We start from the raw sequence: 70,713 nt of genomic DNA, 5'->3' as shown, positions 1-70,713 counted from the left end.
CCCCGGGGCCTCCTCCCGGTGGGCCATGCCCGGAACACCTCAGCCAGGAGGCGCCCAGGAGGCATCCTTGTCAGATGCCCGAACCACCTCAGCTGGCTCCTTTCGATGTGGAGCAGCAGCTGCTCTACTCTGAGCCCCTCGCAGGTGGCCGAACTTCTCACCCTATCTCTAAGGGAGAGGCCAGCCACCCTTCGGAGGAAGCTCATTTCCGCCACTTTTATCCACGATCCTTTCTTTCGGTCACTACCCACAGCTTGTGACTATAGGTGAGGGTAGGGGCGTAGATCGACCGGTAAATTGAGAGCTTCACTTTTACACTCAGCTCCCTCTTCACCACGACGGACCGGTGCAGCGTCCGCATCACTGCAGCCGCAGCACCAATCCATCTGTCGATCTCCGGCTCCCTTCTCCCATCACTTGCGAACAAGACCCCGAGATACTTGAACTCCTCCACTTGGGGCAGGAACTCATCCCCGACCCGGAGTGGGCGCTCCACCCTTTTCCAGCTGAGAACCATGGCCTCAGATTTGGATGTGCTGATCCTCATTCCCGCTCCAATGAAATTTATACATCCTTTCTTTCCTGTAAAATACTTGAAGCTATTCACTAATGAACAAATACTAACACTTAAGACTTTTATGTTAACACTTCAATTTTGTTTCTCGTTTCCCTTAAATCTGCAGTTGTTAAACTCTTGATCAACTGCTTTTCAAGTATTACAAGGAATTGTTAAGTATTGTTAGGTACTGATACAGAGAATCAGAAAAAAATAATAATCCTTAAGTAAAATATGTCCCCTTAATGTAGAAGAATTGCATAGTGTTGAAAAATGACACCATAAATCTTATGAGAAGCTATAAGCTTCCAATAAAGCTGGAAACAAGATGCTTGAAACTTCAACTTGAATCAGATCAACTTTATATAAAAATGAAAGCTAAAAACTGTTATTTGAAGCTTCGTGTTTAGGAAATATTTAAGTGGTGACTTTCTCATGTCGAGTTCCTCTTACTGACCTAAAATTCACCCTTTTCTCCACTCCTACTTTGATTCCTACTTTGCTTAAGTAAAATGAAATAAACAAAAGAAATCCTGCCTTCTTCTCAATCCCAGTTCAAACTACTGAAATAAACATGCAAATATATTTTCTGTTTGCATTTTCATTTGCTTTAAGAAAAACATTGCATTCAAGCAATACATAATTTGAATTCCTCAAAGTCTGAACTTCTCTAAGTGACAGATGAAAATAGCAGTAACAGTTTTTGTTTCATTTTATACGTCTGTGAAGGTTCTCAGTCATCCAGGTCATCGTAGTCAAAGGAGCTTGCAAAGAAAAGCGTCTGGACTTCTTTAAGTTGCTTGAAGACGTTTCACCTCTCATCTGAGAAGCTTCTTCAGTTCTAAGGTCAAATGGTGGAGAGTCCCAGATATAAACCTAGTGGGAGTGACCCCCCACAGAGGGACAAAAGGACCCTCTGATGATCCTCTAATCGCCTGAGCCAAGGTGGGAAACTGGGCGTGGGTCCCAATCAGCCAGAGTTTCGGGTGTGTTCATTGTGAAACCTGGCCCCACCTTATCATGCGAATTCCTGAGGTCAGATGGCCCAGGATTATAGATGGCAGACAGTTGGTGTCGTAAACCACCGCCTCTGTTCAAAGATGGTCACTCACAGTGGACATAGATGGCTTCTTTCACTCCTCTTTCAAACCATCTGTCCTCTCTGTCCAAAATGTGAACATTGGCATCCTCGAAAGAGTGTCCTTTATCCTTAAGATGCAGATGGACAGCTGAGTCTTGTCCTGTGGAGGTGGCTCTTCTATGTTGTGCCATACGCTTGTGAAGTGGCTGTTTGGTCTCTCCAATGTAGAGGTCTGGGCATTCCTCGCTGCACTGTACAGCATACACCACGTTGCTAAGTCTGTGTTTTGGAGTTTTGTCTTTCGGGTGAACCAGTTTCTGTCTGAGAGTGTTGCTGGGTCTGAAATACACTGGGATGTCATGCTTGGAGAAAACTCTCCCGAGTTTTTCTGATACACCGGCTACATACATCTCATTTCACTCCAAAGCTGTTTCTTTCATCCTTAGTTCTACAAAATAAAATCAGAAAAAAGTGCAGCATGGAAAGATCATTCCAAAAGCCTCAGAAAAGGAATTTGATGATGCCTGAGGATAACAGCACCAGGATGGCACTGGGCGCTGTTACACAGGTCGTCTTTATAGCAAGTCATAAAGAAAAGTTATAAATCAGGCCAAAACATAATGCCAATACCAAGGTAGCCCTTGGTGACTATGTTAGCACCTGCAAGACATGAGGGGAAAACTTCCAAAACGAGTGAACTACTCACTGCCAATTCTGACAGACTAACAACGGTTGGAGATGACAGGACAAGATGTGGTGTTTGTGCAGGGTTTAGGGTCCGCAACTGTGCACCTATAGCACATTAATCCGCGTGCTGTAGAATGAAGCAGAACGCAATGTCAGACAATTTCATACATTTATAATAACTAGAAATATGTTTCTTTCGTTTTCATTTTGATTTGCTTTTTTTTTATTTGTTATCCTTTTTTTCACTTTAAAATCTGGGATCAATGTAACACCCGTAAAACTAAACAGTTGTTGTTTGCTGTTCGCTTAAGCTAGTATTATAACTCATTATTGACCTGCTAACTTTGTGTTTACTTAACCTTTTAGTTTCCTTCAAGCTTTTAAGATCATCTTTAAACCCCACTACATTTCTTTATCTGTCAAGGCACGCATGACCATCATGAAATATTTTTCTTATTGACAGACAGTCACACACAGGATCAGAGCTCCATAAAGCTGCATCATGAACTCAGATTGATGATCAGTCTTGTGAAAGAAAAATCTGGTACTCCCTTTCTTTCTTAGCTCAGTTTCCTGTTTAGTTGTCAGTACCTGAGTATTTGCATCTATTCAAAAAGCTTCCTACCAAGTAACCTAACCATGACCCTGTACGTGAAATCACTGCACACACCCACTGTTTTTCATAATGAAGACATGAAGCAAGATAATGCTATAGAAGGTTACTGAATAAAATATCATGGGAAACTTGGAAATTGCAAAGAAAAGGAAATGTGACGTCACAAGTTTTTTTCATAGTAAAATATAAATTTCATCGCTTTTTTCCACAAGCTGTGTTTAATTTACATACATTTATACAAATACAGTTTAATTTGATCAGATCAGATTTTTGTTCATTATGCTTTGGAATGAAAAGTTGTTTTTCAGTCTGTTGGGATTTTTTTTTTATCAGCTAGGCTAAAGTATCTTTTTTTGTCAAGGGTGGGGGTGTTTCCAGGGCAAACTCTGGCAGTTAAGTTCTGAACTGCTGTCGCTTTTCCAGGGTTTTATTAGGCAGAATAAACAGTACATCACTGCAGGTCGTGATGAAGGCCTGAATGAGGGTTTCAGCTGCAGAGTCTTTAGGTTGTAGAAGGCAAATTTAGAGATGGATTTGATACAGTGGGGCAAAAAAGTATTTAGTCAGCCACCGATTGTGCAAGTTCCCCCCCCCCCCCCCAAAAAAAATGATGACAGAGGTCAGTAATTTGCACCAGAGGTACACTTCAACTGTGAGAGACAGAATGTGAAAAAAAAAATCCATGAATCCACATGGTAGGATTTGTAGAGAATTTATTCGTAAATCAGGGTGGAAAATAAGTATTTGGTCACCTCAAACAAGGAAAATCTCTGGCTCTCACAGACCTGTAACGTCTTCTGTAAGAAGCTTTTCTGTCCCCCACTCGTTACCTGTATGAATGGCACCTGTTTGAACTCATAATCTGTATAAAAGACACCTGTCCACAGCCTCAAAGAGTGAATAGTGAATCTACAATAGGCAAGCAGCTTGGTGTGAAAAAATCAACTGTGGGAGCAACCATCAGAAAATGGAAGACATACAAGACCACTGATAATCTCCCTCGATCTGGGGCTCCACGCAAGATCTCATCCCGTGGGGTCAAAATGATCATGAGAACGGTGAGCAAAGATCCCAGAACCACACGGGGGGACCTGGTGAATGACCTGCAGAGAGCTGGGACCAAAGTAACAAAGGTCACCATCAGTAACACACTACAACGGCAGGGAATCAAATCCCGCAGTGCCAGACGTGTCCCGCTGCTGAAGCCAGTGCATGTCCAGGCCCGTCTGAAGTTTGCCAGAGAGCACATGGATGATACAGCAGAGGATTGGGAGAATGTCATGTGGTCAGATGAAACCAAAGTAGAACTTTTTGGTATAAACTCAACTCGTCGTGTTTGGAGGAAGAAGAATACTGAGTTGCATCCCAAGAACACCATACCTACTGTGAAGCATGGGGGTGGAAACATCATGCTATGGGGCTGTTTTTCTGCCAAGGGGACAGGACGACTGATCCGTGTTAAGGACAGAATGAATGGGGCCATGTATCGTGAGATTTTGAGCCAAAACCTCCTTCCATCAGTGAGAACTTTGAAGATGAAACGAGGCTGGGTCTTCCAACATGACAATGATCCAAAACACACCGCCCGGGCAACAAAGGAGTGGCTCCGTAAGAAGCATTTGAAAGTCCTGGAGTGGCCTAGCCAGTCTCCAGACCTCAACCCCATAGAAAATCTGTGGCGGGAGTTGAAAGTCCGTGTTGCTCGGCGACAGCCCCAAAACATCACTGCTCTCGAGAAGATCTGCATGGAGGAATGGGCCAAAATACCAGCTACTGTGTGTGCAAACCTGGTAAAGACCTATAGTAAACGTTTGACCTCTGTTATTGCCAACAAAGGTTATGTTACAAAGTATTGAGTTGTATTTTTGTTATTGACCAAATACTTATTTTCCACCCTAATTTACGAATAAATTCTTTACAAATCCTACCATGTGGATTCATGGATTTTTTTTTCACATTCTGTCTCTCACAGTTGAAGTGTACCTCTGGTGCAAATTACTGACCTCTGTCATCATTTTAGGTGGGGGAACTTGCACAATCGGTGGCTGACTAAATACTTTTTTGCCCCACTGTATGTGATGAGACTAACAGGGTGGAGTCCAGGTTGAAATTAGGAGTGCCCTACATCAGTGAGGCCAGCATAGTTAGCTTGGTGGTCAAAGAAGATAAAATGGGAGAATGTTTTAAAAGCTGCTGAAAGTGCCAGAAAAATGAGGACGCTGATGTGGTCTGATTTTTAATCTTGATGAGAGAAGTTTTGGTGCTGTTCAAAAGGTTCATGAAGAGGCACGCTTTGCTGGAGTTGCGCAATGACTGCTTTTTTCCAGGATTTTAGTGATGAATGTAAGGTTTCAAATTGGGCAGAGGTTACTGTGGTCTTCAGGGTCCACACCAGGTGTTTTAAGAATGGGGAGACAGCAGCTATTTTATTTAACAGAAACTCTCTTTATATGGAGCTATTGCTCATGTCAACTATGATGGGCCACAGGGTGGTTAGGCAAGACTTGACTATGGTTTTTGGCAGATGGAAGACTTGACTTGACTTGACCTCCCTCTCCCCAGCCACCTCCTCCAGCTTGTCCGGGAGAACACCAAGGTGTTCCCAGGCCAGCTGAGAGATATAATCTCTCCAGCGTGTCCTGGGTCTGCCCCGAGGTGTCCTCCCAGTGGGACATGACTTTTCCAGGAGCTATCCTTATCAGATGCCCAAACCACCTCAAGGTAAGGTAAGGTAAGGTAAGGTAACTTTATTTATACCTAAAGGCAAGGTAAATTTGCTTTACAGAAAAATGACAGCATTTGACATCCCTTTAAAAAAAAAAAAAAACTGGTCCCAAGGTCAAACTGGTTCCTTTCGAGGTGACGGAGCAGCGGCTCTACTCTGAGCCCGTCCCGGATGGCTGAACTCCTCACCCTATGTGTAAGGGAGAGGCCAGCCACCTTTCAGAGGAAGCCCATTTCTGCTGCTTGTATCCGTGATGTCGTTCTTTCAGTCACTACTTACAGCTCATGACTCATAGCTGAGGATAGGGGCATAGATCGACTGTGGCTGCGAACCATTCCAGTGCAAGCTGGAGGCCATCAACTGATGAAGTTTTATGGTAAAAAAAAATGTATATTTTAGAAACGTAGTTTTATTTTTCTACTGCCTTGACTCCCCCACTACTCTCCCCGTTTTAGAAGGGTTTCCCTTCTGATAGAACTGCGTAACATATAGATTAAAAAAGCTTTATTTTGTGAAAAACTGAAATCTGGAAATTTAAGTTGTTTCCTATTATGTTTTTACATTTATAGATTAGAAAGATAGATAGAAGGAAGAGAAGCAAGAGGAGGAACCGTCATGGAAGGACAAGTACCTCCACGGTATGTACCTCAGCAGGTGGAGGATGTGGCTGAAATCCAAAAATCCTATCAGTGGCTGGACAAAGCTGGACTGAAAGACAGCACAGAGGCACTAATCTTGGCAGCACAGGAACAAGCTCTGAGCACAAGATCCATAGAGGCAGCGGTCTATCACATCAGGCAAGATCACAGGTGCAGGCTGTGTAAAGATGCCCCTGAGACAATCCAGCACATAACAGCAGAGCGCAAGATGCTAGCAGGAAGGGAATACTGTACATGCAACGCCATAACCAAGTGGCCAGCATTGTATAGAGAAACATCTGTGCTGAGTATAGCTGGAAGTCCCAAGGTCAAAGTAGAGGGTGGTCCAGAATTACCTTGCTAAGATCCTGTGGGATCCTTCCTTCCAGATGCAGACGGAAAACATGGTGATAGCTAACCTGCCAGACATAGTAGTGGTTGACAAGCGGAGGAAGACGGCTGTAGTGATAGATTTAGCAACACCGAATGACAGCAACGTCAGGAAGAAGGAACATTAGAAGCTGGGCTTAGAGAAGAGCTGGAGAAGATGCGGACAGTTGTGGTAACAGTGGTTCAAGTGGTAATCGGAGCACTAGGTGCAGTGAGCTTGAAGGATAGACCAACGAGACAGGAATTTTTGAATAAAAAAAATAAATGTATTCTATGCATCAAATAAACAGAAGACCGGATGCATCATTTATAGATAAAATTTTTCTTTTTCTTTTTTTTCTTTTTCTTTTTTTGTGTCCCGTTTGGATCTTTAGCCATCAGAATTGTTGTCTTAAGGCCAAGAAAGATGCCAAGCGGATTTATTTTACCAAGTGGATCATCATGGCCTTGCCATATTGGTCCATTTGATTGACCTTTATTATAATTATGTATTTATTTTATTTTCAGTTGCTACAAACGGGACAGACATGACTGGGGGATAGGACAGGGAGAAAGAATGAAAGAAAGAGAGGGAGAGAAAGAAAACCAGAGGGGAGAAGAGACTGTGAGAAAGTGGGGAAGAAAGAAAAAAACAAACAAAACACCTGGATCACCTGTATGGAGAAAAAAAAAACAGAAGAGAAAGCAAACAAAAAAAGAGCAACATAATAAATACAGCACCATCACGATAAACTAGCTAGCAGTAGATAACAGTAGATACTGAATATTAAACGATATTGTGCAGCACGCAAGATAGACAGCGCACAATGTGCTTAGAGGCAGCAGCCAAGAAAGGTGTAGTCCACGTCTGTGAACACCCGTGTGTACACCTGTGTGCATACCTGTGTGGATCAGCATGCTTGTATTCCAAAGGTTTCTCCATGTAACGATCTGCTAGGGAGTGTGGGGAGCCATAGCCCCGTCCCCCAGGGCATGAAGCAGGTATGGAGGAGATCCAGGCCCCCGACATCCAGAGGCCCCAGAGTACGAGGACCCGAGGAGGACCACCAAAAGGGGGGGGAACCGTGCCACCCTTCTGGGAAGAGCTGAGTAGAGCCCCAAAGAGGTCACCCAGCAGCTACGGAGCAGAGGCCAGAGGGGGTTGCAGTGGCGTGCCCGCAGGCTCTGCCGGCAGCTGTGCCAGAGGGACCGAGCTTCAGGCCCAGAGGCCTGAGGGCACCCCACCCCCCGGAAGGGGCCCAGCCGGGCCACAGGCACCAGGCCCCGCCAATCGGCCACCAGGCTACATAAATGAGCGCCCAGCCCCAGTCGACAAGGACCACCAACACACCAACGTCTGAGGGCATCAGCCACCGGCAGGGAGTGTGGTGAGGGGAGAATTTTGCTTTCTAATTATACCGTCTTCATTTTCACTTCTCACTCTGGCTTCATTGGTTCATATTTCTGCACTGAATTCATCTGCAACAACTGCAGCAACACAACAGCAAACCAACCAAATGAGAGCTGGTGCACATTCTGTACGAGCTTATTGTATTTTTCTGACTTTTGTATTCTAATGGTTTAAGTTTCAGTTTAGGTTATTTTTGGCTTTCCAATTTTGCAGTTTATTCTCTGTGAGGTTCCTCTTGTGTGTTTGTCTCACCCCTGTTTTGCCTATGTGAGTCTGTCGTGTCATCTGCTTTTTTGTCTCACTTCCCCGCGTGTAGGCGTATTGACTCTCGCGTTTCCTGTGTGTCCCTCTCTCTTACTCACTCCCTTGCCCTTTTTGTGTCTTAGTGAGAGAAATCTGAAACAGCTGCAGTTAAAACATATCAATCAAAAAATATACAAAGGTATTTTCTGGTTGCGTTTTTATTCGCTTTAGGAAAACTTAACGCTGAAGCAATACAGTATTTGAATAGGACCCTGAATTCATTTGACTAAGATCAAAATGTCAAGGACAATTTTGCTTCAAATGATGGTACACAAAATGTATTTATTCTTCAGTTGTACAAAATAAAAGCAGAAAGCAGGACAAAAACAGAAAAACAACATCATTCCACGGCCTCAGAAAAGAAATTTGAGGATGGCTGAAGATACCAACAGTAGCAAAGCACTGGGACCAGTTGGAGCAGTGCTGTTACACAGGTCCCCTTCACAGCAAGCCATAGCACCACCACAAATTGCACTGGTTTGGCAGCCTTTTGTAACCAAGTTATAACCTGCAAGACATGAGGAGAAAACTCTCAGAAACCACTTCAAAGCATGCTGTGTAGCATCACTGTGCATGCTTGGGCTTCTCAGTTATCAAGTCTGATGTGAGAAAACGACTCACCGTCTACTCTGAAAGAGAAACAACGGTTGAAGATGACGGCACAAGATTTGCTGTCTATGCAGGATTTAGGATCAGCGGCTGTACATGTGTAGCATCGTAATCCACATACTATAGAAACAAACAACACACTTTCACATGTCCTTGTAATTATTTCTGGGTTTATATTTCCATTTTATACCTCTTGATGAGAGCTGGAAGAAAATGGGAAGTGAAAAAAAATAAAACAGGAAATCCTTAAAGTTTTGCATAAAGCAAATACTAATTAAAACTTAAACAATTGTTTTTAAACGTATTAAATAATTTCTATAACAACTAAACTCTTCATATATAATTTAACAACATATATAATTTGTCTGTTTCTGTTTCCTCACAGTCTGGCCATTGAGGTTTTTAACTTTCCCTTTCCTTACAGGCTTTAAGACCACCATTAACAATCGATACATTTGTTTATCTGTCAAAGCACACAGGACCAACATGAAATATTCTCTTACCTGCAGACAGAGTCACACACAGAATCAGAGCTCGATAAAGCTGCATCATGAACTCAGTTTGATAATCAGTCTTACAGGGAAAAAAGCTGTGGCTAAGCCTTTCTTTCTTAGTGAAACTTTCACTGTTTTGTTCTGACAATCTGAGAATTTGCATTTCTTCACAAAGCTTTCTAAGAAGTGACCTGAATAACAGTGGCCCCTTAAGTGACCTCACTGCCAGACTCACCATTTTTGGAAATAGAGGCGAGAACTAGGGCGTTACAGCCAATAGGACTGCTCCTGACTAAGCATCACTTATATAAAAAAAAATATGTGTAAAACTTGAGTTTAAATGGTTTTATTTTCATAGTTAAAAAAAAAGAAATTTCATAAGAAAAGTCTGTTTACTGAAATACAGTTTTGTTTTTCTTTGTTTTTCAATAAGCAGCTGAAAGGTGCTGATGAGACAAATCTAAAGGAAGTTTCAACACAGACCATCAGTATTGTATCACTGATCTCATGACTGCTCAGAAGGAAGAACGAGTTTGACACCTACTGGTATTTTTAGACGTCCGTTGTCTTCACTGTTGCTGTTTGGTCCGTTTTAGGAAATGATCATGGTTTGTATTAAATTCAGAAGGCAAACTCAACTTTTCCATCGATCTTATTTTTCCCGTGAGATGTAAAAAAAGATTTTTATAAAGCCTATATTTCAAAATCAGCAAAAAAAACCTGAACACAGTGGTCATTACTAACGATCACAAAACAAAGTTCGGAGATAAGACTTTCACGTTTAGATTCCAATTTTTTTCTTAAAGAAAAATGAGATTAGATTAGATTCTCTCTTATTTTACCTTGGGCTTCATTTAATGTTCTTCTCAGTTTGTCCTTTAGCGCCCTCAGGCTGTCTTTTTCTGCAACAACAAAACACATGGGCTATAGAGGAAACGATTCAAAGGAGTCTTCAGCTGGCATGTCAGTGTTAGTGAACCAGCTTTGCACTTGAGTGCAAGCCTTGCGAGTCCAAGCCCATCCAAAAATGCCTCTTCAGCTGAATGCTATTCTGATGTGCTTTTATGTTATAAATGCAATTAAATCTTAAAGTCTGACAATGAAAGTCTTAAATATCCACACTGGCAATAAGTCAGCGCAGTTACAACAAGGCTCAATCTAATAATTCTGTTTAAAGTATATATTATGGTATCCACAGTGATAAAGATAAAGCATGATTGTGGATATTAGCCCACCACTGAAGCTCAGCAGCTAAGACTTGCATTTACCTTGCTGGTTCTGGTCCTACTTTGGAGTGAAAAAGCAGCCATTCAATCAAAACATTAAAAGCAAATTGAACTGTGCTGATTCTGAACCTGTTTGCAGTTTGGTATTTCTGGCTATAGCTCATTAAGTGCACCACACATTTATGGGGCTAATATAAATACCAGTTCTGGACATGATTTAGAGGAGACTGCTTATTCTTAAATGTCTTGTGTATTCTGTCAAATAGTTTAATTGTGTTTAGTTTATTAAAAATTTTAATAAACCACATAATTAGGCACTCCTCTTCAGCTGCTCCTTAAAATCACATGGCAGCACCTCGATACATTGAGGCGTGTAAAGATGGTCAAGAACACCTGCTGAAGCTCAAATCCAACATCAGAGTGTAGAAAAAAAGATTATTTAAGTGACTTTAAACACCTTGTTGAGGTCAGAGGAGAATAGCCAGACTGACTGCTTTAGGCTGATAGGAACAACAGCAAGTCGAAAAACCAACTGTTACAACTAATGTATGCAGAAGGGCAACTTTCAATGCACAAAGCAGATGGGCTACAGCAGCAGAAGAGCGCGCTGGGTCTGTCAGCTTTGCAGCATAATGTGAAGCTGACAAATCTTCCACAGCTGTGTAATGCTAACATAGACAGAAGTCTCAAAGGAATATTTGCAGAACCTTGTTGAATTTATGTAATAGAGAATTAAGGCAATTCTGAAAGCGTGCCTAACCAAGTACTGCTCAGATATACTTACTGAAGTAGCTGGTGAATGCATCACCTCCTCAGTATCATTGTAAATGCACACTTTGCGTACTTGTAAATGTTTATAGCAGTTTATCATCTTATTTGGCCATGAAACCCTTCACCATCTTCCAGGTGTGAGGTGTATGAGGAAATGAAAACTTTCCTGATAAAACCTTTTGAGATACTGAGAAATGAGCCAAGTGTCTGTGTGCAGTCATCCTCTTACATCGTGTGTTTCTCTCTTTCTTCCAAAATGAAACTGTTCAGAGCTCTGATCCTGTTTTTGACTCTGTCCTCGGGTAGGCTGTATGTTAAAATTATTATATGAATGAATTTCTTTCCATTTAGTAAAACTGTAAATGACACAAAGGTAATCGAAGGATAGCAAGACCACCTTGAAAAGCACAACTGAACCATGATTGTTAAGTGATAGAGAAAATTTGCCATTTATCAAATTTTCTCTTTCTCCTTTGTTTTTCTTGCTGAACGTTTTCTGGGAATTAAAAATAAAGTTGCTTTATTCTAAAAATGAAAGTGTGAAGTGAACATTAAAGATATAGTACTCAAGTTGTGATTAGTTATCACACAAAAGAAATGCTTTCTTCCAGATCTACTAAAAAATAAAACAAATAGAAAACCTTCATGACTGTCTTCCTGCGATAAAGAGGATAATCCAGGTTAATATTTGAGTCAGTGTTACCAATAGGTCACTTAGACCACGGCTGGCTAAACAATAAAAACACAGATCACTCCAGTCTTCCTCCTTCAGATCTGATTCAAGGCCAATTTACTTTGAGACTGCTAAGTTCCTGTGTTTACGTACCCGGTGACCTTGTGTGAATTATAGCTCCACCTATTATCTGTTCTCCCACTTCACACTTGTCTTTCCAATCTTTTTAATCAAATTTTGATTTGATCTAAACTTGACAGAAATATTGCCAAACCATGTAGTGATAACATAACGGATGATAAATTCAACATTTATCATTTACCTATAAAATAGTAACATGATGTATTTATCCACTGGATGGACCCTTTTTACACAATACAAGCGCTGTCTAATTGGCCCACACACATACTCCATGTGATGTAACTTAAATGGTTCACTAGCTTGTGTGTCAGTCCTATGAGCTGCTGTGAAGGGAACTTGTCCCAACTGGTCCCAGTGGTATGTTTCTGCTAGTTTCTTAATCATGTTTTACTTTGTTCTTAACTAAAAATTACAATCCAGGAATAATAAATGATTTTCTAACAATGTAAAATATATCAGTTACTGTTCTGTCAGGTATATATTCAATAAAATCAGAATAATACTTTGATTGCTGAATTGTTTAACTACTTGTGTTCTGCATTTTGTATCATTAAATAAAAAGAGTTTTGTGATGAGCTGTAAATAAATAAATAAAAACAGGACAGAGCAAATATGAGCATTTTGCAGAATGATACTTTTGCAGTATCATTCCTGTGTATCTTAGCAACAGTGATTATTCGGTAGCATTAACTTCTTTTGTGAACATATTGCACAAGTGCAGATGTGCACATAAATGAAAGTAATATTGAGTCCACTCAGAGTGACCTGAACTTCTCAAGAGGGGAGGGGCTTCAGTACCGTTCTACTCACTTTCTGAGGAATTGAAACTGAAGAGCTGAACAAAGCCTATTTAACCTGTCCTCCTGACACATGGTGTACTTCTTTCTTACTTTTCACCATGAAACCTTTTGGAGCTCTGATCCTGGTTTTGAGTTTGTCTGCAGGTAAGAGCAACTTGTGATTGGTTTGTCTTGTTCTTTACCAGATAATCAGATAATCACTGGTCCTTTCAGCTCTTCCATTTTTAGACCAAACTGTAAGAGACATGAAACTGAAGAGAGGTTCAGATCACCTTGAAAAGCACATCTGAACCACAATCATTCTGTGATGTGAAAAAAAAAGAAAGAATAAATTTTTAAAAATGGATGACTTTGTAACTTTTGTACTATTAAAAGTTTGATTTAAAATACACTATAGTCATGTACAGATGCAAAACTATTTTAAAATTGCCTTTATAAATCAAATTATGGAGCTCACAGTATTTTGCAATAGAAATGGCAGATCCTGAAGGCCCTTTTACATATGACACGGCATGCCCAGCGCTGCGCTCTAAAAACACATTCATTTCTATTGCTTAGATCGCAAAGGGCTATTTACCTGCATATACTCTATAGATCTGCAGGGTATTATTTTATCTAATCTGGGTTATTATTGTTGGGTTATTATTATTGTCTTTGGGATTTTTAAAAAATAAAACTCCTGGTCCAGTTCTATTTTCTTTCTCTCTCTCTCTTTTAATTTCCTGTTGCATTCTCTGAGCTGTGGTACCACAAACTTTATGAGAAACCTTTTCTCTGAATGAAAAAAAGCTTTTCTGGATCTCATTAAGACATCTGCAGTCTAATGGATGATGCTTTGTATTTGGAGAATCTTCATTGATGAATGACAGCTGTCTTTGTTTCTCTGCAGCATGTGGATTAAAATGCTACGTATGTGCACTCTCTGACCCTCACTCCTGCACTGATGTCTTAACTTGTCCTGCTGGTATGGACCGATGTTTCAGCCTTACTACAAGCGGTAAGTTGTTCTGCAGTGTATTAAGAAGTGTTTAAAGCTGTAAATCATACATTTTATGAGCTGAAACTGAGGTTTTACCATCATGTCTTACAGGTACCGTCACTACCAGAGTTTTTTCTTTGAAAGAAGCCCCTTATGTTCCATTCTTGTATATCAGTGCATTACTGAAACCGGTTTATTTAGCCGTAGGAGGCAAACAACTGAAAAATATGAAATAAAACACAATGTAAGCTAAGACTCTCTAAAGAAACAGCATTGTTGTTGTTCGGCTTTTCAAGAGCAAGTAACATAATATTGGTCAAGTGATCAGTTTGATATCAATCTTTCGTGATTCACCGTCATATTTACATTATTTGTACATACAAATGATTTGCTTTGGTACCTGGTCAAACTTAAGCTCTCCTTAGTATGGCTGGCTCCGTTTCTCCAACAGCGCATTCACAGGCAGCAGCTGCCCCGCCTCTCGCTCAGTCGCTTAGGCTACGTTCACATGCAGGCGAAAACGCATCAAATCCGATTTTTTTGACCCTATGCGACCCATATCCGATCATGGTGCGACAGTGTGAACGACACAAATCCGATATTTTCAAATCCGATCTGGGTCACTTTCGTATGTGGTACTGAATCCGATACATATTCGATGTCTCAGAAAGCGACTGCTGTGTGAACGGTCAAGTCGCATTAAATCCGTCTTTACGTCACTGACACAAGACAGACGCAATTTATCAGCGCCAGAGAAGACATCGCGAACGCTTCCTGGCCATTCCGGTGAAACTGCTGGAAGACAACGTTGGAGAAACGTTAACATTTTATTTGTACTGCATAACCTGCAGGTTCTGACAGAAATCTGCAACTATCCTTTGAAGCACCCTCCTCTAAAACAGCAATAGCCTAAGGATCATTATTAGGTTATCTACATTTTATGTAAATAACAAAAATAACTTAAAGCAAAAAATCGGGAAACATGAAGTCCGAAGTCTTTATATTAAGGCCATCAGTCAAACAATATAGTTTGTTCTGGGTTCTAAACAGAGCGCGTTGTGTATGACGTCTTCTTTTGCGCATGCGGGCCGCTTTAAGCGTTCACACTAGAGCGCGTGTTTGCTGTCGCATTTTATTTGTAGTGTGAACGAGCAGACAAAAAAATCGGATTTGATCAAAAAAATCGGAATTGAGCACTAAACCTGCAGTGTGAACGTAGCCTTAGTGCCTGAGCTCGGATCATACCAATATCAGGGGGGATTCCACGCACAGTCGTAATTCCCACAGTGTGCACTATGTGCTTCGAATATGTGTGTACTTTTTGTTTATACAGTTGTCAGCCAGACATCTAACTATGAAAAAAATTACACTCCAAAATACCCCGGGCTTCTGACAAAAAACAACCCGGGCTTAAGCCCAGTAAGCCACCCCCACGGTCCGCCCCTGTTGAAGAGAGTCCCTCTCTGTTCCTCTCTCTCTCTCCTCTTTCTCTCTGTTCCTTCTAGCTCTTCCCCTCTGCCTCTCTCTCCCTCTCTGCTTCCCTCCTCTCTCTCTTTCCTCTCTCTCCCTCTCTGTTCCTCTCTCTCTCTCTCCTCCTGTTCCTCTCTCCTCTCTCTCTCTCCTCTCTGTTTCCTCTCTCTCTCCCTCTCTGTTCCTCTCCCCCTCTCTCTCCTCTCTCTGCTTCCTCTCTCTCTCTCCTCTCCTCCTTCTCTGTCCTCCTCTCTCTCTCTCTCTGTTCCTCTCTCGTCCCCTCTCTGTTCCTCTCTCTCTCCTCCTCTCTGCTCTCCTCTCTCTCCTCTCTCCCCTCTCTGTTCCTCTCTCTCTCCCTCCTCTCGTCCTCTCTCTCCCTCTCTCTCCTCTCGTTCCTCTCTCTCTCTCTCTCTGTTCCTCTCTCTCTCCTCTCTCTGTTCCTCTCTCTCTCTCCTCTCTGTTCCCTCTCTCTCTCTCTCTCTGTTCCTCTCTCTCTTCTCTCTCTGTTCCTCTCTCTCTCCCTCTCTGTTTTCCTCTCTCCTCTCTCCTCTCTCTCCTTCTCGTTTCTCTCTCTCCCTCTCTGTTCCTCTCTCTCTCCTCTCTGTTCCTCTCTCTCTTTTTTTTTTTTTTTTTTTTTTCCTCTCTCTCCCTCTCTGTTCCTCTCTCTCTCTCTCTGTTCCTCTCTCTCTCTCTGTTCCTCTCTCTCCCCTCTCTGTTCCTCTTCTCTCTCTCCTCTTTGTTCCTCTCTCTCTTCTCTCTCTCTCTGTTCCTCTCTCTCTCTCTGTTCCTCTCTCTCCCCTCTCTGTTCCTCTCTCTTCTCTCTGCTTCCCTCTCTCTCTCCCTCTCTGTTCCTCTCTCTCCTCTCTCTTTGTTTTCCTCTCTCTCTCTCTCTGTTCCTCTCTCTCCCCTCTCTGTTCCTCTCTCTCTCTCTCTCTGTTCCTCTCTCTCTCCCTCTCTGTTCCTCTCTCTCCCTCTCTGTTCCTCTCTCTCTCTCTCTCTGTTCTCTCTCTCTCTCTCTGTTCCTCTCTCTCCCTCTCTGTTCCTCTCTCTCTCTCTCTGTTCCTCTCTCTCCCTCTCTGTTCCTCTCTCTCTCTCTCTCTGTTCCTCTCTCTCCCTCTCTGTTCCTCTCTCTCTCTCTCTGTTCCTCTCTCTCTCTCTCTCTGTTCCTCTCTCTCTCTCTGTTCCTCTCTCTCCCTCTCTGTTCCTCTCTCTCTCTCTGTTCCTCTCTCTCTCCCTCTCTGTTCCTCTCTCTCCCTCTCTGTTCCTCTCTCTCTCTCTCTGTTCCTCTCTCTCTCTCTCTCTCTCTGTTCCTCTCTCTCTCTCTGTTCCTCTCTCTCCCTCTCTGTTCCTCTCTCTCTCTCTCTGTTCCTCTCTCTCTCTCTGTTCCTCTCTCTCCCTCTCTGTTCCTCTCTCTCTCTCTCTCTGTTCCTCTCTCTCTCTCTCTGTTCCTCTCTCTCCCTCTCTGTTCCTCTCTCTCTCTCTCTGTTCCTCTCTCTCTCTCTCTGTTCCTCTCTCTCTCTCTCTCTCTGTTCCTCTCTCTCTCTCTCTCTGTTCCTCTCTCTCTCTCTCTCTGTTCCTCTCTCTCTCTCTCTCTGTTCCTCTCTCTCTCTCTCTGTTCCTCTCTCTCTCTCTGTTCCTCTCTCTCCCTCTCTGTTCCTCTCTCTCTCTCTCTGTTCCTCTCTCTCTCTCTCTCTGTTCCTCTCTCTCCCTCTCTGTTCCTCTCTCTCCCTCTCTGTTCCTCTCTCTCTCTCTCTGTTCCTCTCTCTCTCTGTTCCTCTCTCTCCCTCTTTGTGCTGACAATCATCAAATATACAGTTGAAACCAGATATTTACATACTCTTCAGATCAAAACACAAACACTTTTTTAATTGTAACATCAAATCAGACTAAATGTTTATTTTTTTAGATTGATAAATATAAAAAACATATTTGTTAACTTTAAGAGTAAAGAGAGAAACTACCTGTATTTCTTAATTGTAAATGGCACCAAATTGTATTCAAAACTGAGCCACACTTATTGACATCTCTTAATTTTCCCATTTCAAAGAAACAGGCTCTGTGTTTTGCCTTATATGCATCCACAGCTGTGCCACCAATTTACTCACATGGACTCTACTAACCTATCAGAACCTTCTTCAGCTCAGAATGGAATCGTCTGGAGTTTTCTTATTAATTAACAATAAATTTAGTGTACATGTGCTCCTAAATTTGATGAAAGTGATAAAAAATAGACAGCTCTGTCTCTCTTTATTCTGACATTTAACTAATTCAAAAGATTTCAATATTTATTTATCCAAAACAAAACAAGTTTACTCTAAATTGATGTTGTACAGTAAAAAAATGTTCTTGTGTTTTCCATAAAGTGTATGTAAATATCTGGTTTCAACTGTGAATATACTGCTGTGTATTGAAATTCCTCTTGTTTTGCATAGAAATATACTGAACAACATACAAAGCATAATATATAAAATACTACCAGAGTTTTTTCTTTGAAAGAAGCCCCTTATGTCCATTCTTGTATATCAGTGCATTACTGAAACCGGTTTATTTAGCCGTGGAGGGCAACAACTGAAAATATGAAATAAACACAAATGTAAGCTAAGACTCTCTAAAGAAACAGCATTGTTGTTGTTCGGCTTTTCAAGAGCAAGTAACATAATATTGGTCAAGTGATCAGTTTGATATCAATCTTTCGTGATTCACCGTCATATTTACATTATTTGTACATACAAATGATTTGCTTTGGTACCTGGTCAAACTTAAGCTCTCCTTAGTATGGCTGGCTCCGTTTCTCCAACAGCGCATTCACAGGCAGCAGCTGCCCCGCCCTCTCGCTCAGTCGCTTAGGCTACGTTCACACTGCAGGCGAAAACGCATCAAATCCGATTTTTTTGACCCTATGCGACCCATATCCGATCATGGTGCGACAGTGTGAACGACACAAATCCGATATTTTCAAATCCGATCTGGGTCACTTTCGTATGTGGTCCTGAATCCGATACATATCCGATGTCTCAGAAAGCGACTGCTGTGTGAACGGTCAAGTCGCATTAAATCCGTCTTTTACGTCACTGACACAAGACAGACGCCAATTATCAGCGCCAGAGAAGACATCGCGAACGCTTCCTGGCCATCCGGTGAAACTGCTGGGAAGACAACGTTGGAGAAACGTTAACATTTTATTTGTACTGCATAACCTGCAGGTTCTGACAGAAATCTGCAACTATCCTTTGAAGCACCGCTCCTCTAAAACAGCAATAGCCTAAGGATCATTATTAGGTTATCTACATTATTATGTAAATAACAAAATAACTTAAAGCAAAAATCGGGAAACATGAAGTCCGAAGTCTTTATATTAAGGCCATCAGTCAAACAATATAGTTTGTTCTGGGTCTAAACAGAGCGCGTTGTGTATGACGTCTTCTTTTGCGCATGCGGGCCGCTTTAAGCGTTCACACTAGAGCGCGTTTGCTGTCGCATTTTATTTGTAGTGTGAACGAGCAGACAAAAAAATCGGATTTGATCAAAAAATCGGAATTGAGCACTAAGACCTGCAGTGTGAACGTAGCCTTAGTGCCTGAGCTCGGATCATACCAATATCAGGGGGGATTCACGCACAGTCGTAAATTCCCACAGTGTGCACTATGTGCTTCGAATATTGTGTGTACTTTTTGTTTTATACAGTTGTCAGCCAGACATCTAACTATGAAAAAAATTACACTCCAAAATACCCCGGGCTTCTGACAAAACAACCCGGGCTTAAGCCCAGTAAGCCACCCCCACGGTCCGCCCCTGTTGAAGAGAGCTATTTACCTGCATATACTCTATAGATCTGCAGGGTATTATTTTATCTAATCTGGGTTCTTGTTGATTAGTTTTTTTGAGGAATTAAACTCCTGGTCCTTTGCCCTTTCTCTCTCTCTCTCTCTTTTTTCATTTTCTGGTGCATTCTCTGAGCTGTGGTACCACAAACTTTATGAGAAACCTTTTCTCTGAATGAAAAAAAAAGCTTTTCTTCATCTCAGTAAGGCATCTGCAGTCTAATGGATGATGCTTTGTATTTGGAGAATCTTCATCCATGTATGACAGCTGTCTTTGTTTCTCTGCAGCATGTGGATTAAAATGCTACGGATGTGCATTCTCTGACCCTCACTCCTGCTCTGATGTCTTAACTTGTCCTGCTGGTATGGACCGATGTTTCAGCCTTACTACAAGCGGTAAGTTGTTCTGCAGTGTATTAACAAGTGTTTAAAGCTGTAAATCATACATTTTATGAGCATAGTATTAGTTAAACTGAGGTTTTCCCATTATGTGTTACAGGTACCGTCACTAAGAGCTGCATAAACAGTGTCTTATGTGTCAGTCCTATGAGCTGCTGTGACGGGAACTTGTGCAACAGTGCTATACCAACTGGTCCCAGTGCTATGCTCCTGCTGGTGTCTTCAGCCATAATCACCATCTTCCTCTGAAGCTCTGGAACAACTACATCTTAATCATGTTTTACGTTGTTCTTCACTAAAAATTACAACCCAGGAATATTAAGCCATTTTTTAAATAATGTATGGATATTTCTTTTCAATAAAACCACAATAATGTATCAACTACTGAATTGTTTAATTCCTAGGATTCTGCAATTCACATCACTACAGCAGAAAGATTTTTTTGTGAGCTCTAACAGAAAGACAAACAAAACAGGACAGAAAAATAGACGTTATTGCGAGCAGATCAATCATTTATTTTTTTAGCTGTCTGATAAAGACTTATTTAATTACTTTTTACAGTTATTTCCACAAATGCAGAAATCACTTTTCCCACCCATTTGATGTGCTCACTCTGTGACTGAGATGACTCTTTCATAAGAGACGCATCAGGCATATACAGTGTTTGCAACTGTGAAAAACAGGTCTTTAAACATGAATAACCTGAAAAAGTCAACACTGATGCAAAAGTCAGGTAGACGAATTTCACCTAGTCTGATCGCAGGTAAATACACATAAGTCATTCATGACAATACATACAGTACTTCTCTAGATGTCACACGAAAAACAAACATATACCATATGCATAAATAAAATTAAATATTTGTTCTTTGGCAGTCTACCTTCACTCAATCACGGGGGGGGGGCAACAACAACAAAATATTTTTACACAGAAAACTTTCCCTTTAACATTCACATCTCAAACAGTATGTGATAGCCAAATCCACTTATTGTGTTTTAAGTGAATGTCCTTTTAAAAACCTTCATAGATACATGTTATATTTTACATTTTGCGATCTAACCTATTTAACATAGGTTAGATTCTCACACAATCTCACACAAGCTTTCCTGGTTTCACAACAAAGTAAGGTTACTAAAAAGAAGTACGAAATTATGTATGCATCCATTTACTTATTCATTTGAAGAAATGCTGCTGTGTACTGTGTCAGTAAAAACCATTCTATGTAAAATTTTAACATTTCCTGTGGTAGGATCAAGAATGCAAGAAAAAAAAAAACATAAACACGGCCAATTTATAGGATTTATCATTTGTAAGTTGCTGTAATTCCAAGACAAATTCAGACATAATAACACTGCTGTTTTCATTACTTTCTAGCGAGGCATTCAAATTACTTGGTGTGCTTTACTCTCATGCTGGCAATAACTATGAAAGAGCAGACAAACATTTAAACTCTTCATGCGCTTTGCAATGTCACTGCTTTGAAACACTGCATCAAAAACATCAATGTATGTAGAAATGTGTTTTATCCCTCTGGTTCTCTTTGCTAAGGTTGGCATACCATAGATTAGCTAATAAGGCAAATGAAGCCACAAGGCAGACATAGATGGCACACTAATATATGGCATCTTTGAGAATAATAACTGTTTTACAAGGTAAATCACTTATAATAATAGAGTAGTGTGCAAAAGTCTTGAGCCACCCCTCATTTCTCTTTATTTTAAAGTTATGACTAGGAAATAGGACAGCAATTTATTGAAATACAATTTTATGCCTGTCAAACTGTGTAAACCTTGGATTTTTGTTGATTCGGCTAAAATAAACAAAAAAAAAAAACAAAAACGGAAATATTTATATGTTTTTGAGACCGGCTGGTAGCAAAACAGTCCCTAAGATACAGTTTAAAATTGGTTCCTTACAAAGTTGTCTGTGATAAACACAACAGTAGTTCATCCCTTGTGTTAGGTGTCTTCCTTTAAGCTCTAGTTATTCATAGGTCAGTGTTAAGTGGCTTCGCAAACAATAAACACATCTAAAAATAGTCAGCTACACGACTTGGGCTGAAAACAAGTAAAAGCCAAAATCCATAGAAAAAAAAATCTGAAAGACCTTCAGACAAGCCTGGACAACTATTGCCCAAAATACACTTAAAAATTGCAAGGAAGTTTGGCTCCTTCGAATTAAAATAAGACAATAAGAAGCGGTGCAAGACTTTTGCACAGTAATGTATAACAAATATATTACTGTGGATCAATAATAAATATCTTTTAAATGTACCCTGAGCAGTTAAGTTGACTTGTGCAGACTTTTTAAATAAAAAGCATAAAGCAGTAGATTTTGGCACTAAAATAATATAATGGCACTATAGGTTATGGGACTTACTGACATAAAAGTATTTGCAGCTTATTGTTAACCCCTTTATTCATCCCCAGAATCATGCATATTTAAAAACATCCAACAGTATCCACAAATAAAAATTAATAAATATAAAGAGCAATTAATCAAAAGACTGTAAAATGTAGATGTCAGTGCAATGCAAATTAATGCATGTTAGCTTAAAAAGTTAAAAACACAGACTTAAGTATGGCTATAGTGCATTTTTTATTGCCTAACCCAGTCACCCCCAAAAAGACCCCCTAAATGGTACAGTTACTTCTATTAATAAGCTAATGGAAATAATATTAACCCAAAACCGCCGCCATGCTTGCTGTAGAGCTTTGGGCTTTGAGAAAAAAAAACAACGCAGTATTAGATGGCCACTAAGGCTAAGAATGGTGATGATACAATCACAGATCGGATCTTCTATTGGCTGTGAAAGGCACACAAGGATGAGGATTAGCTTAAGGATGCAAAATGAGAATTAGAAGGTAATTCTAATTCTTTGGGCGGAGGGTTTTAATCTGCAGGCAGAAGTCCTGACAAAGAGCAGGATGGAAGAGACATGAGGTTAATCTTCATTAAAATGTCACTCTACTCTCAACTCAAGCTTCTGGTGGTGCCTCCCTGCTTTTACTTGGCATGTGTGCTCAAACTAATGTGTGCGGACGCGTGCGTGTGTGTGTCAGTCCGGTTTTCAATTCTTTAATGCCTTCAAAGAACCCTTGTAAAGAAAGCGATCTCATCCAGGTCCACAGGGTAATCAGTGAGGTACATGGGACCTTTATCATAATGTTCCCCCTTGTAGCTTTTCCATCGTCCTGCAGGCAAGTAGATATCCCTCTCTTGCTTTCCTGGCTCCAACACTGGCGCCACCATGAGGTCATCCCCAATCAGGAACTGGGAGTCGATCTTATAGGCAGCCTCATCATCATTGGCAATCCACCAGAGGGGCCTTATGATTGGGTCTCCTGTATCAAGAACCACGTGTGCCAATTCAAGAACTTTTGGTGCCACCAGAGTTTCATGGAGCCCTGTGAACTTCTGTGCTATCTTTACCACCTGCAGATGCACAAAGACATTGAGTTAGCATGGAGCAGAGGCCACCTAACAGACAGCAGAGTAATAAAACCATCCACACGTCCTGCTTCAATTTATGCATCAAAGCACATAGAAAAAGAACTGACTTATTGTTTTTGACTTGTGATCAGTACTTGTATATTTTCTAGGAGAAATATTTGTTAATGAAAATGGCATTTTATTTATTCTTTTTTTTTTTTTTGAGAAAAATCTGATTTTCTTTAGCGCTTTACGGTGTACGGAGGTCAGAAGAAGGTAAGGCAACATTCACTAAGCCAGAGAGACACAAGAAAATGTTTAAAGCTTCTAAACCTTGTGTACAGGGTAAGTTGACTTGGATGAGTATTTTTATATTAAAATCAACTCGGAGCCCACATGGTCTTATAGCTGGACAGTCAGAGGGCATGATCTGGAATGCTTTTTAGAAATTAACCTGTCTGAAACCATGTTTACATCTCTAAAGTGCAAAACTGCTGTTAGAAGTATAAATCTTATCTGGGCATTCTTCTCTGTCATCCTGAGAGAGAGATTTTTGGTGTCCAGTAGGAGGACTTGAAAAAAAAAACTACTAACTGTTTTTGCTGCTGTATTGTTATTTGTTTTAACTTTTTTTTTTTATTTCTATCATGGTACACTACATGCTACATGTATTACAACACCACCCACTCTATGCAAGATCTTACCACATGGAGTGATCATAAGAAAAGTAAAGAGACCACATTAAAGCACTTCATTATGCTGGATGGCCTAAAACAAATAGGTCAGGACTCACAGTGTTCCCACAGTGTGGTCAAGTATGTCATGGACTGAAAAGACTGGTACCTAGAAAATGTGTCAAGGAAGAGGCAGAAAAGAAAAGCTGACTGAAGTAGATGAAAGGCACCTCAAGATTTTAAGTGCTATAGACAAAAAGCAGACCACTGCTGATTTTCAGGCAGCGATAAATGCTTCTAGATCAGAGTATGAGGTTTCCAGAATGACCATAAACTGACGACTGAACAAATAGGAAGGAATAACTGAGCGCTGCAAACAGAAGCGTTTCAGATTTGCCAACAAGCACAAACACTGGACTAAAGATGACTGGAAGAAGGTACTCATACAGTCGTAAACATAAGAGTCCAAGTTTAAACTCTTTACTTTCGCAGAAGAGCTGAATAACATTTTGATGCGAGACTAGTTACGGTGTGAGTTTCCATTTCTGCAAATAGCATGGGGAGATTAGAGCAAAGCACCAGTATCATTAATAGAAAGGTCTAACAAAACATCTTGGAGCATCATGGAATCACTTTTGAACTAAAACTGATTGCCATGGGTTCATTTAATGACAAGAAAAGGCAAGACAGACTATTTGACTAAGAAAAGGGAATCTGATGCGCTGGCCATATATATATATATATATATATATATATATATATATATATATATATATATATATATATATATATATATATATATATATATATATATATAAATATATAACTTCTAGTCTTAAACATTTTTTTGACAAATTTCTAAAATATTCTTGTTTTCTTTTTTATAACAGGTAAACAGATTTCATTTAACTGGTATGCATACCCTTAAATTCCCCATAACTGGTCTTTGTAGACCAGGGGTGTCCAAACTCTGGCCCGCGGGCCAACTGCGGCCCGCGATCCATTTTTAATTGGCCCGCAAGTAATTTTATAAATAGAATAGAATATGGCCCACACTTCAACTTTTGCTTACGTGTATTGCACTTCTTAGTTTTAACACCAGGGGGAGCTACTGTTGATCAAGGCAGTTGCTCCACCAAAAAGGACAATCACAGAAGAAATTTACCCCAAGTTACTAAACATGGCAGAACCAAAGAAGCGAAAGGTAGAAAGTGAATGCAGAAATATTCAGACATAGTGAGAGAGTGAATATTTCTTCATAGAATTCAAGGGGAAGTGTTTCTGTTTGATCTGCACTGAAACTGTGGCAGTTATGAAAGAGTATAATGTACGACGTCATTATGAAACCAAACATCAGGCCTATGCATCCTACACTGGTGCTGATCGAGTGCAGAAATTAAAGCAAAGGGTAGCTCTCCTGCAGGGTCAGCAACAGTATTTTTTTCGTGCACTCCTGTTATTAAGTCCAGTTCAGTCTGTTAATGTTGATAACGGTTTCAAACGAACGTTAATAGGTGTGTTGCTAAGCCTAATAACTTAAATAACAAACTTGAAATGTACCCGTCCCATTTTCCCCTTTATTGTTTTTTCTCTGTACTGTAAATCTTCTGTCTAAGAAGAAATCTGAGGCTGCTGTTCTGAGAATGAGCTACCAAAGCCTTTTCTGAATAAATCAATACAGATCCATTTATGGAAAGTTGTGATGAAGGCAGTTTTGTCTTTAATTATATTCAACAATATAACATATTTGACCACTTTTAAGTGTTTTTCTAACTTTAATACACTAAAGTTAAGGTTATATACCTAATTTCTAGTAAGTAGCCCAGCCCCTCCTATATTTTTATGTATGTGGCCCTCAGTGAAAAAAGTTTGGACACCCCTGGTGTAGACCTTTATGGTTTAAACTTTGGCGCCCTCCTGTGGTAGTTTTTAAACACACCAAAAAGAATTTGAAGCAACAATTATTCTGTCATTTCTCTACAAGCAAACAAACAGCCGCTTCACGATAATGTAAAGGTTAAGTTTAAGCGTCCCGTTCATTATTTAATCTGTAATTAGTATTTTGCACTATAGTACTGATAGAGCAAAAAAGATCATTTTTACACCAACTGTAAAATGTGTTGCAAAATTGTTACAAACCCTATTACAAATGTTGCAAAAGTGTGTATGTGTGATGTACACACACACACAATTTAGTAAATTTAAATGCAGGAAAAGCTAAGAGGCTACACACTGTAAAATACTTTTCTACATCTAAAATTCATCGCTTGCTTTATTTGGCTTACCTCATTGTCATAAGCCCATGGAGGTATGGAGAACTGCATGGCGGGCATAAAGGCAGATAGCTCCAACCATCTGATGTACAGTTCTCTGTCTGGCAGACCATTTAACCCACCTTAAACGCAGATGAAAGACTGTCAGATAAAACCAGATCATAGAAAATCTGTTTTTTTAACAGAGCTAACACTCTTAAAATGCATGCCATACCTGCAGTATGGTTCGGGTAGGCATTTCCTCCTATCATATCAGGTAAGACAAACTGGTAACCCAAAATGCCTATAGTCAGAACAGTAGGGATGATGGACTTGAGGCCGAGCTCGTAACCCCACACCGAGTCCCTGTCAATGATCCTGAAGAAGCAGGAGATGTTCTGACTCTGGTAACCAACCCTTAGCTCAGCATGCTCCATAAATGGTATAGCCATCTCTGTGTAGCGGCGGGTGAAGGTGGAAGGGTTTGACAGTGGGCCCAGGGTACTAAACTGACGGGGCAGGTAGCTCGTTTCTCCTGCATCAAACTTGAAGGAGGTCACCCCATAGCGACTTTTGAGCATGTGCAAGTTTGAGGAATACCATTCACGAGCGTCTGGGTTTGTGAAGTCCAAGATTCCTCCAATCCCGTTCCACCAGCGAACCAGAGCGGGCAGTTCACCGCCTGGCTCACGGACAAATAGCTCTTTCTCCACAGCTGCACCAAAATTTATGGAGTCATAGTTGATAAAAGGGTGCGTCCAGAGTGTAACTTGAAAGCCGCCCTCTCTTAGTTTGTCAAACATGCCGCTTGCATTGGGGAACTTCTGCGGGTCAAAGTCAAACTCTCCGTAATCTGCTGTGTAGCGGTCATCCAGCTCCAGATGGGAGCAGTTGAAGCCATGCCTAGTAATGTCAGCGGCATAGCGCAGCAGCTTCTCCTGAGTTACAGCGGTCTTGTAGATAGCCCATGTGGACCACACTGGTTTTTTGAACAAATCAGCAGATGGGACTTTGATAGGCTTTGTGAAATACCGGCGCACCTGAGAAAAGAACATGAATGATTAGGGGGGGAAAAGAAAAGAAAAGAACATGAAGTAAGTGATTTGAGATGTTTTTAAATGTGTGGTTATTGTCTTTCATTCAAGCCTGCACAGGCTTTGTGCTTGATTAAACAAGTGTAAGGAAATATGCCTACTGGCATCCTTACAATAACCAGATAAATTAGCTTAGGGGTTGCTTGGTCCCTTACAGCTTGAGAATTTCAGCTTTCCGTGTCAAGAAATAACCAACTACATAAGCCAATTTTTAGACTTTTTCTAAAGATTTTACAAACACACTATAAGATTATAATATTGATATCCTCATTAAGAAAGCATTTACAATTGGGGAAATCATTATTAATTCATAAGTTTGCTCTCTTACAAAGAAAAAACCTGAAAAAAAATCACTGCATAAAAGTTATAAATTGATTTGCAGGTTACAGAGTGAAATAAGTACTTAATACCCAAGAAAAATATGACTTAGTATTTGGAGGAGAAACCCTCCAAAGCACTGTCATGTCATCATTCACCAGGTTTGCACACATCTCAGGAGGGATTTTGGCCCACTCATCTTTACAGAAACACTCTTAATATTTTAGGTTTCTTGGCCTTCACTTGGCAATTCGAAGCTTCAGCTCCGTCCACAAATTTTTTAATAGAATTAAAGTCTAAGACTGGCCACGCCAAATCTTGACGTTTTGTACTTCTTTCGCCACACTATCTTTATCTTGATGCTATGTTGGAAGACCCATCCACAACCCATACGAAGTATCCTGGCTGAGGGAAGTAGGTTCTCATCCAAGATTTTACAGTACATGGCCCTATCCATTGGCCCCTCAATGTGATGGAGTTGTCCTATATTCTCAGAAGAAAAACAGCCTCATAGCATAATCTTTCCACCTCCATGCTTCACGTAGGGAATGCTACTCTTTGGGTCATACCCAGTATCTCTCTTCCTCCAAACCCAGACATGTAAAGTTGATGCCAGAGAGCTTGATTTTAGTTTCATCTGACCACTGTGCATTCGCCCAGGCCTTCTCTCAATCATTTAGATGTTCACTTACAAAACTTGAGATGATCCTGTACATTTGCGTTCTTGACCAGGTGACCTTGCGGGCGCTTCAAGATTTCAATCCATTATAGCATAGTGTGTTGCCAGTGGTGACAGATCACAGCTTTGAGGTGATCCATCACCTCTCTTATGATAGTCCTCGCCCATGAGGCAAAATCTCCATGCTGAGGACATTGATGGTCATTTTATACTTTTTCCAATTGCACCAACAGTTGTAAACTTCTCCCCAAGCTTCCTACTGTAACTTATACCAGCCTTTCGTAGGTCAACAATCTTTGAAAGCCTTTGAGAACTCTTTGGTCTCGCCCATGGTGGTGGACAGGTTGGAAGAGAAGAAATTGATTCTGTGGACAGGTGTGCTTTATACACATAGTGAGTTGAGATCGGGAGTATCTGTAACTGTGACTTCAGGCTGGGTTGTAGGAGATTAAATACCTTTTTCACTCAATGACAAGCAAATCAATTTAGTCTGTAAATTTGATGTAATGTCCTTTTTTCTGGGGTTTTGATTGATATTCTTTCTCTCTCCATTAAAAATGAACTACAATAAAAATTAGAGGATTTCCATTTCTTTGGAAGTGAACAGACACTTAAATTCAACAGTAAATCAAAGAGTCATTTCCCCAACCTAAGTATATTTTCTGGAATGTTAAAGATTAAACCTGCTCTGCAGGGGAACAAAGAATTAATGGCAGTAGTATTAAATTAAAAATGCATATGCAGGATGGGACAAGTGTTTCTGGTCCAGTTATTTGTTGTACATCTGAGTATATATCCACTACACTTTAAATTGGCAGCTTTTAACATTATTAAATATTTGTCAAATATCCAGCATAATTACACTCACCATGTACTTGTGAATAGAGGTGACATCTGACCCCACACAGACTCTATAACTGAGTTCAGGAAAGGTCTGCTGTCTTTCTAGTGGTCTGAAGGGAGAGTCCTGGTACCGGGCCTGGAACCTCAGTGTCCTGTTCTTCTCTGACCAGCCCAAATGAAACGGTACTGAGTCGTTAATCTTAATGGCAGTTGCATTTGATGACAGCCAGTACCGCTCTAGAATTCCTCCAAAAGCATTTCGATTGGAGTAGACGTCACTTGCGATGAAAGGTTGTGGTTCCTCTTCTCCCTGAAATCTGATAGGCCAGTACTGTGTTGCCGTCTCTGCCCCTCCATACCAATGAGAGTCATTATAGGCCATGACATGCTCTACCAAGTGCTTATTCTGCAGCTCCTCCCAGCGAACCCGATAACAGATCACCGTGTCCTTTGGACGAACTGTTTGGATAAAAAAGTTGAGCTTGCCAGAATCCGACTGAGTGCAGCTCAGAATATCTCCCTCCTTTGAGCAAGAGTCCACATCCAGAGTACCAGACCTAAGATTAGGTGTTTAAAAGAAAGAAAACAAAGGGGCCAGTTAAACACAGTTGATATTATTTGTGTTTTAAAACAAATTAGTAGTAGTGCAACAACAAAGAAAATGTTGTAAGTTCTATTCCGTTGTTCTAGTTGTCTGTGGAGTGATTGTTCTATAGCTATTTCTGTCGGTATGAACTCTGCTGGCAAAGGACACATCTATTACAGTCTTCCCTAAGGGTGTAATCATGTGTCTGTCTCGTCTGATTTTTCATCATCCATCCAAACACTGCAGACAGGCAGACTTAAAGCAGATACAAAGAAGAAGAACTCTGTCAAGACCAACAGAAGTTACAAAGGCAATGAGTCCACGATTTGCTGGGACTTAGTTTCACAAGAGAAGTGTTTGTGGAGTGTCTTGATTTGGATTGCACAGACATTCCTTTGGTCCTTATCTCAGCTGTAAGATAAAATTATAACTAGTCATATTTATTACCCTTATAAGTAGCAGAGTTATTTTAGTTTTGTATTTTCTAATTCTAATTTCAAATTTTGTAATTCATCTTTTATTGTTTAAAAATGTTTAGCTTTAGTTTTTATTAGTTTTAGTCTTTTAAATAGTGACTGAATGTAGGGCATATGCAAAAGGCACAAATTTAAAAAAAAAAATCTGTAAAGGCGTAATAACAAATTTTAGCAAATTAAAATGCCAAAACTTATTTTAACTTTTAGTTAGTTTTCCAAGTTCATAAAATCAGTTTAATTACAGTTTTTTTTTAAGTGTAGTATTTATTTCTATTTTATTTAACAAGGTCAGTTTTAGGTTTTGCTTTAGTTTTAGTTCATTAAAATAACCATGACTAGTAGGCAATCAGGCAATTCAAATAATTAAATTATTAATCAAAATGTATCTTGTTAAAGGAAACAAAAACGCAGATGATTCTCTGTACAGTTTCCTAAGCATTAAAAGCATAGACAACAAGTCCAAAAAAGACAAAAAATTTAAAAATAATCAATAATATGAACCCACCTGAATGCCATAGTGAAGACAACAGCCCCAGCTTGGTTGTGAATAATAAAACCATCCTTGTTCAGGTCTAACAACGCTATCTTGAACAACTGGGTTTTACGAAGCGACACTGAGTAATAGCACCAGGCGACCACAGCAGCTAGAACCAGCACACAGCCCAACATACTTGCCATCACCAGTGGCCGACCTTCATGAGAAAGTTTCTTCTTAAGTGGGGAGCCTCCGGGTCCCCCAGCCATCTGCTGCTCCCCAGGAGCCACCGGCACTATTTGATACATGCTGAAGGCGTGCGGGTTGGAAGAAGAGTGGCAGGAATGGACAGCTGTACTTAACTTGCTGTCAGAGCTTTTGAAACAGAAATATAAATCTGTGCACTGGCAGCTGTGGGAGTTAAGGGAAAACTGATGTCTACCTGCCAATCTTTAGGAATGTCTCCATTTCTGAAAAAGGGCTGATATATCTGCTCCTGTGAGGCAGACAGACAGATGTTAGTTTAAACCACAACAAGTGTAAAAGAAACCCAAAAAAACAATAGAAATAAAACACCATTAATATCATCATCACATCAAATAATGAATGGAAGCTAAATCAAGTTAAAGTGCTAAAAGAATAACAAGTAAATGAGTACAGGACATGAATATTGACCAATCTACCGCAGACTTCATCACACTGGCTATCTATCTATCTATCTATCCAATTATCACTGCTGATGTTAGCTTAAAAGCGCTGCAGACAGGAAAAAAAACAAAAATGTCTTAGTGATGCATTAAAAATATTAGTTCATGCTGCAAAGGCATAATTTTCACACCAATCAAACCGTCTTAGTGACCTGATTTTGCCTCATGGATGGGGGCAATATCATTATGGAAGAACTCACTGCAATCAGGATTTAAATTTAGATGCAATAACACTTCCCTCACAGAGACAAGTACACAAAAAACATGCCATCAAAATAATACCTCCCAAAGAACAACAACATTTAGAAATATGTGCAATAAAGAATTCAAAAGCACAATAGTCATCTTTCAGGGTTTTAGAAATCACATCTGGATGCAGTCACAACCAATCAGCAGCATAGTTACAGGCTAAAGATGACAATTTTGAGCATAAGGGGTTACTGTTTTACCTTGAATTGTCTGTCACTGAACACTGTTTTTGTGTAGCATTACTGTATTGGCCCTGTACTGTCTCTACACTTGCTTTTATTATTATAGCATAGTTCAACAGCATCCAGCAGAGAGAGAGCGAGAGAGAGCACAGGGCTTTTAATCTGGTAAATGGCAGGTATCCAGGCTCTGCACAGGCACTCATGGTGAGAGAGCCAGCAAAACTGTAAAAACAGGCTGTGATCAGAGGAAGCGCAGACACCAAGTCAGCAGGATTCAATTACATTTACCTCAGGTAAGAGCACCTTTGGGATGAGTAAATAATAGCCCTCAAACAGCTGTAGTGCAGCAAGCCCACAGTTTTCAGATTGATAAGAATGCAGTCATCACCAGCAGAACCATACTTAACTTCCCCACAGATAAACATTATCCTTCAGCTCCACATCCTTCTTTTATTGTGATGCTATTTAATGCCAGTATCGCAAGGAGGAACCGAAATCTTGCAAAAATATTCCAGACACAGGGAAACATTTTCCTCTATATGTCAGCTTTCGCTCCAGTGAAGATCCTGTTCCTCATTTCTATGTAATTACTGACAAAACTGTACCATTGCTCAAATGTAGAATTAAGTTGAGAAAGCTCAACTTGGGATCCATTATAAATCAATTTATTCTATTAAGGGAACTTAACAATGAAGGCAGACCAGTCTTAAAATGTTAGAGATAATCAGTGCTTTTTAAGAAACCTAGCAATTAGTCTTGAAACTGTGGGCTGAAATCATATTAATCTTTAATGGCTATCGGAATGAAACGTATAACATTTTAAATTAGGCCACAGGGCCCGGTGCAGTACAACAGGCTCCATACTGCAGGTTATGCAGGGGTTTCTAAAAACATGCACATTAACTACACAGTGACTACGAACTGTTCAAGGCAAATACCTAAATTACAACAAACACTGAAAACGTCGTCATCTGACTTTCTGAAAGGATCCCAGTGGACACAGACGCCGTCCAACGACGTGTATGTTTACGTTATCTATCCACGCCCGTGTCAAGCTGGCGTGTAACCAACTAATCAAACACTTCCGATATCTGATCGATCCCCAACAAACACTCACTCGACTCGGCCGTTGACGCCGAGTTGGGATATTGCCGTAACAGTAACTCGCTCTACCAGTATTCACGAACTGATTCAGAAGACCGTGCTCACAATTAAAAGCTATACTCGCCATGACAGTAACACGCAAAAAAACGTTGTGTCACATACAAAACATTTTAACTGCTCTTAATAAAGCTGCGACCACAAAAATACATTCACCTTACCTCCACATCTGACCACACTCCGGGGTCAACGTCTGTGCGCGCGGAAGCCTGCGGTGCAGCGACAGAGGCGTAGTCCCACCCAAACGGAGCGAATGCGAAGCTGGTTTGTCCATCGATCTGTCATTCGTGTACAAGTTAGCGCGGAAGGATTCTGGGAAATGTAGTGTGAGAACAATATCGTCACAGAGCCAAAAAACAGCTTCAAATTTGTTTATTGCTGGCTGCGAACAATGTGAAACGCACAAGAGAAAGGCAAAATGAAGGGGTTATTTTGACTATCGTTAACGTTACTTTTAAATTTTTATATTTTCCTTACCAAATCGTTGGTGCTAGCGTTGTCCGTGGAAACAATTCAAATCTCAAACGTTTCATTCAACTTGTAGTGAATGTGTGTGAGGATTGGGGGGGGTGTTATTGTTATTATTAGTATTTTGTATTTTTTTTTTTTTTTTACGATGGTTGTTTGTAACCACAGATTACCGTCTTCGACCCTGTGACAACAACAACTGGAGTACACTGCCTTACTTCCCGAACAGACCACAGAGGTGAGATCATCGAGAGCGAACAATAATGTTATTGTGGCTGTAAGAGGTTTTCTACCGCTGGGTGACAGCAACAAGCTATGAATAACAGGGCAGCTGAACGACACGACCATGGCGAAGTAGTCGACTCTTGTCTTATTTTTATATCCGTGAGTTCTTTGATGTTCTAAATGTTTTTAAGTTTACTATGAACTGAGAACTAGAGATGTAGACATATATTTTATTTAATACCACACTGGCGAAATTCTGTCGTTACAGCAGCGCAAGGGACAGGGAAAAAAAGAAAAATAGAAAAACATAAATGAGAAAAATTTTCTACAAAAAAGCTAAAATATTATATTTGGTCAAATAAACCAAAATTTTCCTTTTTTTTATATGTACATGAAGTTCAGTTGGAATAATAATATTATATTTGGTAAAATAAACCAAAATTTTCCTTTTTTTTTATATGTACATGAAGTTCAGTTGGAATAATAATATTATTGTATAGCCTGACTGCTGTACCACCAGTGTGAAAATCTACTAGATTACTATTTGACTAGTAGGCTAGCTAAAGTAAAATGTTTATAAAGAAGTAGCAGAGGTAAAATTTAACTCTGATTTATTTAAATGTTGACCTGCCTCTGAAATCCAAACAATTAGGAGACACAGAGTAACAGACACAAAGGAATGGTTGCTTTAAGGGAGAAGGCAAAGATAAAACTCAAAACAACCCTTGACTTTATTTCCAGGCAGAGGTCATAGACAGTAAACTCTAAGCAAGACCAAATTTTATACACAAAACAGGAAAAAAAAGGCAGTTGAAACTGACACCATGAAAAAAACCCAACAGAAATCTCAAACCATTTCTATGTAACTACAATTTTGTAAGAGAATTGTGAAATTTAAGTATTGTGAAATTTAAGTATTCAGTCATTGATTCCTTATTTCCTGCATATTCCCTGGAGAAAATCAAATGATATTAATAATAAAGAATAGAGAAGGTACTAGGCAGAGGCTTAAAAATATATGCATCTCCTGTGAGTCATCTGCACTGGCAAGACAATTCACCATCTAGGGATGTAGTTTAGCACAGCAGGGCAAGGTCAGACAAGACGGCACTTGAATTTTTCTATTTAAGAAAGAAAATGCAGCTTCCCTACACCCAGTCAGAAGGATCCAGCCCAGTGTATGACCTTCAAAACAGCCCACAGAATGAAAATGGAGCTTGTCTGTTAAGTGGTTAGAAGTCAAGTGACTTTAAAGGTGACTCTTAATGTAATGTACAGCTTAGTAAGGCTGTGGTTAACCTGAAACAATTTGAATTAAAATTATTTATTTTGCAAGTTATTCTTTGTTTAATGGATATTTCTTTTCACAGTCATGTGAATAGAAAAGAATTGTAGGCATTCCTGTGGAAAAGCGAAGTGCATGTTACTGCTTCCTTAGGAATTAAGAGGTTAAGTAACACTTGATTAATTGAGCAGCAGGAAGTGGGAGCACCTCTAAGGAAGCAGAATGTTTAGCAGTTTGGAGCATTCAGATACGTAACACAATGCTTCAACCTTCATAGGATTGGACACCGAAGCAAGAGAAACTCAGAGAAACTACAAAGAGCTCAAGGGCTAAATGTCAGACTGTAGCATGTTAAATGTTAGATTTCATGGCAGCACAATTAGAAGAAGACTGAACAAGGTGACTTCTGTAGAAGGGTTGCCAGGTGAAAGCCCCATCTCTAAAAAGAATATGGGAGCACACAGCATGTCCAAAGACAAATAACACCAAAATGGAGATGTTTGGCCATAATGCACTGCGCCATGTTTAATGAAAACCAAAACACGACATATCAGCACAAGCACCTCGTACCAGCTACCAAGAATGGCGAAGGAGGGGTATCAAAGGTATCCCCTTGGAATGGTTTAGGTCGTACCTCTCCAAGAGGACTTTTTCTGTGAGCCTTGATGATTTTATTTCTTCCCCAGCTCCTTTTACTTGTGGTGTCCCGCAGGGATCCGTATTAGGCCCAATTCTTTTTTCAATCTATATGTTGCCCCCTAGGCCTAATCTTTAGGAAACATAACATCTGCTTTCACTCATATGCCGATGACACCAGATTTATCTTCGGTTTAATAGAAACACCTCTACGCCCATGGAATCGTTAGTCAAATGTCTCGGCGAAGTTAAAACCTGGATGGCCTCAAACTTTCTTACCTTCAACGAGGATAAAACAGAGGTAATTATTTTTGGACCAAGCTGTAATTTCAATGCCCCAGATTTGGACTTATGTAACCTAACATGTGCTGTTAAAACGCATGTAAAAAACCTGGGGGTTCTCTTGGATAGCAAACTTACATTTGAGAAACAAATTAATTCATCCAATGCGTTTTAGAATTAAATTCAAAATCTTACTTTTAACTTATAAAGTGCTAAATGGCCAGGCACCGGACTATTTGTCTGACCTTGTGCAGCTGTATACGCCCTCTAGAGCCCTTCGATCAAGTGATCACCTACTCCTTACTTTACATAAGTCTAGGATGGTTCATAGAGGAGATCGGGCATTTGTAGTTGTGGCACCGAAAATGTGGAACGATCTACCTCTCCACATTAGAAAGGCCCCAACTGTTACTCTTTTTAAATCGCATCTTAAAACATATTTTTTTACTCTGGCTTTCGAAACTGTAGGAGCGTTACCAATTCTTTTATCCTAATCTGTTTTTAATTATCAGTTGTTGTTAATGTCACTGTTTAATTGTTATGTTGTACAGCACTTTGGTCAACGCCCTGTTGTTATAAAATGTGCTTTATAAATGAATAAATGAAATGAAATGATGTATGGCTGTTTTGCCCTGGGCACCTTACAGTCATTTAGTCAAGCATGAACTCCTCTGTATACCAAAGTATTCTAGAGTCATCTGTCCGATAGCTAAAGCTTGCCCAAAACTGGGTCATGCAAAAGGACAATGATCCCAAGCACAGCAGCAAATCTCCAACAGAAGGGCTGAAAAAGAATCAAGGTTTTCATTTTTTGTGCTTTATTTTTTTAAAAGCTAGGACAAGACATGGACTCCAAATTGGTACCTTACCACAGTTCCACTTAATTGTGTGTGGTGATCGTGCTCAGCTCCGTTCAGTCTAGGATCCAGCATTTATAACAGAGGGACAAAAAAAGATATAGACTATTGCAAGGTGTTGCAATGGCATGCAAAGTCCAGACTGAAATGCTGTGGCAGGACCTTAAAAGAGCTAACAAATGCCCACAAACCTCAATGAAAGCACTGTTGTAAAGAAGCGTGGGACAAAAATTCCTCCACAATGATTTGAGAGCCAGAAAAAGTCATACAGAAAACAAATACTTCAAGTTATTGTTGAGGTGGTTCTACAAGCTATTGACTCATGGGGTATACTTAGTTTCCCACAGGACTGGATAGTTTCACGTGAAATCTTTCTTTTTCATATGACTGTATGTGTGATGATGCTGATATTCTTTGTCTTACTATGCTAAATCTCTTTGGCTTTGGTTGTTAGTCGGGGTTTTAGTGAAGCTCGAAGGTGCTTTTCACAGTTTTATTTTAAACTGATTAATCTAATGAATAATTGGCCAGGCGATCAACAATGAAAATTATTTTAATTTCTCATATTATTAAGGACATATTCATCAATTTATTTTTATTTTAAAGAAATAGCCAGAATGGTTCAAACACTATGCCAAATCATGGTTAAAGGGAAACAGCAGAAAATGTGATAGGAGTAATAGTATGACAGCAGCAGTAATTGTAAAAGTACCATTTCAATAAGAGCAACAGATGAAATGGTGATGACAGGGACAATGATATTTGGCAGCTGTGTTTCAGAAGCTTTCACTGGAGCCAAAGTGACTCATTCTGCAGAGGAAAACTCAGCTGCAGAGGGAAGATGCCATTGATGCTGGTGTCCCTGCTCTGCTGTGTCACTGCAGCCAGGGCCTGTCTGCAGTGCGACCGCAGCATCCGAATGATGCACGAGGACTTCATCTTGTCTGCTCCCACTCTGCAAGACCAGCTCGACTTGCAAAGTATTTGTGACCAAGCCTATGTGACCTACATAGAGACCAGTCAGGAACGAAAGGGGGTCATTGGTGAGATCAGGAAACTGTTATATTGTAGTTCTTCTCTTCCGATAATGTCAGGCCAAAGATATAAATTTATAAATACTTATAAATAAACTAAAATATAAGTGTAAGGCAGTTAAAATGATCAAAATAAACCAAATAGCACTGTTTTTTTTGCTTAGATCCCACTACTCTATACAGAGCCAAAACTGAATACCAGAGTGAATTTGATCGCTTCTTGAAAACCAAGCTCACTGGTGAGAAACAAAAAAACAATCTATCATTCTTATTCTTTCCACTCAGAAATAAACAGTAGCTGTAAACGCACCCAAACACTCCAACATGTAGAAGGCCATTATTACTTTTCATTATATCATCACTGAAAGTATTAAAATGTTAAAATGTCTTTTAAGGATCTATAACATTTGAAGCTGTTCAGATCATGGAGAAAGGCAGGAAGATTTTAGAGAAACATCTGGATGCTTTCGTCCCCAGTGGTAATTTGCATAACAGTCGGGGTTCTGCAAAGTATGAGGCAATAAACTTTTTGTAAGTCATCGCTGTGAAAAACATGCATTAGTTTCAGATCATTTATTATCTTTTTTTTCTTTCCCTCAGAATTATGCCCCAACATATGTGGTAAGTACTGAGACTGTGACAAATGATCTTTTAAGAGTGACTCATACAGATTTTTCCAGTGACAGTGGACCGTAAAACTTTGATCGAGAGACGTGAGACAACTGTAAAATGTTTTTTGCTGTCATTTGACAAACCAATGACTTTTCATTTATTTATTTATTTTGGTGTTTGATTTGCATACTTTCCAGAAAAATGTGTGGTCTCATAGGGATCAGTACCAGGACCAATTTAATGTTCAGTATATGTAGGCTAGAAAGGTTAGCACCATCGCTTGAAAGTCCCGAGTTTTAGTCCATCAGGGAGTTTGGGACTTTCTGTGTGGAGTTAACATGTTCTTCCTGTGCTTTTGGAAGTTCCCTCTGGGACTCCGCCTTCCCGCTACAGTCCAAAGACATGCATGTTAGATTAACTGGTGATTCTTCATTGACTGTAGGTGTAAATGTGAGCATGAATGGTTGTTCATCTTTGGGTTAGCCCTGCGACAACCAGACAACCTCTCCCAGAAATACCCAACTCTCACTCAATGACAGCTGGGATCGACTCCAGAAGACTGCAAAAAAAAATTACAAAAGCGAATATCAGCAAACTTCATAAAATCAAACTCATACAAATCATTTATTGGTCATTTTGAGATCATATGACCTGCTCCCACAGTCTGGGGACTAATCCTATAGCATACAATTACTATTGTTTATTAATGGCACGAAATGGCATGAAAAGTAAGTAAGGTGTGTGTGTGGGGGGGTGCTCACTATTTCCATCTCACTCTGGGGGGCTGTTAGGTCTCTAGTTATGTCCCCCCCACTTTCCATTACAATAAAGTATTTTGAACTGATTTCAAACACTTGTAATGGAAAGTGTTTCTAAGTGTTTTCATTTCTGTTTTCCTACTGGCTTTATTTTTATTTTTATCAGGTTTCCCTGCCTTTTTTTTCCTGATGTTAAACTTCAGTCTTCCACCCTTTATACTTTTCAAATATCCTTTTTCTATTTTGTACTTGTTGTTATCTGCTGTTTTAGGTAATCCGTACTGTAGTTTTGCCTATGTGTCTATTCTGTAATGTGTGTTATGTGTTTGTTGTAAATAAGTTTCTAAAACCCCTTTTACATAAGTGCAATATATATTAACTGTATTATGCATGATTTTTTTTTCTCTGTGTTGCTATACATCATTTTATATCCATGTAGTATTTATTTTAGAGGGTGTGTTTGTGTGTCATTATCAGGGCTTCTAATTAGAAGAGTAATGGATTGCATCTCTTGCCGCTACAAAGTATACATCTGTCCCTCTCCGACTGGACAACAGGACTGTGGTGGTATATTTTAATTTATTTGTTCTCGTGTTAATGCATGAGTGGATTAGGAGGAGTCATTCCTATGTGTTGGGACTGCACCGTTCTTTAGAGTGCAAAGATATATGATGTCACGAGTGTATAAATGTGTGCTTACGCGAGTGACTGCTGCTGCCTGTCCATGTGAGACACTAATGAAAAAGATTATTCAAGTAATCCTGATTCAGACAAATGGAGGATCCCACTTTCTCCCTCCTCTCAACCTTTGTCCAGAGTATCCGGTGCAGGCTGAGGAAGGAGGCCAGGCTTTGTTGAATTGTTTTCTTCCGTGGCACCGTCTTCTATTGGGTAGACCGGAGTACCACTACTCCTGGGTGCCAGGAGCATCAGAGACTGATAAGGTCTCATTGCCATCACTGATGACAAATGAAGGCACAAACATTAAGACACCTAAATACTTCAATATAGATACATTTTGAAGTATCTGCATTCATCTGTAGTCTCTGTATTAGGTTTCTTTCCATATTCAGCTCCACAGTATCATACATATTTACTGTCTGACGGTTTTACACCCCTAACTTGAAACTATTCCTTCCTAATTTGTAAACACAGATGAATGAAAGTGACTTCAGTGTCTTGGTAGTGACAGAAGACTCATCTATTGTCTTGAATCAACTGCGTTTGGATGAAGAAGGAACATACCGCTGCTCCCTGCAAGCCCAAAATGGGACCATCTTCTATCAAGCCACTTTCCCACTCACCGGTACACATACATCCAGCCATCCATTAACTCATCTATTTTATTCTGCTTTTCCAGTTTAGGGGCTCGCCAGGTGCTGGAGCCTATCCCAGCAGTTAGATATGCTGTATTAAATAGAACTGACCATTAAGTACATTCTGAGTTGCTAAACTTGAATTAATATACATCTAGTTCTAATAATTTACACAGAATGTTGTTGGCTGTTGTCTCTTACCTCAGTAAATGTCACAGATTTTAGTATTCTGGTCTGAGGGCTGCTAAAAATAAATTTAAAGGTCATTTAAGACACAACAAATAAAGAAGTAAATTATAAAAGAAACAACTTTACTGCATGTTCAGAAAAGTGCTAAAACTATCTGTATTTTGGGGCTTTTTTTAATTACACTTGTTTGTTGTTTCTGTAATATTCTTCTCTTTAATCTTGGGACTTCCTCGTATTTTTTTTACTGCATTCTTGTTTCTTTTTTTTTTCTTTATGGACTTCCACAGAATTGCAAAACGCTTTCATTCTTATACCACAGCAGTTTTTTGTGAAAATTCAGGTACAGTTTGCTACAGTAATGTAGTGTTATTTGTCAATACACTTGAATTAACTGCTGATGCCATTTTTAATACTATAATACATTAGTGTAATGACACTTAGCAATGTAAATGTTTAAGTACACAAAAAGAACAAAGTAAGAAAATGTAAAATTGCAAAGTGATGGTTGGTACATAAATTAACAGACAAAAGCTGGCAAATCCAGCCGCCTTTACTGTAATTTCAAGGGAAATTTCTTCTTCTCCTCCTTCTTCACAGTCATATCGTCGCCTCACCAGACTCACTGGCCTTTAGTCACTCTGCCCTCCCTGCCTCATGGAGACAGCTACTCACCTTTTCAGCCTACGGAGGCCTTGCTTGTGCCACTCATTGCTGTGGTTACGGCTTTGACTCTGACAGCGAGCGTAGGACTCGCAGTTGTCCTGAGGTGAGACACAGCCAGTGGGTGGAGGGGAGAAAGAGGGGACAAGAGGTTTGCAGGAAGGGTGGAGGTGAAAAAGGTAGCACAGAACAGTCAGAGCACGACAAACTGAATAATGCAAGTCAAAGGGACTGGCCGTGCTCGAGTGCAGTTTGAGGACTGAATTATAATTTGTTAAGCGATCCCATGTGCAATATCAGTCTACGTAAATAAGGTCATTGTTTACATTTGAAGTGAATTACGCCGATAAGTTGTTTTCTCTGAAAGTGTCGTCACTTCTTCCAGGAAGTGATGACGGCACCTTAGCAGCAGGTGTTAACTTAGATTTCCACCTCAAGTTCTGCGTGGTAATGGGTAGTTCTGTCTTCACAATCTAAAAACAAAAAAGCAATTAAAAAAGAAACTAAATCGCTTCGTGTGTAATCCTTTCTTGTAGCGTGATGATGAATCAGCAAAGAACAGCAACAGAACTGAGGAGAAGGAAGAAGGAGGAAAACGGGACCGAAAACATGATGTGATAACTGAACTCAGTACAGTAAAAACACACTTTAATAACAGGAAGGTTTTTCTTCACTTCAGGTTTGGCGTTTTGTTTTGCAGTGAAATAAATTTCCCAGCAGAAAGTGCCATGTCATTTCTAGAAATCACGTGGAAGTGAGAATACATTTTGGCGACATGCAAGTGAGGCCAAACATGACATGGGTGTCATGTTTGAAAGACGCGAAAAAGGAATCAAGCGAAGTGATGTCAGCCAAGAAACAAGTTTGCGGATTAACAAAACCAGACTATACAACACAGCTGAACTCAGAAATGCAGAAATTCCCCAGAAACCCCTCGACATTAAGCAACAGCTCACTGGAAGACAGTTATGTTTCTCTCGTTCCCCCTGAATGAAGCGATGTTGTTATCACGTGGGCGTTTATGAGAGGAATCAGGGATGAGATAAATCTCCCGGATTGCAGTGTTTTTCAGAGATTACTAACCACAGCCATCCAATTAATCCTGGATAATCCCCTTGTGAGGAAGGAGGGGGCTAAAGCCAGGAGCAGACGTTTTCATCAAAGATTCAACTAATGTTTAGTTACTCATCTGTTCATTCAGAAGTACACAATAAGGTCAAAAGCCCCCTTTTTTTTAGCATTTGCATTATTACTCATGTTTTAGTCATTCTGTTTTCTGCCACACTTGATGATATCAGCTGCTTTGGTTTCAAATATAGTCTGTTTACTCTTCACACAGGCTCGGTCATGATCTCAACGCCAGTGCTCGACGTCCGTCACGTATCATTTAGCTGCTTCTGACTGCCTTCTTGTCTTGTTGTGCGCATACGAAGGGATGTTGGTGTGAAACCAAATTTCCTGTGTAAAGGCGCTAAGGAATCATCAACAACAGCAGCAAATTCACACCTGTCTTTTGCCATTGTGTCACATGAGATCATGACTGGTAACAAAGAAAAGTAAGTGAAAGGTTTAAAAATGAAAGCAATCAGTTGATATTGTATGAGTCACTGCCAATTGGAAGTCACCGGTGAATCGTTGCTCAGGTTTTCAGGGTAATTCCTGATGAGCGTATTTTAATCACTGAAAGCTGGCTTGGGTTATGAGCAAAGGCAAATGAAACAAAGGTCGCAACAGTGTGAGGGGGTGTGTGCGCGGAGGCTGAAAAAGAGAGAGGCTGTGGTCTGTCTGGATAGTGACAGGATGTATGTGTGGTGTTGTTTCCTGTCTGGCTCACTGACATGGGGGCGAAAGCTGAAAAAAAATCTTTAAGACACCCTCACGCAGAGATAGTCGCGTCACAATCTTACAACTACGTGGGTTTATATGTGTGTGTTTTTAACCTAATATGCAGTCTGAGGCTACTGTAAATGCATGCTCAGCGACTTCACTGACAGCCATGATGAAGTGTGCAGTTTGAGTGTTTGTGTGCACATACTGCTGTGGACTGAAATTGCAGCCTCAGCAGGGAGAGGGAATGACAAAGTGTGAGCACTTCTGGAAGAGCAGCAGGCAGCCACAGGGGAGGGCGAAGAGGGAAGTAGGAACAAGAAGAAAGTGGAGTCAGAGGTTTGAGTGGGAGAGATCTGTGGGAAGGCAGACTGATTTTTAATGTGGGTTATGAGGAAACGAGGACAAAGACGTCAGATTACACCTCGTGATAAAAACCGTCCCACACTACACATAGAATATACTTTCACATCAGTGACCTATAGTTGTGGAATGACCTCAAGATTGTTGTCTTCACTGCCATAACAACTTTTATTGGAAAATAATTTAATAAAAGCATCAGAAAATACTCCTAAAACTTGGCTTTAGTGCTTGGGTGCTTATCAGTAGTTAAATATTCACAACTAAATATGTAAAATCCTATGATTAATTACTAGCTATTGTTTGTTATGAGGTTAATGTGTTTGAATGGTGTGATCAGATCTGACCAAAAGTGGCAAACACATTCACTTCTCATCATATTGACGTGTAGATATTAATAGATCTTGAGCCCACAATTACGCTCATGTACTTCAGACTGCTGAGATAATGACAAATACAGAACACAAAATCCAGAGTTCGTTTAGGTTCCCCCCCCAACACACAACATGAAGGAGGCTTTGAAGTCACCAACATGGTAACTTAACTGTAACCATTCACCATGAATACCATCAGTCTGCTGCTCAGTCCCCCAAACAAAGAGTTTGCACTGTGTGATATTTGAAATTTAACTTTAAAAGGAAAATAAATTGTTTTATATTTCAAATTGAGAGGTGGCACTTTTTTTCTATAGTAGTCTGAAAGGTTTCTGCTAAGACTTCCATCTAATTTGTGACTTCTCTTGTTGATCACAATGCTTTTAAGTTACTGTAAGTCTGACAATATGTCATTTTTTTAAAGATACAATACTGTGCAAAAGTCATGAATTATCTCTCATCTCTTCATGATTTGTTAGAAAAATTGGGAATGGGTTATTGAAACGTGCAAACATAAATCAAAAAAATGGACTGTTTTTTATGTAGTCTAGTCTCACTCATCGATTCACACACACACATTCATGCAGCATTTTATATATACCTAAGTGCTCTCTAACACTCACACACTCACACTCATACTTCATCATGTGGACTGGAGGAGTCTGAGATCAATCCCCCGACCTTCCAGTTGGTGGAGAACCCGTTCTAACCCCCAGGACACAAGGAGGACAATTTTGGCTTAAAAATGGTAAAATCCATATCCTCTTTCTTATAAGTTTCTGTTATTTATTTATGGAAAGTAAATAATAAATCTTCAAAAAATATATATTTTTCCAGCTCATGCATCAAAGATACACTTCATGACATACTGTAGTTGCTGTCTGCCATGCTTGACATGAACCTGTTACCACTACTCTGGAACCTGAAAAATATTGTTTAATAAATTGTTGACCCCAAAATAAGTTGTGCCAAAAATTGGTCCACCCCAAGGATTGGGTCCCTAGACACAAACGGAGTAATATAGTGTACGCGCTTAAGTGCCAGAAGGATTGCCATGATTTATACATCAGGGAAACCTGATGTAAAATCTAAAACCAAAGTGCCTAATGGCAAGACCTAAAGTTGTTGTTTTTTTGCTGAGTTTCCTGTTATGTGTAGACATAATACGGGTCTACATATCCTTTGAGTCAGGTGCCTTTTGTGCTTGAATGATTCATAGGTGAATGTCAAGCCGTTCAGGTATAAGGACATAAAAAAGAAGTGAAAAAAGCAGCCAATGTTCAAAGAAAAACTTTGAAAGGCCTCCAGAAAGTCTTCCGAACCAGCCCACTACACCACTTTAAAGCATTATTACATTATTACAAGAATTTGTTATTACATTGCTTCAAGAAATTCTAACTCCCTGGGAGCAAAGCAGTTTTATATAATGAGGGCAGACTTGAAACTTGTGGATAGTCCTGTATTTTCTGAGTAAAAGTTTCTCGTAACTGAAGTGCATCATGTCTTTTCCTTTGTGTCATTCCATCCACCGCCATTCACCTATTAAAAATTTATTGTGTGCTATTTTGTGATGAATATGGTTAGTGCTTATTCAGAGTTAATCCCACATGTTTCTCATTGCACACCACAGACGCAGCTAAAATAAATGCAGTTTGAGGAAACTACCTGACCTTTTAAAATGCAGTTGCGAATTTCTCATAAACATTTACTTCTTGTATCATACTTGAAATAAAACACACTGGACATCAGAAGTGGATAGGTCTGTGTTTAATAACCTACTTTTCCCAATGCCCCTTTGCAAAAAAAGAAATTCATGCACTGTAATCCATAACTACCACACGCCTGAATCATAATTAAATAATAAAATGTCTGTGCTTTTCGTGTCTGCAGTGCAGCAGAGATTTTAGTTATGCTTTTTTAAATACTCCACAGAGCAGCTTTAAATTTTCCAGCAGAATAAAAACATTGTCAGTGCTGACATTTTATGTTTGCAGCATGGACCTACAACAGAAAAACACGGTGGTGCGGGATTAATCTACGCCGAAAAAAAAACACTCAGCCTTCAGTCTTTCCGCTGAAGGCAGGCGTTTCGACCGGGTAGGGAGGGTTTTAGCTCTCAGTATAACGTCATTCGACATAAAAACACGGGATAACCCCAAACTCCGACCACGTGCGCGGTAGGAAAATGAGGCTTGACGTCAGTGTCCATATGAGGAGTGCCGGCCAGACCAAATATGGTCGTTCCGCCTCTGACGTTGTTCCTACTGTGGAAAATAGGCGGGGTGGCGCCGACCCCGCCTACCGCGCAGCCGTTATCAATGAACAAGTGAAACTATGAACCTAGAGCCGATTGTAACCGGCCTGCAGGAGAGTTCAACAAGAACTCACAATATTAAGTCTTTTACTTTGAAAATTTTTTTGCATCTAAAATTGATACAACTTATATATTATAATTTTAGGGATTTTCTTTTTACCTGTCTAAACTGACTATTTTGTACAATTTATTATTTTTAACTTAACTTTCAACTACTTTTCAACAATGAATCCAATCAACGAACCTTTGGAAATAACTGGCAACGAGTTGGTTCACATACTTAGGACTCCCCGGGAACAGTACACCTCTGCAGGGTGCGTGGTGCTGGACTGCAGACCGTTTCTCGACTTTTCCTTGGCGCACATCTGCGAGTCCCGAAACGTGAACTGGAACGCCATGCTGCGTCGTAGATCCAAGAGTTCAGTGGTGGCTCTGGAGTGGCTCATTCCGGACAAGACGCTCAGGGCCCGGCTCCAGAGTGGGGAGTTCTCCCCAGTGGTTGTGGTGGATGAGAGAAGCAGCTCCATGGCCGAGTTGAAGGCGGAGAGCGTGTCCCAGATGCTGCTCACCGCCCTGCAAAACGAAGTTCACACGCAGATCTGCTTTCTGCAAGGTAAAAAGCATCACACGGTTTAAATCCATTTAAAAGCATATATATTTATTTTTAAATAGTTTAATAAAATTGTTGTTGACGTGTTTTTTAATGAATTACTAAGTCGTTAACGATCATCCATGCAATCATGATCGATTTGATCGAAAAGTGTTTCGATGCAACCAAAACGATAAAGGAACGTTTAAAAAAATTCTAAATAGAGTTCATGTTTATAACAGCATTGTTGTTATTTGGCACAGATCATACATTTAAAGAGGACGTGTTGAAAGCTTACTGCTAACCTCATACTAATGTGACCTCTGTTTAGGTGGATTTGGGGCATTTTCTGAGGCCTATCCGGAGCTTTGCTACACTTCAACCATCAATCACTGCGCAGTGGAGCCAGAGCCAAAAGTGACAGGCCGGAGGACACCCGCGTATGATCAGGTGAGCTAAAAGTTATTAATATTTAAAAACAGAATATTACAATTAAAACGTTTTTGATTGTTTGTTTTGTTTTTTGTGTGATGAAAAGCCACAGACAAGACGAGACGAAACAGTTTAGTGATTGTTTTTGTTGTCAAATTGCAGGATGGTCCCGTGGAGCTGCTACCTTTCTTGTTTTTGGGCAGTGCCATCCACTCATCCCGCAGAGAGACTCTGGCTGCAGCCGGCATCACAGCTGTGCTCAACGTGTCCTCCACCTGTCCCAACTTCTATGAAGGGGAGTTTCAGTACCTGCGACTCACTGTGGAGGACACACTGGCTGCAGACATCAGAGCCTGCTTTTCTGCCGCAATTGCATTCATTGGTGAGTATTTCCAAACTGTGTTAGTATGTAACCTCTGAAATGAGAGTCCAGTCCAGTGTTTGCTCACAGAAATGTCAGTCCAAACTCCAACAAAGATAGAAGGCCCACTTAGAAAATTAAATCCATGTTAAATAAGCCTCCCCTTTGTATTTTTTAATAAAAACCTATAAAATTTTAAGCACCTTAAACTCCATAATCCATTTTCAGTCCTACACTTGGGGACCAACAATGTAATCATTAATGATCTGGTTACAAAACAACTGGATTATGGAGCTTAAGCTTGATGAAAGAGTTTATTAACACCTGATAGTTTTTATGAGCTTGTTTTGACCAGCTTTCCTTCTACAGTTGAGTTCAGGGGAAGGTGGAATTTGATTTAAAGGAACTTCCATTATAGCAGTGACTAGTGACTGAACGCTCATTTCCGGGGTGACAGCTCGTTTAGCCCAACTTTCTGTGCTGTCTGTTCGTAAAACATTACCGCTGATGTGAAATGAAGCACGGTATGCTGATTGCTCTTCCTGTTTTTGTCTCTTTCTCTTCCGTTTCCACATATAGACTCGGTGAAGCAGAGCGGTGGAAGGGTGCTGGTGCACTGTCAGGCAGGTATATCCCGCTCAGCCACCATCTGTCTGGCCTACCTCATGCACACTCAACGTGTCCGGCTGGATGAGGCGTTCGACTTCGTCAAGCAGCGGCGTCACGTCATCTCGCCAAACCTGGCTTTCATGGGACAGCTGCTGCAGTTTGAGACTGATGTTCTGTGTCAGGGATAAAGGCACAAATCCATCTGTGAAATTTAACTGACTCTCCTGCGCTGGACTCGCTGCACTACCAGGACTCAAACCACATGCATAAATGTGTTGTTGGTACTGTTGAAAAGTTCACTTTGTACATTCAGAGGAAAGCTAAATGTGTTGCTGGCATCACATGGTTGCAGTCATATTTTGAAAATGCTATATTTTAGCAATGTAAACCACAGTGTCATGGAAACATTATGAAAAACTGTGATTCTGAGCCAGCTAGCTGGAACAGCTATGAGGTAATTTCCCTGACGTTATACTTGAGTGGAGTTGTGCCTGCCTGTTTGGTTTGTGTGTGTGTGTGTGTGTGTGTGTGTGTGTGTGTGTGTGTGTGTGTGTGTGTGTGTGTGTGTGTGTGTGTGTGTGTGTGTGTGTGTGTGCACGTGCAGGTGTGTTATTTTGTGTGACTTCTGTGCCTGATTGATTGGAAGGGCTGACTTATTTTCATACACTTTTAACCACTGTGACATGATATGTCTTTTGTAAGGAAACACTGTGTTATCTTCTTATAGCAATAGTTCATTATTCTCACGTTTAGAAAGTTAGAAATGCACCTACCACAGCTGGTATCATTCTATATCCTGAGACAGATTGGTACACTCAAACTGGAAAAAGTTGTTTTTGTTTTTTTTAATTGTGTAAATATATTTTGTTATTTATTTCAGTATTTCTTATGACAGTGTTACTGATATCAATAATTCTTACTGCACTTTATACCTTTGGCTTCCTGCTGTTTTTCCACTGAAATAAAACATGCTGGAACATATGAAAACCGTGTGAGCGGAAAAAACTGTTTTACACACTACTGTCCACCACATCTCACTACTTGTACTACTTATACACACTAATCCAGTCATCGTTCACCGCACAGACAAAACAATGAGGCCATCGAGTCCCAGGTGCATTTCAGTGTTTTCAGAGCGCATTACAAATGCATAATTTCACACGCTGACCTTGCTGCTTTCGGCTGCTCTTGCTGAATCAGAAGGCATTAAAAAACATTGGGCTGCTGAGCGTTTTCATGGATTATCCTGTGGCAAGTGGGTTTTACAGTCTGAAGTCCCTTTTGACCTCAACAGCCAGCAATGGGAATTTCACATCCTCTCATTCAACTAACATGAATCGCTTTAGGCACATGACAGGAAGTCTGCTAAAAGAAATTACAGGTAAGAGGGAAAGTCATTAAAGTTATTTCTAATCAGGAAGTTTGGAAAGTCCAAAACACCTATTTGTGTTTATAGCATTTTAATCTGACTAAAACCAGTTTTAAACAGGTAAATAATATAAATTACTGGACTTTTTTCTTTATTTTCAAATTTCAGCTGTACTTTTATCAGTATTGTCAAGGCTCATGGTTGTTTCAACACAGTATTAAAAAACCAGTCAGCTCTATATTCAACTGGTTCAACTGAAATAACAAAGAACTATTACCAACACTTGCGAAAAGACCAGCTACCACTATCACCACTGCTTCATTTCCTGATGCTAATTAAGCCACCCACACTTCTGTTTTGGCCATAGCTAAAGTAGTCCACGTCCTCTCATGCGCAAATATCCATTACCCAACACGTAAGCAAGCGTAGCTGTTCTGCTTGACTTTTTTCTTCCATTAGCTACAGTTTTCCATGCAGAGGGCAAAGAAATGCCCAGTGGTTTTCAGGTTGGACTTGAAACTGAGCAATCACGTTAAATAAAGCCCCTAAAAAACTGCATTTAATCTGGTGTGAGTCCATTTAAATGTACTCATCAAAAGCACACAAATATGAGCTCAAACTAATTTTTTTATGTATGTTTTCATCATTTTTCTTAGTCTTCCATCAGATACATTTCTTAAAACTTTATTTCTTCTTTTTCCTGAGGGGGTTGGGGCTCAGATTTAATTTTAGAAAAAAAAAATAAACATCCTTATTTTCTAATCTATTCAATGTTGATCTTTATATTTCAGGCCAAAATAAACACTTTGCACTCTTCTGAAACCATCAGAGGGTGATCTGTTTTTCCATCGGCTTCTTTGTAAATCACTTTAGATGAATGAGTTCAACAAAAACAGGAAAAAAGAAACAAAGACAAACAAATATTTGATTTTGGAGCAGATCAAAACTAAACAATCATTAGTAAGAAGTAACTAAGTACAAATTCTCATCACCAATTTGGAGGTTTTATTATATCTGTGCATTTTATTCTATTTATTTAATAATGTGCTTTTTGCTCGACTACTACTGCTGTGGTCACCAGTTCAGATTTTACTTTTAAGAGACCTGTGTTTAAACTTGAAATTAGAACTCACTGTTAATGATTAAACCAGTGCATCAAATGGTTTAAATAAACTGCAAAAAAAAATGTAATCATAAAAACAAAAGAGATATGGGGAATCTAGAATAAAATGTGTTATTTGGTTTCTGTAACCAGATTTAGGTCTGTACAGCAAGATTAATACTTTCTAAAAAGTAGTATTATACACATATGTGACATACAGCTCCAAAATGCTACAAACACGTTGATGAATCAGAACTGATAAACAAATAATATAATACATACATATATAACATATAAGTCGCAAAACCTTTTCCCTTCAGTGCACAGTTTATTAATAGCCTACTTCAAGTCATATATGATGAAAATATTTGTGCATTAAGCAGACATTTACACAAGACTTTGATTTGTATTACTGGTATTTTTGCACTGTTACTAGTTAAGCAACTATGCTGGTACTTCTTTCACTGCCGCAGGTGATTTCAAAAGAAATGAAGACAACACAGATATTTCTCTGTGTTGTCTTCAAAACAGATCGTGCTGGATACGTTTGTAGTGAAACAGTGCTCTCTAGTGACAACTTTTGGAATGAAAAGAAATAAATAATGACTCAAAAGTATCCAGCAGATGATGCCAGCAGACTGTTTATTAACTAAGGCCACCAGAAAACCAAGTTGTATAGCTCTTTTGCATACACACACACACACACACACACGCGCGCACACTTCAAATGTGCATTTTAGACATTAAATCACCACTGGTGTCATTTAATTTGTCCTCAAATACCAGTACAGGAAACAGACTGTATCACCTCCCCTCTACTTGAATGCGGCTCTCATCAGTCAGTTACGACTCAGTCAGCCTGCCTCATTAATAAAACTGGCTCAAACTGTAGGTCCCATCTGTGTCCAGATAAAACTAGGCCAATCATATTACATGAGGCTCTGGAAACACGTAATTGATGTACATGTGTAGCGTACTGTATGTACAAAAGGAAGCATATAAGAGATTAGGGATTAGCAGAGAGGATCACACTTCCTTTGGACATGGCATTACACAGTGTTTGTTATCTACGGCTGAAGACTGTGTCACTCAAAACAAGAAATCCCATTTAGAGAAAACCACATGATGAGGATGAGCAACACGATACTGTAAGCTGGAGAATTACAACGCATTCATGTAACATGCGCGCACGCACACATGCACTGACCTGCATGCACATACACACACACACACACACATGCACAGAGGTGTAGTTATTTGGGGAAATGACTGCATGGTCATTTGGGAGCACTCCCTGTAATTGTTTGCAGGTTGCACACACACACACACACACACACACACACACACACACACACACACACACACACACACACACACACACACACACACACACACACAAACAAACATATTTGTACCTTCATGGCTAATGGATAGCACATTCCTCATCCAGTCATGGGTATGTTAGAGAGATCATAATATATTTTGCTATGTATGGATATTTTCTCCAAACCGTGTACTATAGAACATTGCAGGACTGGTTTACCTACTGAGGCCTCTGGAAACCTTCAAATAAACAGGAGAAAAAGGAGGGACCTCACTCTGTCGTCAAAGTGGGACAAAACTCACTGATCCTAATACAGAGCTTAACTTGAAAGACAAGGCGTACCTTTTCTGGCTAAATTTTCCTTGATCTCCACACACCATCTCTCTCAAGGTTTATAAATCGCACACTGGTACACATAATAGTATGAGTACCTGAGTGTACACACCCACACATAGAAAACAGAAAACCGTTTAAAGCCAGTAATTCCAAAAGGTCTAAATTGAAAGCTTCCAAAGGGCAGGTATTGTGTTATAATTGATTTGGACCAGAACCATAATGTCCACAGACTCCCACCAGACCACAGCCCTACATTATTCTGACCTGCAGTAATCTCATTTTCAAGACCCTGTTAAAAAGGTAAGGAATTAAAAAGAAATTTGAAGTTATTTTGAACACAATGAAACTGTTCAAAAGCTCCTGGAGTTTTTTGTTTTTTTTAAGAGTGAGAGTCCTTTCCAGACCAAGTACCAACTTTTCCAATGTGGATATCAAAGAAAAATTGCTTATCCACTGTGGGTGATCCATGGCAGCAGAGTTCCCTCCAGGCTTGTGAACTGTATGTGTGAGTGCATGCATGCTTGTATATCACATGCTCTTACACAACAGGCACTTCAAAAGCAGTGTACTGTGCACTGAACACTGTGTGCCGCTCACTCACTATAACCTCGGCATCACTGACATACCCCTCACCCCCAGAATGCATTTTCAGCGTGTTACAAAGCATGGTTCACCCACGGAAACAGAGACACTTGATTGGAGTGCACTCTCCTGCTAAAAGCTTTATTCTCTCTCCCTTTATATTTAGATTCTGTAGCGTGGAGCGAGAAATGTACGACCATTATTGACTGCTGCTTCTGGTCACAGAATCAGAGAGCAGGCCACCCAATTGTAATTCCATGGGTGGCTAGCTGGGCTTCTTCCTCATTAGAACAGCAATGTGTGGGGGACGCACTACAAAAACAAACAAACAGAACCTCTACCCACACACCATTCATAAGATCGTGTGTGTATATGACCGGTAAATGTGTGTGTTGTTTGTTTGTGTGCGTTTATTTGACAGAGGCCACCTACCTACTTTCAAACAGCACAGGATAAACTCTGCTGCTGTTTGTTTTATGGCCAAGTTAAACAGCCAGTATGACGTAGGTTTCAATGGATAATTGAACGTTCAGGCCCTTGATCTCAGGTAGGCAACAAATCAGAGGGATGATAGATGTCTCTTCTTCTAGGGATAGGAAGTGTTGCATGGTGCATAACTGCAGAGGGATTTAAATAGAAGTCAAGTGATGATGTAAATGCATGAGCACAGAACATTACAATGAGTGCCTTATTCCCTCACCCTGCACCTCGCACAGTGAGCAGAGGTGGAAGGTAACACGGTGCGTTTATCCAGGGAGTGGAGAGGTAGATGAGCATGAGGAGATTTCAGATTTCACAAGGACATAATTCACTTTTACTGCACCATTTAATTGATGGTTGTCATTACCCATGGACTGGATTTGATATGCAAAATCTGTAACTACATAAAATGTATGATTTATTGCTTTAGATCCTTAATCCAGAGGGTGGATCAGTCAGTACCTAATGCATCAATAATTTAAATCTCCGAAGGGGTTCATCTTTCAAAATGAAGAATTTGTTTTATTAGAATTCTTAGACATTTGTGGTTTTACTGTATTATAAAGGTGTGACTACTTTCTCGCACGTAAAATTGAGCCTGCCTTTGTGATTATGAGCTGGCAATCTGTATTGATTTGGACGCTCACAAAACACATTGAACTGTGCACATAAACCCTGCCTCAAACACTGAGGTGTTTTTCAGCTTGTACAATCTTAGACACTGTGCTTACCTTACCTAATCTCATTAAAAATCTGAGAAAAAGCTTTTAACAAGACTGGGCAGCTAAAACTTGGATGGCATTTCCCTTTAGTATTACACTGCGCCTTTATCTAGACCTCCAGCACTGAAGGAGTTATTGAGGACTAAGTGAAAAAATCGTTTAAAAACCAAAGAATGATATAATGTCACACAGGCTTTTTGCTTGAAAAGCACAAATGTGAAGTTGCCACATCTTGAGGAAAAATGATGATGGTGATGGTAATGATGACTGTGCTGTTTACCCTGGAGTCCCTGGAATGAAACAAATGTTTTCAGTAAAGCAGATGGCATCGTCTCTGCTCTCCCAGCTGGACATCACAGCGTCCTGTGGAGTTAATTGACCGGAGCAGTGCCACCCAACAAGCCATTTCTAATATAACTGCGTTGGCTGAGACGCTTGGGTATAGATATAATTTGGGAGGTGGGGGGCTGTACAAGGATGGAGGAAGCAAACATCCCATGACGCTCGGCTTCACAGTGACATCACCGGGTCTAAAAGAAGAGGGAGATGGGAGGCACCCCACTTATTAGGTTTCGTCGTAAGGTCCTGTTCACAAGTGAAGATGCTGCTGCCCCTCTGCGAGGAAATCTGCGAGGTGCATCAGCGGAGCGGCTGAATCATGGCATCCCGGTAAACTTCTGAAGCGCCAGGGACCACAAAAAAAAACTCATGAGACGCACCGACTTGAGCTGCTCTGCGAGGATCTTTTTATTACTGAAACAACAACGTGTTTTGAAAGCAGATGTGACATCGTGCGCAGGAGAGCTGGAGAGCTTGAGGTTGTTCTTTGTGTTCTTTCTTGATTGGAAACGCTGGTATTCCTGTGAAACATCATAATCTTTCAACAGACAATCAGTGTAAATATCCCACCGCATTGGTTTTATTTCGCGTCATCTAAAATCACTCTTTTATTTTTCGCTATTCGAACGAGATTGTCAGGTATACGCGCGTCTCCAAACGAGGACGCACGGAAATCAGACCAATTTACTCTAATCTGATCTCTGATATCCAACAACGCCTCACCGTAAATGGCCCCAAATTAGATCGTTTTAAATTAAATCTTTCCATTTTCATGACATTAACTGAAAAAGGATCGGTCTGTGTAAAAAATCAAGTTTTAATTCTTCAGGGTGCGATGTAACTCTGCGAGGGCGAACGCCCAGCAGTGATTATTTTTTTCTTTTTCTGTTTCTGTTTTTGTGGAGAAGAACGGGTTTTGAAAAGTGGCAATGCGTTTTGATTGAAAAGATCCGCGTCTTGACGCGTTCCCCAGGACTGTTTGTTGCACATAAAATGGATTTGGAAGACCTGCCGTGGAGGGTGCAAGGGAGTGATCATTTGCGAACAACACAGTGACAAAACTAGAACGGCTGAGGTAAATATGCCAAATAATTATCAATTTATTACAAAATGTATTTTAATGTAAATATACTGTTTTATTAAGGACAAAAATGCGTGATAATCTAAGAGTGTTTAACACTTTATACATTTTTTAAATATTTTGCATGTTTATTTGTTTGTTTTTGTTTGCTTGTTTTAAATTTAAAGCCTCTTGGAAAAATAATCCCAGCATGGCCTCGGTTCAGGACAGCGGCTGCTCCATGGAGCTGAGTGGCTGGAACAGCAGTGTGAGCGGCTCGGGATCCTCCGTGCCATGCAACCAGAGTGTCCTCAATCCTGCCCCCTACTCCCCGGAAGCAACGGCGGCCTTTGCCACCGCCATAACCTTAATGGTCATCTTCACTATCGTCGGGAACATCATGGTCATCATCGCTGTCCTAACCAGCCGGTCACTCCGAGGTCCGCAGAATCTGTTCTTGGTGTCATTAGCTGCTGCGGACATTTTAGTGGCCACACTCATCATCCCCTTTTCTTTAGCCAACGAACTGCTTGGCTACTGGTACTTCAAGTCTCTGTGGTGTGAGATCTACCTGGCGCTGGACGTGCTGTTCTGCACCTCCTCCATCGTGCACCTGTGTGCCATCTCTTTGGACCGCTACCTGTCAATCTCCAGGGTCACTTACGGACGTCAGCGGACACCCAAACGCATCAAAGCCGCTATTGTGGTGGTGTGGCTCATCTCTGCCATTATCTCCTTCCCTCCCCTGCTCTCTTTGAACAAGAGTGAGGGTGGCGACAAGGGGAGTGAGAGAGGACCTCAGTGCCAGCTGAATGATGAGCGCTGGTACATCCTTTACTCCACCATTGGCTCCTTCTTCGCTCCATGTCTCATCATGATCCTGGTCTACGTAAGAATTTACCAAATAGCCAAGCAGAGAACACGCTGCCCACCAGGAGAGCCCAGGAAAGATGGGGTTGGCTGTGCAACACCAAGTCAGCCTCCTCGGCATGTACAAGCCAATGGGAAGGATGAAGAAGAAAGCACACCTCCTTCATCCAACAAAACCTCAAATGCCAGACCCCCCACCCTCGCTATCACACCTTCTCCAGCTCCAGCAGAGTCTCAAACCTCCCCAAATCCCACACCCAATAATCTCCTGCAGCCTCCATCCCCTTCTCCAGCCGTGCCCACGGCCACAGAGGTTGATACCTCTTCACAAGTCCCCTCAACCCCCTCCACTGTGCCTCAGTCTGCCACCAAGACTAAAGCGGAGGGGAAGAAGGGCAAGCGTCTGCAAAAGAAAAAGGCTGACAATAACAATGCTGACAGTTCAAGCACAGAGAGCGATATGGAGCACAGCCATGGAGGGGGACGCGGCAGCACCAGCATGCCAGGGTCTCCTGCTGGAGGGGGGATCCACTCCCCAGCCTCAGTCAAGCGCTACCGCGACATGATTGCCACTTCAAAGGGGGCTCGTCTGGTGCCAGGGAGAAAGTCAAAAACAGATAACAACCCTGGAGCAGCGAGGCGTAAAGCCATGGTCAACAGAGAGAAACGTTTCACCTTTGTCCTGGCAGTGGTCATTGGTGTCTTTGTGGTGTGCTGGTTCCCCTTCTTCTTCTCCTACTCTCTCCAGGCAGTGTGCCCAGAGACTTGCACCATCCCAGGTCCACTCTTTACATTTTTCTTCTGGATTGGTTACTGCAACTCCTCACTCAACCCAGTCATATACACCATCTTTAACAAAGACTTTAGAAAGGCCTTCAAAAAGATACTGTGCAGAAGCACCAAGGGTACTTTCTTTTAGCACATAAAATTGCTGTATAGAAAATGGACATTTCTGAGGCATAAAAAAACAAAACAAAACAAAAACCAATCATGTTCCAGAACACTTAAAGGGCTGTTTAAAAAAATACGTCATATGTAAAAACTGAGAGCCACTTTTACAGCCACAGCGTGTAAACACAAACCCCGGACTGTGAAATCTCAGCTCGCAACTGGTTGACAGATTTTTACAGAGTGAGGCGAAGAAACAGACGATGAAAAAGCAGCTGAGCGAGACACTATTAACCTGCTTAGTACTTTAGTATTTCTGATAAGACTTTGAATCCAAAGTTTTATCTTTGGATGACAAGGAATAATAGATAATCCTGGGAGACAGAGGGGGGCAGCATGATAGAAGAAATGTAAATACACTATAAAACTTATAGAAGGCAGAAAACAAGTGGGAATTAACTCTGTGAATGAATACAACATATTTTTTTATACATGTTTTGTAGTTATCAAAAACTTTGGGACTAAAGAAGACAGGTAAAAGTAAGGACAAGTGGCCTTAGATTCCTGTGAGCCTAGGGCCCTTTACTTATCAATAGACAACACAAGGAGCACATAAGATTAGTGATGATTCCCTACGTCTGCAGTTTCAACTGTGTCTGTAGTCTCAATTGCAAAGCTGCAGGGCAAACATGTGTTCCTTGATTTTTATCTAAAAATGCAACAACAAGAGAAGGTTGCTGACAATCTCAAATGTGATAGCACAAACAAGGGCACCCTTTCAGACTTAACTCGGAGATTTTGTGCAGAAAGCCTTCATGTGAAGCCCTGCCACCTTGCTTTTGGCTTCACTGGTCATAATGGACACTCAGGTTGTTTATAATGACACTCTTGGCTTTCACCTTTCATGAAATATTCAATAAAAATTAACTTTGGATGATGGACTTGATATAAAATCCCATGTATGATGCTGAGAAGTAGACGAAAAGTGATGAGACTGCATCTCATACTCTTAGCTTACAGTTTTCTTTCTTTTAACTTAACCTGTAGAATCACCCTAATTGACTTGCCTGAGCTTCTCTTTCAATGAACTGCCTCAGTATTTGGACATTCGAGCAACATTCAAAGATAATTAGAGCATCTTCAAACCCTTTCAGTGTTTTTTCACAGTATCAAATGGGAGGTGCATCTCCTAAAAATAAAAACCACCAGATTCTTATCATTCTACTGGCAAGCATTAACTTTCACAAAACAAATCCTGCTTTGTGCAGCATTATTTACCAGGTAAACATTTTATATTGACTGTAACGCCGAGATGAACAATGCAATTATGGACGTGTGATGTTCCCCCTAATTACACCTACAGGGGTTATACTGAGAACTGTTTGTCTGAGTCACTCCTTACCGATGCCTCTGGCACATCATCTTCTGCAGTGGACCTCTACATTGCACATTCGACACGTTGCTGAGAGGCAAGAAGATGAATGGTACTTTTATTTTTCTCACCAAGACACTAAAGCTTTGTGAGTTTCCTGGACAAGAAAAAAAAGAAGGAAAAAAAAACAAGAAAATGTGTCTGTAACTGTGAACAGCACATGTTTATTGACTCAATGGGACAAGGGCTGTCAGCAGCAACACATCAATTTAGTAACTGTCTAATTCTGCTGACTTGTGTGAGCGTGTGTGTGTATGTGGGCGAGTGTGAGAGCGTGCATGCGTGTTGACTCTTGTTTTTCCTTAAAAAGTGTCAGTGCCTCCTCTGGCTGCTATGTACTACAGATCTACTGTACTGACAGATTTCCTGCATCTGGTTGTCTGTAATGTTTATGATGAATTTGGAGGAAAGATCGGTAGTGTGTCGCTACACTGGGACAGTCTTAATGATCTAAAAGTGAATGTTTTTTCTGTGACATCGAGTACATGGCTTTTTAAAGATCACCCTCAAGGGACCAAAGAGCCTCACAGGACACCAGCCTGACTCAGTGAAATCTGGCCCTGTGTTTCTGTAATGAAATATCAGTTTATATTTGGTGTATGTGACGGGAGGCAAAGATTGAAAACACTGTATTATTTATTTCAAACCAGTTTGTGTGTTCTGTTACCTATTTATTGTTCAGTTACTGTGCTTTTATTCTGAAAAACCAATTGAATTGGAAGCGATCAGAGACTGAAAAGACTGTACAGAGTTTTAATATCCTGAACAAGAGCAACATTGACTTCTGCCATCAAGCTCTTGCTTTGTGAGACTGGGCTATATTTAAGCTCGGGGTTGGGGGGGATGCATTTGTGTTGAACTGAAGGAACATGAACTTTGAGTTATGTGCATACAATGCAACATTTATTCATCATTGTTTCATCTAGTTATAGTACAGTGAAATGTTCAATCAGAGATACAAGCACACGCATTGATGTACAATCTATATCGCAACAGAAAAATGTCTCCTCACCAGTGCTACTGCTGTCAGATGTCTCCTGAAAAAGTAATGAAATATGAAAATGTCAATAGCAACCATAGCCATTTTTTTTTGGATGATTTGCAGTGCATTAAGGCCTGATAATCCATATCACGCAGAGCTGCTAGGAGATTTAAATAACTGATGAAACCAAATGGTTGCAAGCAAGAGCTCTGTGCACTTATACAACTGTTCCCTGTCCTCATTTAAAATGATTATTTTCTCTCCAGTAACACAAACAGCTATAGCAACTCAATTATGACAAAAATAGCCACAGAGGTCATGGATTCATGGCTGCTTCCAATAACCATGAGTTGCAATGCTGCTCAAACTTACCATTCATGGCTTTATGTGGTGAGACTGCTGCTTTGTTTGTTTGTTTTTTAAAAAGTAAGAATTATAGCTTAAAGGTAACAGATGCAGTATTCTGCCTGTTGAGCACCATCCTTTTCCCGGAAACCGCCTGAATTGTCTTTTCCCCAACTGTGTTTGGACCAAACTGCCTGGTCTGAGCTTTGCAATCATCTATCTCCCATCTGTCATCATCTCCTTCCAGTTTGGAAATAAAGCCGCTTGAAAAAGCACAAGTCATTCCCTGGTTCGTTTGTTTTATACATCTCCACATGATACAACAATAATAATAATAATGATAATGATAATAAAAATCATTTCCAGACCAGACAGAGAATTAGCAGTGAGTTGTTTCACAAATCTGTGATGTTTTCGTGACATACATGTCAAACCGAAGCGCAATGCAAAGCAATTTCCAGCCATTATGAAATTGCCTTAAATGGGAACACAACTTGGGAAAATAGTCCATAACACTGTGGGTTGATGGCTGTTCAAGATGTCACAGCAAAATCTCCTATCACAGTGGGACATGAGAAGTAGGCCATAGCAGAAACAGCATAATGTCACCTACTGCCAGCGAACACAGAGGAAGTCTGTAAGGAATTAGAGCATCATTCCAAATATCACACACAGACACATACACACACTCCCCGCACTGACTGTCTCATATTCTATTCAAGCCACACACAGAATCAGACACACACACACACTTGTTGTGACAGCTTGTTATATTTGAGGTCATCAGGCCTATGGTGAATTGTAATTGATTTATGCTGATGTGCTGTTTGGCCATTTGTCTGCACTGAATCGAGCCTCTCTGTCCTGCTTTACCTTCACACACACACACACACACACACACACACACACACACACACACACACACACACACACACACACATACAAGTTTCCACTCAAAGAACACCAAAATGATGCCCATCTTTTCCTCCACACTGTTTCATTTCCATATTCAGCACTGTGTGTGAACAGATAACTTATCATAGCCAAGCAATGGGAGCAGTGAGCTGTATGTTTACAATGTTGTATATTCACACAAACACAGTGTCCCTAAGCCCCTTATTCTCTGGCCTCAGCTAGAATATAAAGAAGGCCTGATTGGGACGGTGGACTCTCCAGGGCAAAAATGGAAAGAGTCCAACTACCACGACACTCAACACATTAGCTTCTTACTCACAAAAGACAGTGGACAGACTCCTAAACAAGCGAAGCCGATACATGCAAGGACACACTCGGACGCATACTGAAACACAGACGCACATCAAGTTTAATTTAGAGATTTATGATGGATTTAGTATTGTTCTGTATGAATATGTATGTGTTTAGAGGGCGTTCTAGCGCCGAGCATTTTTCTTTTCCAATCGCATCCACGATATAATGCCAGATAAATTTCTTCCCCCTGTAATTTGACTGTTGAAAACACCCAAGAGGCAGAATGAAAAATGAGAGACAGAACAGAGGCAAGCTCTCTACCCATCGAAGGTGGAGATATTAAAATGCACTCTCGCTCGGTGAAGGCTGTGATAAAAAATGTCATTTTTAGGGGGCATGGGCAATTATGATTAAAATCGCTCAAGGAGTCTGTGACTGTTTAACAGAGTGCCACTTGATGGGGGTATGTGTGAGTGTGTGCTCTTTCGCATCTCATAAAATTTCATTTTACAAAGATTTTGTTAAAGGAAAGAGCCGGGATGTAAAACAGGCATTTCCAGCCTTGTTTTGATGCGTTGTGCGTTTGGATGGAAATTCAAAGCACAAAGTGGACGTACCTTAGTAGGTAGTTAACACGGCAAAAAAATTAGGTCCTAATATGAAAAATCCAGCAATGCATGAGTGTGCAAGAGAGGGGAAGGCTGAAGAAAAAATAACAAAATATTGTTGAAACAGAAAATAGAAATTTTGATTTAAAAATACAGTCTGGCTAATGGGAAGTGCTGCACAGGACCCGCATATGACAAGACGCGTAACGGTTTGACTAACAAAAACAGAAAGTGACACAGAGCCAGAGGAAACCAAGAACTCAAGATAAAACAAGAAGGAACTAATCAGAGACCACATGATTCGTCACATTTAGACTGTTACCCGTGAACTTGACATCAACAGCTTTCATCACGAGAAGAAAAAAACTAAACCAACTAACTGATAGTCGACATGTTGCTGCTGCACTAACATCAAAGAAAACAATCCAAATAGTAAAGTTAACCATAAGCCTGAGCAGTTATGGTAACAGCTTAACAGTTTTTAGGGGGGGGTCAATGCAAAAACAAGCCAGTTTGTCATTTTTTGTTTTAACACACAAAATGGCATGAGTTACAGCTGCACCACTGTTTTCATTTTTTGTTCTTATTTAACTACTAAATCAAATAAGTCTTATTAAGTACAAAAAACTAACAGTGAGAACGGCTGCATCATGGCTGAGTTAAAGTAAGCACATGATTCAAACTGGATCTGCTTTTAACCATTGTATAATTGGATGGAAACAACACTCTTTACTCTTGTTGAAAAAGTGACCAAAAGTTAGCTTCAGTAACTTCATGAGAATCTTAAGTGAGAGACATGGAGAGACCAAAATAAAGGAAGCTGCAGTAACACATACGTGAAGTAATAAAGGCATGGACTGTTTCCAGGTCGTGCTAGTAGCTATTTTTTGACAAGAAATCAAATCAAAGCTTCAAGCCAAAGATAACACCCAGGCCTTTTGGATTAGATTTTAAAGACAAGGTGAGATGCTCATGTTTTGGCTCAATGTGGACTTAAAGAGCAGACTCAAACAACAATCAGCAGTTTTAAAAGGTTTATTGAGAGACTTGTATCCTTGTCTTTGTGACCAATTGGTGAGTGGTGGAAGAGGCTGGATACTTCACAGGGCAGCACTGAAAACTCTGCCAGAGAAAAGAGAGGATGTTAGCAACTGCCGTGGTGAGTTTGACAGAACATTGCTGATGAAGAATGCAGAACACAATATGTGGTTCCACTGGCTTACTCGTTTGTTTCCGGAACAGGGTTGGTAGGTTTGTAGCTTAAACCCATTCGCTGGAACGTTCAAGACAATTCAGCTACACAGCAGAAAGCATTAAGCACCGAGTAGGCAAAGTTCTTTGTGTTACTCATATATGAGGGAGAGAACCACGACAAGCGCCGTTCCTTCGCTTGACCCCAGTCGCTCTCGTCCGCTCCCCCGTAACACTGCTCTTTTATTGAGGTTACATGAATATACATAGGTTCATTTGCATATGACGTTTCATATAGGTACACATGTGGACAAAGAATACCTTGTCTGTGTGTGTGTGTGTGTGTGTGTGTGTGTGTGTGTGTGTGTGTGAGACCCCATAAATCACTTCCCTAAACCTATTATTATTTTTCTTCTACAATGTAAATTTTGTCTCTTTTTTATTCTTTTTTTTTCCTTTTACAATAGCTGGTGACCTGCAGAATCACCGCTCTCACAATTGGAGGCAATTACTTTTACACAGCGCACACACATACTGTGACGTCAGGCACATTCACACTCACTTTTTCAGCTGCGTAAATAAATCATATGGCTGATGATAAGTGCCATGGTGATCCATAAGTATGATCACAAGTCTATTTAATTATTTTTCAACCTAACAAAACAAATTAACAAAACATAATGCTGATGCTTTGAACACTCTACACACATGAGTCAAGATACAGGACAACTGCTGCGCATCTGAAAGAAGAAGGTGAACTCACGGAAACGCTGCACACTCCAGTTATCATAGTTATCATAGTTTTGTTTCCCTCTCTTTGATGAGTTCTCAGCCAGCTCTCGATCTGATAATGTGTAGCTTGCTCATCAGCTCAGAAGAGATTGCAATGCAACCTCACACAGTGGTTGCATGCTTTTCCCCACAGTGGCAAAGACTTGCACTTTCATATTCATATTCAATAAAGGTGTGCTCTATATGTCAGCAATGGCTCATATTAAGATGACAGTCTTTCAAACAGGTCAAGTGCCTCTATGCACGTAATTAGTTAAAATATTTACCTATTTTACTTCAGCTTATATGTCATTGTTCCAAATTTGAGCAACCCTAAGCTTAATGCAGATTACTTTCAACAACTGGTTAAATTAATGGTCTGGAGCACAGGCTGTTGTCGATCAGAGCAATCTGAAGAATCATCAAACCATTTTGTTTCAGCAAGGGGTGGGGGAAAGCCATTCACCAAAGCATATCTTAAGTGCTGCTGCTGTGGGCTGGCCTTCTACACAGCCTCTTTAAGGCTGCTGTGTTTTCTGAAAACTTCCAACATTTTCCAGCAAGCAGTTTACACCCAAAATCATATTTTTTGTCCCAATATTCTAAATACTTCGCGCTGCCAAGAGCGAATTCCATCATAAACTTCTCGTCACCCTCTGACGCACTCTTGGTTGCTTGATAACAACAACAGCTGGCGTCATAGACCACGTGTTCTACTCCACACTCACTCACACAAACACAAACACCACAAATAACAACAAAGAATAGGTCTATTGTCCAGCACAATCTGGACCCCACGGAACTTCTCAACGTCCCACAAAGCGGCGGAGAACTCACTTATCGCTCCACAAAGCAGCGAAAAACACCATTCTTAGCCCCAAAAAGCGGATAAGGAAGTACACACTCACACGGTTATAAAGTCGGACTCTCTGAACGTACTTGGTATGGCTTATTGCGTGTAGCATCAGTCCCTAAGCCCGCCGATCGTCATCCATCGAGGAGAAAAGACTAATCCAGCTAATCCACTGGCCCGATGACAAATTCTCACATCTCGGGACTTTACTACAGGAACTTCCTGGCTGACGTCAGTCTTTCAGCATGTCTCTTTTCCCCTCTGTGAATGTCGACTCCAGGGCTCCGGCTGGAGGACCAATTAATGATAGGTTTGTAGCTTAAACCCATTCGCTGGAACGTTCAAGACAATTCAGCTACACGGCAAAAAGCATTACACACCAAGTAGGCAAAGTTCTTTGTGTTACTCATATATGAGGGAGAGAACCACGACAAACCACGACAAAGATAAAGAATACCTTGTCTATGTGTGTGTGTGTGTGTGTGTGTGTGTGTGTGTGTGTGAGACCCCATAAATGACTTCTCTAAACCTGCTGGTCTGGAAGTCCAGCAGTTCATTTAAACAAAAGGCACTTAGCCTAAAACAGACATAGATATGTTTATCCTACCACAAAACAATAAGAGAAGGTACGACCTCTCCCATGCTCCCAGGATGTGGGTGTGAATGCCAGAGCACTCTGGAATGCACACAAAGTCTTTGCAGACTATTAAGGATCAAACCTCTACCAACATGACATTGATTATAACACTCTAAGCATATATGAGTAGATATTTCTAAGCATAAATGACAATCAACAATACAAACCTAACACTGTACAAGAAGGTACTCAGCTGGCAGGTGGGACTTCATTACTGAAGAGAGAGTGCAGGGGTCACGTGATGGCAGCGGGGTGAACGCACTGTTTTTTCGGAGCTCCGTGCCACTCAGCCTTAATTCCTTTATACTCCATGTTTTATAAGGCGTCCTGTTTCTGTTCTGGTATGTACATTGCGGGCTATGTCCCTGAAAGACTTTTGGCCACAGTCTTTTGACAATGTGGGTAAGCAGCGACCAAACAGAGAAAGAAAAGACACTCCGTCTGAACCGGGCGAAGCCCCTCAAGATGGCACCTGCTCTGACTCCAACCCTACTGTCAAATTGGACCCAGCCTTCGCCAATGCCTTTAACTTGATGATGGCTAATGTTGTTAAAGTAACTGACAAGAAACTTAGTCCTCTGACCAAGGCTGTTTCTAAGCTCGTGGTTGAACTCTAGTCGGCACACAAAGGGTGGGACGAAGCGGAAGCTAGGGTGCTAGCTCTGGAGAACGCTGATACTGCTCAGGAGCGCCGGATTACCAAGCTGGAAAATCAAGTCAACGCTCTCATGGAAAGATTGGATGCAGTGCAAAATTACAGCAGACGACTGAACGTCCGGCTTCTTGGCCTACCGGAGGACACTGAATCTGCGTTCTCAGGATGACCACCAAGGCTGGGCGCATAAAGTTGGAGAGGGCTCATCGTGTACTCGCTCCGAAACCAGACCCTAACAAGCGTCCCCGCACGCTGCTCATTCATTTTCACTCTTTCAGAGATAAACAGAGAGTCATGGAAGCGGTGCACCGACTCAGCTCTGAAGATGGGGGTCTTAGGCTTAACGGCTCAATGGTGTCAATTGACAATGACTTCTCCACGGCGGTGCTGAAGAAGCCAAAGGCCTATGATGCAGTGAAGCTGCTTTTACGGGAGCGTGGTATACAGTACACCATGTTCTTTCCGGCGACAGTCCAGGTGACACACAATGGCTCGAGGAGGAGATTCTCCACACCTGGACAGGTGCAGGATTTCCTGGCTTCCCTATCTGATTGAATCCCCTGCCGCTTGCTTCTTCTTACACTTACTGCATCATTGACTGGGATCAGATGCAATCCAAATGTCCCCTGTTTAATTTGTTATATGTTAAAGAGATCAGTGTCAAAAAAACTCTCCAACAATCCTATTACTCTATGCTCTGTCAAGGCCTGGATGTCTATCCGTGCTTTGGAGGGCTGGGTCCATCTGATATCCTAGCTGGCTCCTGTTATGATTAGCCCTTACTTCTTGCCTGGATGTCTGGACCAGGTTTTTTTGGTCTGGTCTAATTTGGGGCTGGTTAACTTGGGTGATCTGTTTAGAGGTCGGACCCTTCTTTCCTTTCAGCAGCTTCAGCAATGTTTTGGCCTTCACAATGTGGAATTCTTTAGATACCTGCAAATGAGGCATGTTATAATTAATGACACCACCCTAATGTTGGACTACTAGGTCTGCAGTGGAGGATGCTTTGTCCTCACTGCAATCACTCTCCTTGGCTGGAAATAGGAGAAACAGACTGAAGAATTTTGTGGTTGGGCTCCAAGCAAAGAACTAGGATGGAGATGGATACATGGTTAAATCACAAAAGGCAAAAACTAGCAGGTAGCAAGGACGGCCTGATTGCCACCATAATGACAAGGACAATCTAGCGGAGAACCGTTGCAAAAACAGGAGCTTGATTACAAAAATGGAACAGGTGTGAAAAGAAAAAGAAAGACTTTACCCAGAGGCAAGCTGGTAAGATAGACCCAGCCCAGCAACTCCACCTGTGGTGTAAAGAGAAAGGGCTCAAGAAGGAGAGACAGAAAAAAAGGAAAAAGAATACCCTGCCAGGACCATAACTGAGATTACATACATTTCTGGTAAATTGGCTTTAAGATTTGGAGGAATCATAGATGACCAAAGAAATTATTTTTCCATTGTTTGACTTGAGGAAGTGATAAGTCATCTAACCTTTAGTATTTAAGACATTACAGCAGAAGCTGTAGGGAATCCTGAGATTTTAGCAGAAGATATAGCTGTAAATCATCAGCGTAGAAATGGAAGGTGTTATATCTCCTACTAATATTACCAAGTGGAACCAGATAACTCTGAGGGATCCTGCAAAAAACAGGGGCAGGGTATGAGAAAAACTGAGCAACAGACACACAGAAAGTCTTATCCTTGAGATAAGAACTGAGGCAGCGAATAGCTTTGCCCTTAATACCAAAGCAGAGTTCAAGGCAAGCCAAAGGAATCAAAAAGCATGGACTCATCTGAAACATCATAACTGTACTGGAATCTAACAAAGTGTGAATAAGGTTAAAGCTAATTTGATTAAATTCTATTCTGTTTTGCTGTTTCTGTATTACAGAAGATACTTCCATTAATGCACAGACCAACACACTGAATAACACTCCCAAAACAAGAAATGAGGGTTACAGATGTATTTATTAGTAGCAGTAGTAGTATTGTTGTTGTTGTTGTATTATAGCTCGTTATATAATTTATTTTTATTTATGTGTGTAGGATATTAATATGATATATGCCACTGTCTCAGCTGAACTCTGGACACGCACACACATACATATACACTGATATGCACACACTCACTCCCCCCTCCCTTTCCAAACGCCTTCGACGCTTATTCCCTTCTGATGCTGCACCCTTTACCCACCCCTGTTGCTTGTCATGTGTTTCTTTGGTGTATTAAGAGTTTTTTTCATGTGCTATGTGCAGAGGTGTTTTTTTCTGTTCTCAAACTGATCTCCCTGTTGGAGCTCAGTCTGGGGGGAGTTATTTTTTTTCTCCTTATCTTTCCTCATGTGGTGCATTTTCCATTGTTATACCTCTCTGACCTGTCTTCCCGATGTGATGTTTTGTGTAATGTATGTATGGTCGGAGGGTAAGATGGCGCCGCCATTGTGTGCAATAGGTCGGCAGCCTTATGAAATTTCCCCTTGTGGGACTAATAAATGTATATCAACTCAATTATAGATGTTTTAGTATACATTATTAGTACAGTAGTACAGTATACAGTATACTACAATCCTTCAGAGATTCAATATCTGAATAAATACCTTCATATGAAAGACAAAGCATTCAATCTAATAACTCAACATATTGAAACACAAACATATATTGCTTCTGCAGATAAAGCTTGGCAGATTTTAGTAGCATGATTCTATAAACACTATCTTTAATTCAGTGTTTTTTGTTGAGCTAGTTTGATGTTTAGATATCAGATGATGTACGCTGTGAACAAACATCAGTGCAAGTTTGAATAATTCAGATTTCCCCTATGGTGTTTCCTTATAGATATTCAAAAGCATGTGAAAATAAAAAAACAAAAAGTGCAGTGCAGCGTCCAGTTGTATCACATTGCAAAAAAAAAAAAGAAAGAAAGAAAAAAAAAAGACTTTTTCTGTGAACACAGTTTTTCCATGTTTTTCATGGTTGCAGTCCCTGACATCTTATTTGTGCCTTCTGGTGTTGGTAAAGATGAAAAATAAAGAGAGGCAAGGAAAAGGCTTCATATTATTACTATGTGCAGTATCAGACTCCGCTGTAATAATTCTATCTCGAATGTTTCTTTGAAGAAAAATTGAAGCCTTGACAAAACTCTAATGAGAATCTGAATCATAACTGAATCATTTAATTGAAACATACATGAACAAACTCGTGAAATGATCTTAAAGTCCACACCTCCATAAAAGAGATGACTTGTGCAGGTTTTGTGAGACTTCCACACAAGGTTGCCAGATATGCAGAGTGGAGAAAGAAGGCTGTATCTTTATTTAGCCGGGCCATTATGGAAAGGTCACAAAGTTCATTTTGAAACACAGATACATACCCGTACACATGCACACACACGTTTCAGCAACCCAAACCCGCGCACACACATCATACCAAAGGAGAAACAAAGGCAAGCCTAAAATAGAGAAACAGATGACTAACACTTAACTGTACACACAGATACTGGACGCACACTCACACACACACACACACACACACACACAGTAAAAAAAACAAGTTTCCAGATATATTCAAACTGATCGATTTTCTTGGACGGTCTGTCATTTTTAGCTGTGCTCTGCTGTATAATTATTGATCCGCAGTAATCAGTGGAATATCAATCTTTCCTTGAACTTTCCACTTAGGTATTTTCAGAATGGCCTGGCCATGCGCTTTATGAGTTTGCGGTTGATTAAAAGAACAACAGAAGAGAAAGAAAGTTTAGAAGTTAACAGGCAGGATATTTGTTGACACAGCATGGATCCACATGTGTGTCTGTGTGTGTCATTTTTGGCACAGGAAGGAGGACAGGATGTTCTGTTTGGATGTGAAAGTGTCATGTCCTTTCTAATCTATATACAGTAGTACAGTAGCCTGAGGAGTGTACATTATACTTCCATTGAAAACATGCGGAAATAATTAGGACAGCTTGGTGGAGTTGAGTTGTTTACGGCTTCTACATAGTTTAGCGTCATGTTGCATCATCTTTTGCTGGTGCCTGTAGTGTGGGGCTCAGTGTTCAAGTACAATTTAGCATTCTGGCTCACTTCATAAGAATGTTTTATGAGGTGTAGTAAATGAATTATTTCAACATAAAAAAATGAGTAAATAAATCTTTCTATGCTTTATGGTGCAATTTGTTCTTTCTTAAAGAAATAGTTCACTTTCTTGCTTAAAGTCACCACTTTGTCATTCAGTGAGATGATTGCGGCCCTCAGATGAGGCTTAGTTTGTCATTAGGGATGGGACCAGGAACAGAGAAACAACTACAATGGTTCTGTCTCAGGTTCAACTGCAGTGACCATTAATTAAGATTTTACATCTTGGGTTTGTTTTTCTTTTTTTAAATGATTGTTAAGAGCTGGTCTCTTTCACCAAGGTTCGGTTACTTCCTCAATCAGCGACTGTCCATGAAGCCCAGATAAAGTCCCTAATTGTTGCACACAAGCAATAGTGTGAAATGAGAGGTATCAGCACACATATTTTGTCACCACTGGACCGAGCCAGGCTAGCTGTGTTTTTAGTCTTGCATTCTTTCCAGAGACCAGGGAGTAACTCCTGCGGTTACAGACAGAGCTGCAGTATGGTGAAGGCCATGGGAAAATGACCCTTAAGCACTCTTAATCTGTGACCTCATTAAACACTTTCCTGATGAATTCATCCTTTCGATCACGTTTCGAGTCTTACTGCATACAGCATGGTGTTTATTTTGTAAATTATTGTTCCCAGAAGAGTAAAAATGGAGGTTCGAGTAGAGCATGTGTGTCTGCTTGTGACTGACATGTCACTACCAATTCCAATGTCTTTTAGTTTCCCAGCAAACTCAACCCTCACTCATAT

At 40.5% G+C, this 70,713-nt stretch overlaps 5 protein-coding genes across 12 annotated transcripts; 4 read left to right on the top strand and 1 right to left on the bottom strand.

Annotated features, from left to right (window-relative positions):
- The first annotated feature begins 13,198 nt into the window (after positions 1-13,198).
- On the top strand, positions 13,199-20,069 carry LOC113034247 (ly-6/neurotoxin-like protein 1). Its single transcript, XM_026188652.1, has 3 exons — positions 13,199-13,244; positions 13,990-14,097; positions 19,870-20,069. The coding sequence occupies exons 1-3, from the start codon at positions 13,199-13,201 to the stop codon at positions 20,016-20,018; spliced, it is 303 nt and encodes a 100-aa protein (XP_026044437.1). The 3' UTR covers positions 20,019-20,069.
- A 1,436-nt stretch (positions 20,070-21,505) lies between these two features.
- LOC113033351 (myogenesis-regulating glycosidase-like) lies at positions 21,506-33,187 on the bottom strand. Its single transcript, XM_026187069.1, has 7 exons — positions 33,060-33,187; positions 31,042-31,095; positions 30,630-30,908; positions 29,088-29,619; positions 26,364-27,168; positions 26,162-26,271; positions 21,506-23,205 (listed from the first exon to the last, which is right to left on the bottom strand). Exons 1-7 carry the CDS (start codon positions 33,170-33,172, stop codon positions 22,858-22,860), a joined length of 2,241 nt encoding a protein of 746 aa, XP_026042854.1. The 5' UTR covers positions 33,173-33,187; the 3' UTR covers positions 21,506-22,857.
- izumo1 (izumo sperm-oocyte fusion 1) lies at positions 33,107-43,988 on the top strand. Of its 8 annotated transcripts, none has more exons than XM_026187075.1 (12): positions 33,107-33,162; positions 33,535-33,604; positions 37,432-37,694; positions 37,850-37,924; positions 38,081-38,164; positions 38,286-38,306; positions 39,533-39,622; positions 39,872-39,999; positions 40,211-40,361; positions 41,158-41,326; positions 41,757-41,834; positions 41,921-43,988. In XM_026187075.1, the coding sequence occupies exons 3-12, from the start codon at positions 37,493-37,495 to the stop codon at positions 41,976-41,978; spliced, it is 1,056 nt and encodes a 351-aa protein (XP_026042860.1). In that variant the 5' UTR covers positions 33,107-33,162; positions 33,535-33,604; positions 37,432-37,492; the 3' UTR covers positions 41,979-43,988. The 8 variants fall into 8 exon arrangements, with proteins under 8 accessions (XP_026042860.1, XP_026042859.1, XP_026042856.1 ...); XM_026187074.1 differs by lacking the exon at positions 33,107-33,162 and adding an exon at positions 33,168-33,224; XM_026187071.1 differs by lacking the exon at positions 33,107-33,162 and adding an exon at positions 33,210-33,324.
- A 1,892-nt stretch (positions 43,989-45,880) lies between these two features.
- On the top strand, positions 45,881-48,629 carry dusp2 (dual specificity phosphatase 2). Its single transcript, XM_026188851.1, has 4 exons — positions 45,881-46,708; positions 47,016-47,134; positions 47,279-47,498; positions 48,057-48,629. The coding sequence occupies exons 1-4, from the start codon at positions 46,321-46,323 to the stop codon at positions 48,272-48,274; spliced, it is 945 nt and encodes a 314-aa protein (XP_026044636.1). The 5' UTR covers positions 45,881-46,320; the 3' UTR covers positions 48,275-48,629.
- A 5,634-nt stretch (positions 48,630-54,263) lies between these two features.
- On the top strand, positions 54,264-60,199 carry adra2b (adrenoceptor alpha 2B). The gene is made up of 2 exons (XM_026188553.1): positions 54,264-55,415; positions 55,589-60,199. Exon 2 carries the CDS (start codon positions 55,612-55,614, stop codon positions 57,187-57,189), a length of 1,578 nt encoding a protein of 525 aa, XP_026044338.1. The 5' UTR covers positions 54,264-55,415; positions 55,589-55,611; the 3' UTR covers positions 57,190-60,199.
- Positions 60,200-70,713: the final 10,514 nt, after the last annotated feature.

The sequence above is a fragment of the Astatotilapia calliptera genome, chromosome 12 (genome assembly GCF_900246225.1).
Source record: "Astatotilapia calliptera chromosome 12, fAstCal1.2, whole genome shotgun sequence".
NCBI classification, from domain to species: domain Eukaryota; kingdom Metazoa; phylum Chordata; class Actinopteri; order Cichliformes; family Cichlidae; genus Astatotilapia; species Astatotilapia calliptera.
The sequence above is the reverse complement of the archived record's forward strand: the minus strand, read 5'-3'. Positions and strand labels throughout refer to the sequence as shown.

Excerpts from the sequence above, each read along its gene's own strand:
- LOC113034247 (XM_026188652.1), top strand. The coding sequence starts at position 13,199 with ATGAAACCTTTTGGAGCTCTGATCCTGGTTTTGAGTTTGTCTGCAG. Across the intron at positions 13,245-13,989 it reads GGTTTTGAGTTTGTCTGCAG|CATGTGGATTAAAATGCTAC; the intron begins GTAAGAGCAACT and ends GTTTCTCTGCAG. Across the intron at positions 14,098-19,869 it reads TTTCAGCCTTACTACAAGCG|GTACCGTCACTAAGAGCTGC; the intron begins GTAAGTTGTTCT and ends TATGTGTTACAG.
- LOC113033351 (XM_026187069.1), bottom strand. The coding sequence starts at position 33,172 with ATGGACAAACCAGCTTCGCATTCGCTCCGTTTGGGTGGGACTACGCCT. Across the intron at positions 29,620-30,629 it reads GTCTTCACTATGGCATTCAG|GTCTGGTACTCTGGATGTGG; the intron begins GTGGGTTCATAT and ends ACCTAATCTTAG. Across the intron at positions 26,272-26,363 it reads CTACCCGAACCATACTGCAG|GTGGGTTAAATGGTCTGCCA; the intron begins GTATGGCATGCA and ends TCTGCGTTTAAG.
- izumo1 (XM_026187075.1), top strand. The coding sequence starts at position 37,493 with ATGCCATTGATGCTGGTGTCCCTGCTCTGCTGTGTCACTGCAGCCAGG. Across the intron at positions 38,307-39,532 it reads ATTATGCCCCAACATATGTG|GGCTTCTAATTAGAAGAGTA; the intron begins GTAAGTACTGAG and ends TGTCATTATCAG. Across the intron at positions 40,362-41,157 it reads AGCCACTTTCCCACTCACCG|TCATATCGTCGCCTCACCAG; the intron begins GTACACATACAT and ends CCTTCTTCACAG.
- dusp2 (XM_026188851.1), top strand. The coding sequence starts at position 46,321 with ATGAATCCAATCAACGAACCTTTGGAAATAACTGGCAACGAGTTGGTT. Across the intron at positions 46,709-47,015 it reads GCAGATCTGCTTTCTGCAAG|GTGGATTTGGGGCATTTTCT; the intron begins GTAAAAAGCATC and ends ACCTCTGTTTAG. Across the intron at positions 47,135-47,278 it reads GGACACCCGCGTATGATCAG|GATGGTCCCGTGGAGCTGCT; the intron begins GTGAGCTAAAAG and ends GTCAAATTGCAG.
- adra2b (XM_026188553.1), top strand. The coding sequence starts at position 55,612 with ATGGCCTCGGTTCAGGACAGCGGCTGCTCCATGGAGCTGAGTGGCTGG.